General features: G+C 56.4%; 1 protein-coding gene, 1 long non-coding RNA gene and 3 gene segments (V, D, J or C); 4 read left to right on the forward strand and 1 right to left on the reverse strand.

Annotated features, from left to right (window-relative positions):
* The first annotated feature begins 1,646 nt into the window (after positions 1 to 1,646).
* Positions 1,647 to 10,360, forward strand: LOC140850669 (immunoglobulin heavy constant mu-like). The segment is given in 7 exon segments: positions 1,647 to 1,698; positions 6,017 to 6,334; positions 6,407 to 6,745; positions 7,041 to 7,358; positions 7,468 to 7,800; positions 9,820 to 9,935; positions 10,079 to 10,360. Coding segments are annotated over 6 exon segments (1,359 nt in total).
* A 487-nt stretch (positions 10,361 to 10,847) lies between these two features.
* LOC118967144 (uncharacterized) lies at positions 10,848 to 13,761 on the forward strand. Its single transcript, XM_073212249.1, is given in 6 exon segments — positions 10,848 to 11,087; positions 11,245 to 11,405; positions 11,957 to 12,351; positions 12,519 to 12,725; positions 12,728 to 12,853; positions 13,613 to 13,761. Coding segments are annotated over 6 exon segments (1,278 nt in total).
* A 15,737-nt stretch (positions 13,762 to 29,498) lies between these two features.
* Positions 29,499 to 42,194, reverse strand: LOC118967121 (uncharacterized). The gene is made up of 3 exons (XR_012133606.1): positions 39,814 to 42,194; positions 36,794 to 37,049; positions 29,499 to 35,773 (listed from the first exon to the last, which is right to left on the reverse strand). It is a non-coding gene; the product is annotated as an uncharacterized lncRNA (long non-coding RNA).
* A 10,040-nt stretch (positions 42,195 to 52,234) lies between these two features.
* LOC140850668 (immunoglobulin heavy constant mu-like) lies at positions 52,235 to 61,209 on the forward strand. The segment is given in 7 exon segments: positions 52,235 to 52,397; positions 56,795 to 57,112; positions 57,185 to 57,523; positions 57,819 to 58,136; positions 58,246 to 58,578; positions 60,677 to 60,792; positions 60,936 to 61,209. Coding segments are annotated over 7 exon segments (1,581 nt in total).
* Positions 61,210 to 66,349: 5,140 nt separating this feature from the next.
* LOC140843226 (immunoglobulin heavy constant delta-like) overlaps positions 66,350 to 70,367 on the forward strand; it is an 11,729-nt gene continuing 7,711 nt past the window's right edge. The window contains 4 exon segments of the C gene segment in view: positions 66,350 to 66,408; positions 67,120 to 67,187; positions 67,365 to 67,571; positions 67,867 to 68,177. Coding sequence covers positions 66,350 to 66,408; positions 67,120 to 67,187; positions 67,365 to 67,571; positions 67,867 to 68,177 — 645 coding nt within the window.

Consider the following 70,367-nt stretch of genomic DNA (forward strand, 5'->3'; position numbering starts at 1 on the left):
GCCCTACGCTCAACTCCAAGTGCCGCTCAGGGCAGCCAGGCCAGAAGAAGCCTTCCCAGGTGCCTGTCCTGGAGTGGGTGGGGCCCCACCACAAGACTGCGGCTGTGGGCTAAACACGGGCAGTGGGCCCAGCTCTGGCCAGTCCATCCCACCAATCCAGATGCCATGCCTGGCGTTTGCCGGGACTCATTCTTGGGATGCCCCCATCTTTCTCCAGCACTGGCAGGAGCTGTCTGCCTTGGGGCACCTCGGGGGGACACCACATTGACCCCACCACTGAGGCAGGCCTCTCCCAAACAGCACATCCCTGACCCTGCTCTTATTTGTAAAGGAAAAGGAAACCACAGGGGCATCCTTAAAACAGAAGACCCGGCAACACAAACTTGGCCCAGACCCAGAAATGGCCACAGGACTGGGTCTCCTGGGCTCTGTGGGTGCCCCACCACCTGCCAGCCTCAGGGTTTTGGCTGAGCGGGGAACCACAGTGCTACCTGGGAGCACAGTGATTGACAGCTCTACAAAAACCCTGCAGCACTCCCTGGGATGCTGGGCACCTGCCCTACTCCCCATGCAGACCAGGGGGAGGGGGTGATGCTGAAAGGGGGACATCCAGGTGCGCCAAGGAGGGGCAGCCCTCCGGTGGAGGCCATCACCAGGGCCCTGTGCCATGGTGGTGTGCACAGGGCCCTGGGGTGCTGGGGACAATGCAGGGACTGACACTGAGCCACGGAGTAGCCAGGGCATTGGAAGGTGACCTTGTGGAACCAGGGAGGACTCAGGTTCCCAGACCCAGAGCTGACAGCAGGAGGGAGCAGACAGCTGACTTCCTGGCCTCGGGGCTCCCTGGGGGCCCTGGCTGAGGGGTTTCTGTGGCCGCAGCAGGGGCCAGCTCAGCATGCCCATGCTTTCTTCAAGCACTAGGGCCAAGGTGCCCTGGTTGCTGCCTCCTCAGAAGCCTGTGGCCCCACCTACCCCTGGTACACAGGGGTCTGTGTGCCCATGGGCAGAGATATCAGCTGTATCTACTCCACCCTGTGGGGTGGGTAGCCCGGCTGTGTCTGCTGCACCCTGTGGGGTTGGGGGGCAGCTGTGTCTGCTGCACGCTGTGGGGTGTGGAGCCTGGCTGTGTCTGCTGTACCCTGTGGGGTCAGGGAGCAGCTGTATCTGCTGCACCCTGTCGGGTCGGGGGGCAGCTGTGTCTGCTGCACACTGTGGTGGGAGCGCAGGTGTGTCTGCTGCACCCTTTGGGGTGCGAAGCCCGGCTGTGTCTGCTGTGCTCAGGCACTGAGTATTTGCATGGTGGGGAGCAGAGACTGTGTCCCTGTGTAATGCTCTTGATTTATGGGGACAGGGAGTCCAGGTCATCGTCACCCAAGGTAAGAGGCTTTCTCTCTGCCCCTCTGTCCCAGGGCTGGGAAGCAAATGCCCAGAGGTTGCTGGGTCTGTATGGGGTGGGGCTCCTGCTGAGGCCGTTCGGCCTGCGTACTGCTGAAGGCCTTTCTGGGGAGAGGGCTCGTGCCTGTGGATAGCAGGCTGGGTAGAGCTGGTTCTGAGTTGGGGGCTCGGGGGCTTGAGGATTCGGGGCTGTGTGCCATGCCAGGCGGGGTTCTGGGTTTTTGTACACCCCCTAACTGGGCCCATGGCAATGTGACTCCTTGGACCACTGGGGCCAGGGAATCCTGGTCTCCGTCACCTCCGGTGGGTGCTGGCATTCCCCTCACCCCAACTGCACTTGGGGAGGTCTGGGGAGTCAGGGCCTCCCTGTTGAGACACTAAGACATTCTGGAGGTTGGGAAACTGAGCCACGGAGAGGGTCCCCCTGAATGCGGCTGAGATAGACGTGCCCCGTCCCAGGGGCGGCTGCAGGGTGGGGACCAGGTGGCCCCTTTGGCAGCTGGCCATCCCCTCCACCCTCGTCTGGACCTCCCCTGGCTGCTGCTTGCGGGCTTCGCCGCCCCTGAATCTCTGGGGCAGTGGTCGTCAGGGCAGACAGGACTTCTGAGTCCCAGTTAGGGCAGTCAGTTTGGTGCCTGGTTTCTGAGGGCAGCTCCATGGGGCTCCTGGGGACAGTGTGGGTCCCCATGGCCTCAGCACAGTGTCCGGTTAGGCCCTTGGTTATGGAGGGATGAGGAAGGAGATTGTGCCACTGTGATTACGATGCTATGGACGTGTGGGGACGTGGTACCCGGGTCAGCATCAGCTCAGGAAAGAACAGCCCTTCCAGGGCTTGTATCTTCTCTCCTGTCCATAGTACTTTCTCAGCTGGTCCTGGGGACGTGTCCCTCAGAGTCCTGCACAAGCTGGTCAGGCGGGGATGCGAATGGGTGCTTAGGGACTCCAGGGCCTCTTGACTTTATGGGGCTTTTTGAGAATTGGAACAATGCCAGCAGGCCGCACGGAGTCACCCATCCCCTGAAAGGACGGGAGGCAGGAAGGGCCGTGGGGGGACGAGGGGCCACAGCACATTAGGGCTGTGGGGAGACACTTGATGTTAGAGTCACAGCGCTGGCCTGTGGGGTGTGCTGGGTGGCTGTCCCACCCAGGAGCTCACAGACAAGGGTTTTCTTCAGGGTTTTGAGTCATGTTCTGTCAGGTTGTATTTAAAATTCCTTACTGGCCAGGAAGGTAACTGTCTGGGAGCAGAGGGACAAGCAGTTCTCCCCCAGGCCTGGTGAGAGCGGGGTGCTCCGGCCCCCGGGAGGGCGCACCCGGGCAGTCTGTGGGAGCTCGGCTCCCGGGGCAGGGTGGCCCCCCGAGAGGATGACTCGCTCCTCCTGAGAGACATGCTCCCTGAGCGTTAAAAGACAGGATGCCTTTGGAGCGGCTCCTGAGGAAAATGGTCAAGAAAACTGTAACTTCAAAGGTTATGTATTTCAGTATATTTTCAAGTGTATCATATATTTTAATCTTATCATTCAATGAACAACCACGAATCCTGCCTTCCTGGAGTTGGTATTGCACCATTTCAGCCAAGAAATGATGCCATGGTGCCGCCGTCGCCCTCTGGGGTCTCAGGTGTGACAAGGGTGAATCAGGCTTGTTTTCTGAGGAGCTGAGAAGTTCCGTGGATGCTGTGAGCCAGGCAAGGTGGCGGAGGGCAGGGCAGACACCTGCAGCGGGTGGCAGGCGCAGGCCACCGCGAGCGACTATTTTAGGGAGCAGGAAACGCGACTGACAAACATAGCTTATGGTTATGAAGAGGGGTTTTCAGGCGGTTTTGCCCAGGGACATGTCTGAAAGCTTCCACTGAGCAAAACAACACCTGGGTAATTTGCATTTCTAAAGAAGCCCAAAGTGCTGCCGGAAACGGAAAGCTTCCTTTTTTAAACACTGGAATTTAATTTTTTCAGTGTTAGCTTATCAACTTCCCCTTTATATTCATTTTCAATATAAGATGTTTAAGAAATTAAAGTTTATCGATGTCTTCACATAACTCTTGTTAATTAGTTGTTCCTTCAAATGGTAATTAATCTCAAATCATTTTCCCTGGCCCTGAAGCCTTGTTTTTATAGTGACCATGTTGCCAATTTTTAAGCTAGCCGATCTTCCCTTCGCTACTAAGAAACATGTTGATATTGCAATAAAGGGCCTCCGTGTCAGCATTTTTTGAGACCACTTTTCAAGTATTCATCTCAGGACAATTTTTAGGTGAAATGTGTGTAATTTTCCTGAATTACTTCAGTTAAACACGTTAGTTGGTGGATTGAGGGGAAACCCAGTCAGAAGTCAAATCAGGGAGGGACTCGGAGCACCTGGGAGGGTGGTTTCTGCTGCGAACCCTGAATCCGGCTTCTTCAGAGGACAGCCTGGGAGCCGGTCCCACCAGGCCCGCTGTGCCCAAGGGCCTCCTGGTCCTCCCTCCAGCTGGGCATGTGTAGCCGTGGCCTCTGCCACCAGGCCTGCCAGCTGTGCTTCAATATGCCATTTTTCATGGATTTGGAGGAATTCTTCCACGCCAAAACCCCACGGGACTGTCCAGTGACCAGGCACCCCAAATGGTAAGAGAGAAACGGCCGAATTCGCTGCTCCGGAAAGGTCGATCGGATGCTTTGTTTCTGCTTGAAGGGGAGTCGGACTCTGAGGCCCGCTCAGTGGAGGCTGGGACTCACTTGTGCGAAGCCCTTGAGCAGCTTTGGTCTGGGTCCCTCGCGTGTGACTTCCCCTGAAGGTCATTCCGAGGAAGGTAGCGGTGCCGCGCTCTGGTTCTTTAGCTAGTGGTTGCTCCTGACGCTTAAGAGCAGCCCTAGAGCAAAGCGCCCTTGTCTTCACATGGGCGCTAAACACAGCTTCTGATTTTAGATCAGTTACGCACCTCCAAGTAGGCTCCCCTTGCAAAGGATTTGCGACACCAGGACTGTGCAATGCAAATTCAGATGAAACCTATTTCCTGGTCATTTTTATGATGACTTTTATCTAGAGGGAATTCGGTTAAAGTCAGGGGCTTACGTTGGGCTCAGAAGGGACAGTTGTGGCTGAGGGTATATGCCAGGAAAGTGAGGGCTCTGTGGAGAGAGCTGCCAGTTGTAAAGCAGAGACAGGTTTTTTGCTCTGATGGTAGCAAACCCCCACACAGTCCTTGCAGATGTCTTAAGGAATTTAAGTTGCCAGAAAGTATTTTACCCAAGAAGCTGAAGGATGTCTGTGATCGATACTTCCTGGGAGCCAGAGGCCAGTGGGACTGGTCAGGGACTGGGGATCCGAGCTTCCACTGGAGAAAGTTCAAGGGGTGTGGGAGGGTGGAGACCGCAGGGATCCCCCAGCCTGAGCCCAGCCCTGCTTTAAGGATCCCTGGGTGAGAGGACTAATGAGGCAGGTGGGTCTGGTGCTCTGGCACCTTTCTGGCCAGTACCACTGGGCCTTCAGGACAGTACAGAGCTGCACTGCACTGGACTAAATCACATGAGACTGAGTTTTCTGAGCTGAGCCAGGCTGAGCCGGCACATTCAGAACTGAGCTGAGCTGCACTGAGCTGAGCTGAGCTGGGCTGGGCTAAGCTGGGCTGAGGTGGACTGGGTGAGCTGGGCTAAGCTTGGCTAAGCTGGGACGGGCTGGGCTGGGCTGAACTGAGCAGGATGGAGCTGAGCAGGGCTTACCCAGGCTGAGCTGGGTGGGATGAGCTGGGCTGAGCTGAGCTGGGTTGAGCTGGGGAGGGTGAGCCGGGCGGACCTGGGCATGGCTGAGTTGAACTGAACTGAGCTGAGCTGAGCAGGACAGAGCTGAGCAGAGCTTAGCTGGGCTGCACTGGGCAGACCTGGATGAACTGGGTGGGGTGAGCTGAGCAGGGCTTAGCCAGGCTGAGCTGGGCGGGATGAGCGGGGCTGGGCTGGGTGAGCTGGGCTGGGTGAGCTGGGCTAAACTGGGCTGACCAAGGCTGAGCTGAGCTCGGTGAGCTTGCGTACAGTGCACTGACCTGCGCTGACCCAGGCAGAGCAAGGCTGAGCTACTGAAATGGGCTGGACTGGGTGGGCTAAGTAGGCCTAACCTGGGTGGGCTCGGGACAGGCCAAGCCGAGTGTGCGCCGGCTCACTTATCACATATACACCCTCCCCAGATCCCAGACATGCAGGCTGAGCGCCAGTGTGGCCAGCTGGCAAGGCTCCCTGCATGGCCACCTGCCTCTCAAGGGGCTCGCTGTGCTCGGGGCTGCATGTCAGGGTGACTCCAGGGCGTCCGTGGGAAGGCACAGCGGGCCTGGGCTGGGCCGTCCTGAAAGGCCTCTGTGTGCAGGGACAGTGCCAGGGTGAGAGGCCAGCTCTACCCTCCTAACAGGAAGCAAGAACCCCTTGTCTTCCCATGCAACAGAGCTGGGCCCCCACACACCCCCAGCACTGCTGTACCAGGACCCCGAGCCTTACTGCACCACCCTCCGTGCTGTCAGTCACGTCCAGGCAGCCAGTGGTAGGCTCAGCACCAAGTGGCAGCCACAGAGCACCAGGGGTGGACAGCGGGGCCCATCCCCAGCTAGGGCGCTCCTCCTCACCACCCCCGTACTGTCTGTCCCCTCTTGTGTCCTCAGAGAGCTCGTCCCCTCCAAATCTCTTCCCCCTGGTGTCCTGTGAGAGCCCCCTGTCCGAAGAGAGCCTGGTGGCCATGGGCTGCCTGGCCCAGGACTTCCTGCCCGGCTCCATCACCTTCTCCTGGAACTACAAGAACAGCAGTGACGTGAGCACCAGGGACATCAAGACCTTCCCCTCGGTCCTGCGGGGGGGCAAGTACGTGGCCACCTCCCAGGTGCTCCTGGCCTCCGTGGACGTGCTCCAGGGCTCCGATGACTTCCTCACGTGCCAAGTTCAGCACGCCAACGGCAACAAGGTCGTGAAAGTGCCCCTGTCAGGTGAGCGCTGCCCCACTGTGGGCTGGGTAAGGGTGGGCTGAGCCGGGCTGACCCCCTGTGCCCTCGCTGCAGCGCCCGCAGAGCTGCCCCCCAGTGTGGACGTCTTCATCCCGCCCCGGGACGCCTTCTCCAGCAACAGCCAGCGCACGTCCAGGCTCATCTGCCAGGCCACAGGCTTCAGCCCCAGGCACATCTCCGTGTCCTGGCTGCAAGATGGGAAGCGGCTGGAGTCTGGGGCCACCACGGACAACGTGGAAGCCGAGACTAAGGGGTCAGGGCCCGTGACCTTCAAGGTCACCAGCACGCTGACCATCACCGAGACTGCCTGGCTCAGTCAGAGCACATTCACCTGCCGCGTGGAGCACAGTGGGCTCACCTTCCAGAAGAACGTGTCCTCCTTGTGCGGCAGCGGTGAGTGGCCCCTGGTATGGCCCCCCACGCAGGGCCCCTCACACACCTGGGGTCCACTCGGGTTTGGGGGCACTGCCCAGACATGGCCAGCTGTGCCCCATCTCTGGCTTCACAGAGCAGCCAAAGGCGGGACAGGGTGGCCTGGGACCACGTGTCAGATGAGGAGCCAGCATCCCCCCCGGAGGGACCGTGGGACCCGGACGGCTCAGCGAAGGGGGGCCTCCCTGTCTGGGGAAACCCCCACCTTCACCTCATTTCCCAACCAGCCCTCAAACCTGCTCTGCCCCGACTCCAGGTCCAAACACTGGCATCCAGGTCTTCGCCATTCCCCCTTCCTTCGCCAGCATCTTCCTCACCAAGTCGGCCAAGCTGTCCTGCCTGGTCACAAACCTGGCCACCTATGACAGTCTGGCCATCTCCTGGACCGGCCGGGACGGCAAGCCCCTGAAAACCCACACCAACATTTCCGAGAGCCACCCCAACACCACCTTCAGCGCCACGGGCGAGGCCACCATCTGCGTGGAGGATTGGGAGTCGGGCGACGAATTCACGTGCACAGTGACGCACACGGACCTGCCCTCGCCGCGGAAGCAGACCGTCTCCAGGCCCAAGGGTAGGCCCTGCCTGCCCCTTCCCTCTGCCCCAGACTCCCCCGCGGCCTCCGGGCTCCTGGCCGCGGGCCGGGGGGGCAGCCTGAGCTCACGGCCCTCTGTGCCCCGCAGAGGTCGCCAAGCACACGCCCTCGGTCTACGTGCTCCCGCCCACCCAGGAGCAGCTGAAACTGCGGGAGTCGGCCTCCGTCACCTGCCTGGTGACGGGCTTCTCCCCACCGGACGTGTTTGTGCAGTGGCTGCAGAAAGGGCAGCCCGTCCCCTCCCACAACTATGTGACCAGCGCCCCGACCCCCGAGCCCCAGGCCCCGGGCCTCTACTTCGCGCACAGCATCCTGACAGTGAGTGAGGAGGACTGGAGCGCCGGGGAGACCTACACCTGCGTCGTGGGCCACGAGGCGCTGCCCCACACGGTGACCGAGAGGACCGTGGACAAGACCACCGGTAAACCCACCCTGTACAACGTCTCCCTGGTCCTGTCTGACACGGCCAGCACGTGCTACTGACCCCTGGGCTGCCCCGACGGGCTGGCACTGGGGCCTGTGGGTGACCCGGCGCTGCGTGCGTGCCTGTGTGCGAACTGAGCATGTCATAGGGTGCCACGCTGCATGCTCTCAAAACAGAAATAAAAAGATGCATTCACAGACGCTGGTCCTGAGTGAGCGATGCTCTCGCCCGCCGGGGCCGTGGCCGTGCTGCCTCCACACCACCCTGCACCCCTTGCCGCCCACCCCCACCTCCGCATGCCTGGTGCCCCTACAGAATGCTCACAGCTCATGCTCACTGCTCCCCCAGATGCCCCCATGGCCAAATAGGTGTGTGACACATGCACACACACACACATGCACACACACCACATGCACAGGCATCTGCCCATGGAGATGTGGACATGTGTGCACACACACAGATGTGGGCACAGAGATCCGCATACACACAGATACGCACATGGGCATACAGAGACATATGTGCACACACACAGGCACACAGACGTACACATGCATGTGCACAGGTCCACGTGAACACAAATGCTCATGCACACAAACACATATGTGCACAGGCACACGTGGATATAGACATGATGCACGTGGTCACAGACACATGCAATGGGCATGGGTACAGACATACATGCACACGTGTGCAAAGGCATGGATACATATGCTTACATGGACAAATACACACACACTCATACACATGCACACACATGGAAAGAAACTGACCCATGAATATACAGGCATATATGTACACATGTTCAGATGCACAAGTGGATGCCAGCCCTGGGCACCCAAAGCCACACAGTACCCTGTGGTTCGTACTTCTGCCCTCATGGCTCCGCACCCAGCTCAGCCCTGCCACTCCCTGCACTGCTCTCTCCACAGGGCTCCGTGCCTCAGCACTGCTTGTCCTTCTGCCTCGGCTTGGAGGGGTGTCCATGGGCTGGCCCTGCTCAGACTCTGACCACGGGCAACCTCCCCAGGCCTGGGCACAGGGTTCAGAGGCCACACCAAGCCCGGCCGGCTGCAGCACCCCAGAGTGGCCCACGCCTACATGCAGGCCCCTGAGACTGGCAGGGCCCCCAGCACCCGCCTGCAGTCACGCAGAGTGAGGGCCTGTCCTGCCTGCGCATCAGTCCAGGAGGCCCTGCTGTGTAGTGGGAGCTGCAGGCAGTCTAACCTGAGCAGGGTCTGCCCCAGAACCCCAGCACTGGAGGTGTGGGACAGGAGACACCCCACAGAGAGAGAGGGCCCCCAGAGCCCAGTGGGCAGACAGCTGAATAGGAGGGGCCTCCAGTCCCAACAGGCCACCTCCTGCCCTTCCCGTGCCCCCAAAGGCACTTCTCTGCAGGGCCTGCAGACCCCTCTAAGTGTCCTCGATGTCACACTCCCTCACATGTACCGCCCACTCTGAGGAGAGAGACTGAGAATGAGGCCAGGTGACATGTGGAGAGGGGAGCCCCCGGGCCTAGACATCCTCCTGCACCCCCTGTCCACCCTCACTGGCCACATTGGCAGGGGGCGTGCCCACCCCAAAGCCCAGGTGACAGGAGATCCCCTGCCTGTCAATCTCCAACGGTGCCTCCTACAGAACCCCAGGAGGACCTCACAGGGGACCCCCCTGCCCCTTGGCTGTGCTGCTCTGTCACCCTCTCTGCCACAGCAGGACTCCGAGGACAAGGTGCTCAGCCTTGGCCACGATCTGCCCCTGCCCAGCCCCCACTCATGCCTGGCCTGAGACCCTTCCTGGCTGAGCCTGGAAACCCCCGTCCCCGCAGGGCAGGGAAGGGGCCGGGGGAGGAACGCACCACGTTTACGCCTTCCTGAACTCCTGCCCCTCTGTCCCCACCCCACCCAACCCCCCTGGGGGGCAGCACAGCCACGGAGCCAGGCAGGCCGGAGGCCGGGGGTCCTGAGGGTGGGGTCCCCATGGTGCTGAGCGGAGCCTGAGCCCCGTGCCGTGTCCCTGCAGAGGGCGAGGTGAGCGCCGAGGAGGAGGGCTTCGAGAACCTGAGCACCATGGCGTCCACCTTCATCGTCCTGTTCCTCCTCAGCCTGTTCTACAGCACCACCGTCACCCTGTTCAAGGTGGGGCCGCCGGGCAGAGGCTGAGGCGCCCAGGCCCGGGCACAGACCTCTGGACTGCCAAGGGGCAGCGGGGAGGGGCCAGCCCCACCCAGGCTTCATTCCCAGGGGCAGGAAAAGCAGCTCACACTGTCTGCTGCCCGCAGGTGAAATGACCCACCATGGAAGACTCCCGGAGGCCACAGAGGCGGAACCACGCAGGGCACCTGTGGGCCCGGGGTCCCCTGCCCGTGTGGCCGGTCGGCTTGTACGTAAACTTTCCCCATGTCACCCTGCATGGGACGCTCTAAGAAACAGCTTCTTTCCATGGCCCGATGCTGTGGGTGGTGGGGACCCTGCAGCCCCGGGCTCTGCCCCCGCAGATGCACACACTTTGCATCGTACGCACGTTCCCCCTTGAAATAAATGTGTACATTTTATCTTGCGAAGCTGTTTCCTCACGAAGGTTTCTTTCCCAAAGAACAGGCCCTGTGTGTTTTGAGTCTCAGGGGTGTACCTATTTCAGGGGGCCCGTGGGAAAGGGCGATCTGGGTCCACGCAGGCCCAGGCCCCACCTGCTGACCAGGGTCTCAGGGCCGGTCCCCCTGATGAGGGAAGAGGGCCGAGCCGAGAGGGTTCCAGGCCTGGCGTTGGAAACACAGCCTGGGCTGGGAAGCAGGCTTGTCCTCGGGTGTGATCAGCGGGGTCTCAGCCCACAAGTGTCACTCCGCCTCTATTCTTAGTGAGCCCCGTCACCTGAGGGCTTGGCCCAGTCCTGTGCTATGTGTGCCATGGGACTCCGGGGGAGCACAGGGTGGCACATACCTGCCCCAAGGGCGCTCTGTTGGCACTGGGGAGCTGCAGCCCAGCCAGGCGGGGAGTGGAGTGTGGCAGTGGGGACAGAAGTTTGTTATTAGCCAGTTAGGAGGACACACGATGCGGAGAGACAAACATACCAAGAGGGTTCATGCAGCCACGTCACATGGAAGGAGTGGCCATGGCCGGGCCCAGGGCCATGGCCGTGAGGCAGACCTGAGAGGGGAAGGTGGGGCCATGCTGAGGGGCACCGCGGTGCAGCCAGGAGCAGCCCGCGGGCAGCAGAGTGGTCCGGACAGCAGTGGCAGCGGGCATCTGTACGGAGAGGTGGCGGACAGAGAGCAGGAGAGGGCTGGCCCTGTGAGCCAGGCCCCAGGAGGAAGTGCCTTCAGGGAGGGCACAGGACGGGCAGCAATGGGGGCGCCCAGGACACTAGCTCAGTTTGCTGCTGCCAAATCCGACTTCGCACAAAACGGTGGGACGTGATCCAGCTGAACCCACGGCCTCCTTACAACAGGGACCACTGCTGTTTGGTCTCTGCCTCCGCAGCCCTCCTGGAGCCCCCAACAGACCCACCAGAGTCATCCGCATCTACCGTGCCGGCACCCCGACGCCCTGCCAACCCCTGCCCCTCACCAGCTCTAAGGCCGCTGGGGCTCGCTGCGGGGCACCCACCCAGTACTGGAATCTGTGTCTGTTTCCATGGTGACCATAACTGCCCCGCAAGCCTTGCCTGGTCTCAGGCCTGGAGGCTAGGGCTCCAAGGTCAGGGTGAGGCAGGGTTAGGCGGGCCCCACCATAGCACCCACTGCTGCCCAGGCCCAAGGTAAAGAGCCCCCACGCTAGCACCCCCACCCCGCCCTCCTGCCCCTGAGGCTTCCTCCTTCAAGCCGCTCTGTGGCACATCCTGGGCATGCACAGCACACCTGGGTCAGGAGCAGGCCCTGGACGGGCATCACTGAGCACCTGTTATGACGTGCCTGGTCCTGGGAGCAGGGAACCCCAGGCACCCACAGAGGAGCACAGGGGACAAGGGCGAAAACTGGGCTCGGCTGACCCCGTGGAGGGCTGAGACACGAGCTTGGCATGGAGCCCCACGTGGGGACCCTCACAGAACCACCGATACCCTGGAGCTGTGGCAGGGAGCTAAGGCATGGTCTGATCTAGGGATCCTGCGGGAGCCAGGGTGCCAGGGCATCGCTCACCAGCCCCGGGACCCCCACCTCCAGCCCACCCTTGGCCCGGGATGGTCTGCATACCCCGCTAACTGCTGGCTCTCCTCTGACTGAGTGTCTGAACCACACCCATCCTCCTGGCATCTACTTGCTGTCCCCTCTCCTGCAGGGCCTGTGGCTCCAGACTGAGGCCACCGTCACTGGCCTGGTGCTGGGGGACGAGCTGCAAGAGGCCCGCTTGTCCTGGCTGGTGGCCGGGGCAGCGCCCCGCAGGGCTGTGGTGGAAGGGCAGCTGTGGCCACTCCACAATGGCTCCCAGAGCCTGAGCAGCCAGCTGGCCCTGCCTTGGGCCTCGTGGTCCTCAGGAGCCCCTGTCACCTGCATGCTGAGCCACCCTGACCTGCCGTCCCATGTGGAGGCAGTGGCGCTGAGAGAGCTCGGAGAGGCCGGCTCCAGGGCCCAGGGATGGGTGGCCCGGACCCTGCACACCCAACGCCTGGCCCGGCAGCTCTTCTGGCCACCACTCTCCCAGGGCCCAGAGGCCCCCAGTGCCTAGGGCCACCTGGCTTCTCCTGATGCCCCTGATAGCCCACGCACGACCTGCTTCTCCCTGCAGCTGCCACGGCACCCAGCAGCCTCACTGTCCACATCCTGACCACACGAGGGGCAGCCTCTGGGCTCCTGTGCGAGGCGCCCGCCTTCTCACCCCCGGACATTGTCATCGCCTGGCTGGAGGGTCAGCACGGAGTGGACCATCCTTGGTTTGCCACTGCGCACCCCACGGCCCAGCCTGGGAGCACCACGTTCCACACCTGGAGAGTCCTGCACATCCTGGCTGCCCAGGCCCACAGCCAGCCACCTACACGGGTGTGGTTGGGCACGATGCACCCCGGAATGTGCTCAACACCAGCTGGAGCCTGGAGGCTGGCGGTGAGTCACACACAGGCACAGGTCGGGGGATGAGGGGCTGAGCCACCTGGCCCGACAGCCCCGAGCCTGCGCAGGGTGTGGGGCGAGCATGTGCTTTCCACGGGTTGTGCGCTGGCCCAGGGTGGGTGGGCGGTGGTGTCACTGCTGCCTGGCACCGAGGGGCAGGAGAGCCTTGTTGTGCCAAGATATGCCCTGCTGCTAAACACAGAGCCTCCTGTGGGACATGAGGAAGGCATCCAGAGCTGCCCTCCCAAGGGTATACAAGGCCCCCAGTCCCCAAGACCTCCGGAAGTCCCTGAGCACAGCCAGCACCTCAGGAGCCAGCTTCACACGACATGAGGCGGGGCTTGGGTGCCCAGAGAAGTCAGAGCAGCACATGTCTGTAGTGGCCGAGCCGCACCCTGCCTAGCGGGCAGAGGGGGCAGACATCTGCCACGGGTCAGGTTCATGGTCAGGGACGGGCTCTTCCACCCCCTGAGGCCTCATGCCAGTCCCTGTGGCTGCCCCGTAGCACCCAGACCAGTGCCCCCACCTTGCTGGTGGGACAGCAGTGGGCACACCAGGCCAGGGGATCAGCAGGGCACCGTCTTCCACTTCTTGCTGTGGGGAGGCAGCAGGGATGCAGCCCAGAGGGAGCTGTCCCCCGTGGTCCAAGTGTCCTGGCACCCTGCATGATCCAGGCAGAGGAAAGTGCCCCGTGGAGGCCCAGGTCAGCAAGACGGGGCCTGAGGCTGCTGGCTCATAGACCCACTCCCAGGCGTGTCCCCCCTGGTCTTGCAGGGGCCTCCTCACCCTGTCCTGGGCAAGGGGAGTGGGACCCCCCACCCCTGGTGCTCCTGGAGTGCAGGTCCACGCTGCTCTTTCTCCAGGGGTCCCGTTCCCCACACTCTGGCACAGACCAGACCCCGTGTTGGGCTGACCACAGCTGACGCTGGATGCTGGTCTGCCGTCAGGCACGGAGCTCCTGGGTCCGGGCTGCAGGTGTGTGTGCACACGCACACCTGGAATGCCCACGTGCCGTGTGCACCCATGTGTAGCGAGGCCAGGAGAGCCCAGCTGGCGGGGCTTGTGCTCAGCCAGGCTCTGCGGGTGATCATGCGCATGGTGCACATGGTGGGGTGGGTACACCCCAGCACCCAGTGCCCCTCTCACCCTCTATCTGCTGCTGTGCGCTGCCTACGGGCTCGGGAGGTGAGTCCCATCCTGCGCATAGATTCTAGGCCTCCAGGGTCTTGCCCCAACCTGCCATACCTCCCTGCGTGGGCCATACAGTCTGGGGACAGAGGCTGCTGGACGCCTGGCCTGGCCACCCAGAGGCAGTGGGGTGAATGTCCCCTTCTGGGAGGCTGTGACCCCCACTGCCCACCCCAGGGCTGAGCCTCAGGGCAGCCTGACCATGTCACATGGGCCCCCCTCCAGCCACGTGCAGGGCAGCCGGAGCCGCTCCCTCCCTCTGGGATGTGACGGCCCCCAGAGGCTCTCCCCACCAGGCGTGCTGCCCCTGCGGCCCCAGCTCTGCTTCCTGTGGGACCCTGGCTGCTCTCCTCCAGGGACCCCCAAGTTGTCCTGTCCTGTGTCTGCTGGCCTATACCTCCATGTCCGTTCTAGAGTCAGCCAAACACGATGCCCTTCCCTCTGGCCTGGTCCTGCCCCTTGGCCCCAGCTCCACCCTCCCCTCTGTCCCTCACCCTGTGCTCCCCTTCTTATGGGAGGGCCACACCTGTCAGGGCCCACAGGCAAACCCACGGGATGCTGCCCTTTCTGGACACCATCACAGACAGGTGACCCTCACCCCCTGAGCATCCCTTCTTGCCCCAACCCAGTGCCTCCCTGGATGACCTGGAGTGGGGGCCACCCCGGGAGGGGGTCTGCACGTCCAGGCCATGGTGAACATGCTTCTGTGGAAAGCACGCAGTGATCCTCGGTGGGAAGGCCCTCGGGAGGGTGGGATGTACCAGTGGGGACCACAGTGGCCTCCCCACTGTCCCTCACTGCCAGCTCTGTCCCCTGCACCCCATCCTTCCTCAGCAGCCAAGGTGAGGAAACACTCATCAGGCCCAACTTCCTGGCAGGATGTAGAAGGCAGTGAAAGACAGCCACGCACCCTGAGACCAAGGTACAGCGCTAGATGAACTCTACAAAGCTTGTGTATTAGATTCTGCTGAGGACTCGGACAGGCCCACCTACCTAAGTTCGTGGGAGAGAAGAGATCGTTGGTAACTTGAATAGACAAGCTTGGCCCCTCGCTGTCTCTGCCCGGCAGGGGAGAGGGCGTGCCCACCCCAGGAAAGGCCCTGGCACTGTCTACTTCAGCCTCCGCTGTCTGTGCACAGTGCCCAGCATGCAGTCAAAGCTTACAAGGCATTAAGAAGCAGAGAACCTTCTTCCATGATCAAGATAAAAGCAGCGAATAGAGTGGGACCCGCAGGTGACCCGGACGCTGGAGCTGAAAGCGACTCCGAGCGTGCCTCCCCCCCTTAAATTCTCTTCTTGGCTTCCGTTTGCCCTAAGGAAAAAGCCCAGGTCCTGCCCCAGGGTTTCCAGGCTGTGTGCAGCACCCTGTCTGCCCCCTTGCGTGACGAGCACAGACAGGTGTTGTTTCTCTTACCTGCCAGGTGGGCGCTGCCCCCCCTCCCCAGGGCCCAGGGAGCTCCCCACCTCCTCATCCAGCTTCTCGGATCACTCACATCCCCACACTCTCCTGCTGTCTGAGAAGACTTCCCTGAGCCCAGGCCTGGGCCAGACGCCCTCCAGGGAGGGTCAGGCCACCTGAGGCTCACCTGGTTGGAGCCCTGTCCATGTGCAGCCACCATCCTGTTTCTGGCCCCGGGCTGCCCCCAGACCACTTACCACCGCATCCAGTGTGTTGGCAACAGGCTTTCTCAAGTTATCTGCAGCAAAGGACTGTTGCCTTTTTAAATGTTTCCAATTCATCATAGACCAATACCTTGTAGAATGCAATAGGAATCATGGTGGAAAAATGAAATGAATGATACCAAAATGTGCTTGTTTTTTATTATTAGATTCAGCAGACAGCTGTAAAGAGCTTCCAGTGCCCGTGGCTCCCACACTGGCCTCCTGTGCCCACAGCCCACGGTCCGCACGCCAGCTCCCCCCACACACAGGGTGGCTGCACTGAGTGTTGGCTGGGTGGGCTGCTCAGGAGCCCTGTCCCATGATGGTCCCCACTGGTACATCCCACCCGCCTGAGGGCCTTCCCACCGTGGATCACTGCGTGCTTTCCACAGAAGCATGTTCACCATGGCCTGGACGCGCAGACCCCCTCCCGGGGTGGCCCCCACTCCAGCTTCCAGCAGTAGTCACACGGCCCTCTCCTTCCACGGCCTTGCAGCTGTGCCCACTCAGGCCAGCCCTCCAGTCAGCCCCGTGCCACTCAGCATACCCAGGGCACCATGCCCTTGCCCCTGGCAGCCTCAGCTGGTGGCCGCGTTCCTGCTGTGAGGTCAGAGATGAGGCCTCAGCTCCCCCCACAGTCCCAAAGGGCCCCACGTGCCATGGGCTGCACACACGCAGGCCCTCATGGAGTGTGGCCATGCCCTGGCCTCCTTCCCTCCACCCCCAGGCCCCCTCTGGAGGTTGCCTCCCTCGCCCCACCCTGCCCCGCGTGAGGCCGACCCCAGCTGTCCCCAGCACCCTGGCCCTCTGCCCCACCCCAGCCTCCTCTGCAACTTCCAGCACATTCTATGGATCCCTTACTTGGGGAGGGTGCATTCTTCCCCCTCCCTGACAAAGCTGCCCCAGGAGAACAGGGTTTGCTATTGCCCCCACAGACCCCCACACAGGGCAGAGCCCTGCACACAGTAGGTGCTCGGATACCATTCCCCATGAACGGGAGCCCAGGGCCTCCACATGGGACTCTGGGTCCCAGATGTGACCCCTCGGTTTCCCAAAGCCGCGCCCCTTCCAAATGCACCCCGCCCTACTCTGCACCTCAGGAAACAGCCACCTGCCACACACCCCAGGAGACACCTTGACGTCATGAAGGGCCAGTGTGTCCTCCTCATATGCTGCTCCTGCCTCCTTGCCAGCCTCCAGCCACGGCCTTCGAAACCCTGATGGTGTCCCTGCAGCCCTAGCTCAGACCCCTGACTGGTTCCCATCACACCAAGGATGAGGCCAAAACTCTCACACGTGACCAGCGTGTGTGGGCCGGGGGCCCAGACGGGGCCCACATCACCTTCCTTGAGGCTGCCCACCCCTGCTCCTCTCACTTGTCACCACGACAAACTGTCCCTGCTGTCCCCTGGCATCTGCCTGCCTCCCAGTCTGGACTCTGGGTGTCCAGCACCCACCACAGCTAAAGGGATGGAGGGAGGGCCTGGCTGGTGCCACCAGGTTGCAGAGCCTTGAAGGACGCTCCAGCCTTGACCTACGCCACAGCCCCCAGCCCGGCCTCGCCCAGAAGAGCCCCCTGGGATCGCGGCTGCTCCCAGCTTCCCAGGGAAGTGGCTCCCGGCTTTTCCCTGTGCCCTGGGATTTGGGCTGTGAAGCCCATCCGTGGGCCCCAGGCAGGGTGGGTGGGGCTGCTGCACCACAGCCCATGGCCTGAGGTTCCCCCAAGCATGGTGGCTGCCTGGGTGAGTCCAGGGGTCTGCGTTGAGCTTCTTTCTGGAAGCAGATTTATAAAAGGACCTAAAATGCGTGCCATTAGGCACATTCACGGCCACCCTCCTAGGGCCCAAGCTGCTTCACCAGGGCAGGAGGGCCCCTGCCACACCTGCACCAGCCCTCCTTGGTGTCCTGCCTCCTCAACGGAGCCTCCGTGGGCCGCCTTCTCACACGGCTCCCCTGCTGCCTTAAGGAAACATCGGCTGACGTCTGCCTGCATACAGAACTCCCTGCTGGAGGCACTGACAGCCCGGTGGGCCCCTTACAGGCCCCACATCCCTCTGTGAGCTGTGTGTGACTTGCCCACATGGCACCCCAGGCTTTAGCTCAGCCCTCTGACATGCGGGCTGGGGACCGTTTCCCCTGCTGCAGGAGCCCCGCCTGCCAGGATGCCCCCCTCTCAGGGCAGGAGCATCTGTTTCCCCCTGTGGTGATAAACAGGACACACATGCCCTCCCACACTTAAATCAAGGCTGACAGGCCTGGTTCCACAGGGTGGGATTCACTGCCCAGCCACCTGCATGGGGCCCAACTGATGCCCCGTCTTGGTTTTTTTGGGGGGCAAAGGGTCTGAGCCAGTCCTGTCCCCGAAGGCTTGGGACTGAGGCCTCCCAGGACCTGGGCAGAACCAGGCTGTGTTCTCCAGTCGGGGCCCCGAGGTCCATTCATGCCGGGTTTGTTCTAGAAGGACGCATGGCTGGGACAAGACCTCAAAGAGCTCTGGGCACAGAAAGAGGAAGGCGGCATCGGCCCTCAGTGCCCTACAGGGTCAGGCGGGCAACACCGCGGGTGACCCACACCAGTGACCGTCTTCATGGGAAAACAGTCACGGTCTGCTTCTCAAAACCACACCAGGCTGGGAACTTTTAAAAATGAGATTGACAGGTTTGTCTACAGAAAAAAAATGAGACATTTGTGAGAATAAAGTCTCAAAGTAAAAAGCCAGGAGAGAGTGGCTAAAGCATCTAACATCAGCGAGGGTCTGTGTTAGTCAGGGTTCTTCAGAGAATGGAGGATGCATGGATGACAGAGAGACTGATATGATAGACATATGACAGGTGATGATAGATGGCAGATTGATAGACAGAGAGAGAGAGAGAGAGATAAGATGATAGATAAATAGATAAATAGATAGATAGATAGATAGATAGATAGATAGATAGATAGATAGAAAGAAATATAGGTAGATGTAGATAGAAAGATAGATGGATAGATAATAGAGGATAGATAGATAGATGATAGATACATAGATACATAGATAGACAGATAGATAGATAGGTAGATTGATTGATTGATTGATTGATAGATAAGATAGATAAGAAAAACAGATAGAGATAGATAGATATACCTGGGTAGATACAGAGATAATAGATAGATAGATAGATAGATAGATAGATAGATAGATAGATAGATAGATAGATAGATGATAGACAGATAGATAGATAGATGATAGATAGATAGATAGATAGATAGATAATAGGTCAATAGCTAGATAGATATACATTGATAGATATAGATATGGATAGACAGATGGATAGATAGATAAGAAAGATAGAGTAAGATAGATGGATGGATAAGATATAGATAGATGATCGATAGATAGATAGATAATAGATAAGATAGATAAGATAGAGATAGATGTAGATAGGTAGATAGGTAGATGATAGATAGATAGATAGATAGATAGATAGATAGATAGATAGATAAGTAGATAGCTAGATAAATACAGATTGATAGATATAGATATAGATAGATAGATGGATAGATTGATAGATAAGAAAGATAGACAGAGTAAGATAGATGGATGAATAAGATATAGATAGATAGATAGATAGATAGATAATAGACAGATAGATAGATAAGATAGATAAGATAGAGATAGATGTAGATAGGTAGATAGGTAGATGATAGATAGATAGATAGATAGATAGATAGATAGATAGATAGATAGATAGATGTAGATGGGTAGAAAGATAGATAGATACACAGGTAGATAGCTAGATAGATATAGATTGATAGATAGATATAGATATAGATAGACACATAGATAAATAGGTTGATAGATAAGAAAGATATAGATAGATAGATAGATAGATAGATAGATAGATGATAGATAAGGTAGACAATTAGAGATAGATAGATGTAGATAGGTAGATAGGTAGATGATAGATAGATAGATAGATAGATGATAGATAGATGATAGGTAGATAGATAGATAGATGATAGATAGATACAGATAGAAAGATATAGATAGACAGGTAGATGGACAGATAGATAAGATAGATGATAGATAGATAGATAGATAGATAGATAGATAGATAGATAGATAGATAGATAGATAGATAGAGATAGGTAGGTGGATAAATAGATAGATAAATAGATAAGATAGATGATCGATAGATGATAGATAGATAGAAAGTAGAAAGATAGAGAGATAGCTGTAAAAGCACCCACACTACTTTGGGCCAGAAGCCCAGACTCCACTGCAGGAATAACGATGGAGCGAACCACCCTCCCCAAGCACCTGTGCCCAGAGGAGCTGCCTGGCCCCTGAAGAGGGCAGCCCCTGCCCCGGGGTCAGGCCGGCCCCACGTCGTGAGGGCCACCAGGAACCTGCCACAGGCAGGGGGAAGACATCCCATCCCCTTAGGCTCAAGTGCTCAACTGCACACTTTTGAATACAATTATCAGACACAAAATCACAAACAAGACATGGAAGGAGACAGAACCGCACGAGGAAGGACCAGGAGACACAGAAGAGCGAGGGCGGCCCTGGGCCCCAGCTGTGGGGTCACCAGGTGCAGACGTGACAAATAACAGTGCTGCCGGGAGGCCGGACCTAACGGACAGTCTGAAAATGTCATCAGAAGTTCAGAAACATGAAGTGCAACATACCAGACATTTGATTAGGAAATCCAGGCCTGAAGTGTGCGACTACAGACATTAGGACCTCAGTAGACAGGGTTGGAGCAGAATTACACAGCCAGTGGGTAGGTGAACCAGGGCAGGACCAGAGGAACATATCCTGAGTGAAGAACAGGAAAACAGCAGCATGAGGCCCTACTGAGTGGGGGACCCACTCACGGAGTCCGACTTGTAGGCACCTGCAGTCCCAGAAGCCCAGGTGAGAGTGAAGAGATTTTCCAAGGGGCAATTCTAGAAAGCTTTTCAATAGTAAGGACAGATGCCACCAATGATTCAGGCAGAAAAACCACAAGGAGAGTCAGATCTATCCATGCATGATAGAACTACTGGATACTAAGGGAAAAGGAAATATCTTAAAAGGAGCTGAAGGAAGGAGGAACGTCCCATTATCCTCAATGGAGCAAAACAGTAACACGCACAGCAGACGTCACAGCAGAAACAGCAGCAGCGAGAACAGATTGCCAGCTCTCAGCTCTCTCCGAGGTGCTGCAGCATGATTGACAGGCCAGAGAAACTCCCCTTCAAACCTGAAGTTGGCCCTTCTCTCCATCCTCCCCCGAGTTGTAGTTTCCTAGGACTATCATAACCAAGTGCCATAAACTGGATGGCTTAAAACTATTCTCTCACCTTTCTGGAAGCCAGAATCCTGAAATTAAGGTGTCCCCAGGGCCGGGCTCCCACCACAGCTTCCAGAGGAGGATCCTCCTGCCCCTTCAGCACACGGCGTTGCTGGCGATCCTTGGCTTTCCTCGGCGTGTAGATGTATCGCTCCGACCCTGCCGCTGTCCTCTCGTACTGTCTGCCCTGTGTCTCCCTGTGTGTCTGAATTTCCCTGTCTTTATAGGGACAGTGGTCACACTGGATTTAGGGCCCACACACTCAAGTATGGCCTCACTGTAACTCAATTACATCCGCAAAAAGCCTATTTGCAAATACGGTCACATTCATAGGTTCTGAGTGGACATGAATTTTGGCCTGATGCTACCAACCCAGAATATACTTTCCTTCCTGAGCACCTTGGACCTGAAGCTGTTAGGTGGGCAGATCAAGGTGGACACCCACGTGGTGGAGGCTGGGCAGATGCACAGGCCCAGAGCCGGATCAGAGCTCAGAGCACCCACAGGGCAGGGTGGCCGATGTAGGAAGCAGGTCAGGAGGCTTCCACATAATCAAGGGTGCAGGCTAGAATCTCAGAACCTGGGGTCAGAGAGAAAAGCATCCATTGGGTGGGAAGTAGTGGCAGAAAAGGGAGGTTGGTTGCACACAAGGGAACTGATCAACCAAGTAAGTACACGGAGAGCAGCAGAGCAGACAGGATGGAGTTACAAATCCCCGAAGGGAGAAAACTGGGAGGACGCCTATGGGCTGGGATTGGATGGAATGCATCATTAGAACTCATGTTTTCCGACATACAGAGGCACATATACAAATAGATAATAGATTATGTAATTGCCAGAAACTCCCCAAATTTGATGAAATACATGAATCTGCACACCCAAGATGCTCAGTGACTCCAACAGGATAACCTCAAATATAAAAGAGCTCAGTGCTTCAGTTGAAATATATATGATGTGTTTTACATTTTGTCTTTCATGTAACACATTAAGCTAAGATAACTCAGTGATGTTTACAAAAGAGAAATATAAAACGGGCTTCAGAAAGGTTGGAAGTAAAGGATGGTAAAAGCCATGCTGTGTAATTAACTGAAGGAAAGCTATCCTGGCTACATTAATCTCAGAAGAATAGACTTTAAGGAAAAAAGCATTAACAGAGATAGAGAAGGATGGTGCCATTCTAAACATGCATACATCTAAAATATAACTTTAAAAATAAAAAACAAAAAAAATGACAGAACAGGAAGAATTGTATAAATTCAAAAATTACAGCTGAAGACGTGAACTCTTACCTCTCAGTAACAGAACAAGCAAACATTAGCAAGGATGCACTTAATTAGGACAATGTGCTCAATAAACCTGAACCCCTGGGTATACACGGACCTTGGAAAGAGCAGCAACAGTCAGCTAACTCATCCGTGGCCTTGTGAAACAGACACACGTTATTCCACATTATGTGCATAAAGCAATATTTTGCACATTTGCAAAGACTAGAACAGCCTAGTAACACTGTGATGATGGTGCCATTAGTTTTGTTGATTCCCGTTACCCCCTTTCTGTGTGTCCCTCCACCTCAGCCAGCATTCTGCTGGTCAGTGGTCTCCCCATGAGGGGCCCAAACTTCCGTCTCCTGCATGATCCCAGACCTCAGCCACCCAAAGGACTTCATCCCAGGCCGTGGGGTCCTACACCTTCACTCTTAGGCCCTTCCCTGAGTGGAGGAGACCCTGGGCTTCTGAGTTACCTTCTCTGTAATCCTACTCCTCCTAGAGTCAGGGTCCCTCTGTGAGTCCTGTTTGCCCTCTGGCCACAGGAGGTGGGGGCCTCTCTAAATGCCATCTAGAGGCTTATGATATTCACTACTTTCCTTAAGTTAACAGGAGGGGGGTGCTGACCTGAGTTTTCTTTCTTCAGTGCCTCAATTCCACTCGCCAGCAGCCAAGCTGCCCCCCTGTTTCTATGCTTCCCGCAGTGGGCGCTGCTCTTCTAATTACCACTGCGCTCGTGTCTCTCACAGACAGAGATACTGCAAAGCGTGCACCCCTTTCCACCCACGTCTCACGATCATTCAAGAAGGGCTCGTTTACAAAGGGGCTGGTTGTAAGAGAGGCACAGGGGGCAGTGCAGAAGGCCAGGGTAGGTAGGAGTAGAGCTGTGCCTGCACCTGAGCCAAATCTCAACATGACTGAGGCCAAACATAACCTGTAAAAGAAATTATTGATAAATTTGGGTATTTTAAAATTAAAAGGCGATGACCATCAATAGATACCTGAAAGAAAACAGAAGACAAGTTACAACTTGGGAAAACGTATTTGCAACATCTACAGCTGACCAAAGAATGTTACCAATAATGACCACAACACATGAGGAGGAAAAGGACAAACAACCCAATAGAAAACAATGGCCAAAACACATAAATACACATTTCAGAGAAGTACAGAAAGCCAAAAGCCTTCTATGAAGATGTCAACTACATGAACAGTCAATAAAAATTCAGAATGAGATACCATCTTGGCAAAATAATATTGGCAACATTAAGCAGTATGACCCAACAAGTTTCCGGCTGTGGGTCCACAGAATCATTCGTGCATTGCTGCTGGAAAATCAAATTGGAAAACTCACTTTGGGAAACAGTTTAGCATTGCTTTCACATGAATTCATTATCTATCACCAAGTAATTTCACCCCCAGATGGATCTTTTTTATGTATACACCAGAAAAAACATATATCATTATCAGTTGGACGACTAGGGGTTCTACCAGGAGTGCAGGACCACTATGAATGAAAGGAAATAAAGGGTATCAGGGATTAGACTTTGTACAATGGAGGGAGATGCTGGGGAAGTAAAGCTCTGAAGGGGTCTGCTGTCTGTCAGACAGAGAAAAGCCACTGACCAGAGGCTCTGAAGGGGCATCAGTGACGAGGACCTGGAAGGCTCTTCTTCTACGCCTGCTGGAGGCCCAAAAGTGCGGTGGCTCATCAGGAAGGTGGGATGAAAAGCCGGATAAAATCAGGGAAGACAAGCAGACTCTAGGAAAATGGCAGAGTAGGAAGCAACTGGAATCTGCCTCCCCACCGAGACAACAATCGCACTGCAGAATCTGTCTGATGTAATCATTTGAAACTCTGGAGTCTACTGTAGACTTGCAACTTCCAAAGAAAGTATGGATGGTAAACTGTGATTAATTTGGGTCCGTTTCAGCTCTTATCACAGTAGCAGCTACGCAGGCCACCATGCCAGTGCCATGGCAGGTGACTGTGCACACTTTCCCAGGGTGATTTACACACAGCATGTGGGAGCTAGATTGGGAAAAAAGGACATTGTCCTCAAAATATATACAAATTTGTGCTCTGACCACTGATTGCTGCTTCTGATCATGGAGGTAGGTACATACATAGAGGAAGGTGGTCCCTTTGTAGCACCTCCCCCACTGTTGTAAGCCCCTCCCCCTTCATTGAAGGGATTTCCAAGGGAACATAAAAGATCAATACCATTCTCCCTTGATTTGTCTCTGTTTCCTCTTTTAGGAACCAGATATCAAAGACTAGCACATTCAAAAGCAGATGCATATATAGGGAAAACTAGAAAGGTTCAGAAAACTCAGAAAAGACCTTAACATTGCTCTTGGCACAGAGACAGCTTGTAACAATCAAAAAGCATAAAAAATAAAAACAATGACAAAAAATATCAAACTCAGGGGAAGGGAAAGAATCCAATTTCCAGAGTTACCACATTCTTAGATTCAAGTGTCCAGTTTTCAAAAAGAAAAATCACAAGGCAAACAAAAACACAGGAAAGTATGGCCCATTCAATAGATAAGTGAATAAAAAGTGTCCCTGAGAAAGACCTAATGGCAAATCTTCTAGATGAAGACTTAGAAATAACTGTCTTAAAGATGCTCAGAGAACTAAAGAAAGTCAATAAAATTATGTATGAAAAAAGTGGTAATACCAAAAAGAGATAGAAAACTTAAAAAGAAACTAAAAAGAAAATTTGGAGCTAAAAAGTACAATGACTGCAATGAAAAATTCACCAGAAATGTTCAAAGCAGATTTGAGTGATGATTCTTTGAGAAGAATCAGTGAAACAGAGGATAGTGGAATTTGTCAGCTCTAAGAAACAGAAAGAAAAAAGACTGAAGAAAAGTGAATAGAGCCTGAGTGATCTGTGGGACACCATCAAACCAATCAATATATGCATTGTGGGAGTCCCAGAAGAAGAAAGAGAGGGGCAGGAAGAATATTTGAAGCAATAAGGGCTGAAAACTTCTGAAATTTAATGAAAGATATGAATATAAACATCCAAGAAGCTAAGTGAACTCTGGGTAAGAGGAACTCAAACAGACTGAAACACATTATAGTCAAATTTCAAAAGCCAAATATAAGCAGAGACAACTGAGAGAAGAAGAGACAAAGAACTCATCACATACAAGGGTTTATCATAAGATCATAAGAATATTTCTGATCAAAAACTTTGAAAGCAGTCAGCCAATACATTCAAAGTGCTCAAAGAACAAATGGTCAATCAAGAATTCGATATCTTACAAAACTGCCCTTCAAGACTGAGGGGAAAATTAAGGCATTGTTAGATAAACAAAAAAAGGGAGTTCATTGCCAGTAGACTTGCCCTGCAAGAAATATGCTCAAAGGACATCTGCAAGGTGACAGGATAGGGCACCAAGAGTAACTCAAAGCAGTATGAAGAAACAAAAACCGTAACAAAGGTAAATACATGGGTAATAATAAAGTTAAGATTACCACAACAATAGTTTGTAACTTCACATGCTTTTTACATAATTGAAATGACTAGTGGCACCTAAACTAATACAATATTGTTTGTCAACTATATCTCAATAAAACTGGAGAAGAGAAACCAACATATGTAAGGGAATCATTAGATCATGTATTGGGGCACACAATGTATAAAGGTGTAACTTTGTGACATTAACAACTGTTAGGGGTGGGGTAGGCATTTTTGCCTGCTGTTGAACATAGGCTGGTATAAATCCAGATTCATGAATATAACTTTAGGATATAAAATGTAATTCCCCTGGTAACCACAGAAAGCAAAGCTATAGAACATGTACAAAAGTAAATTAGAACTAACACATTTTGTTACTGTGGGATTCACATATAAATCAGGTATAAAAATCAAATTAATAATCATATCTGACTTGATTGTTTGCAGGTCATGATGTGTGATCAAAATCGAAAGTTCCTGTGATATGACTGCCCTTGCATTGGTCAACATGTAAGAATTTGTTCACCATGTAAGAACTTGTTTGTTATGTTTCAGAAGATTGGAGACTGTTGTGAGTTAGGCTTTAGATTGATTAATGATTTGTGTATTGAGTCCCCTATACAGAATTCTATTGTTGTTAACAACTATTTGATCAATAAATATGAGAGGTGCCTCTCAGCACCACTGTTGTGCAGTTAAGTCCCCTGGCGGGTCCTTTCAGATCTTTGATATCTCATCATGTCTCCTCCCTTATCTGTGTGACAGAGGCATGTAGGGGACCAACAGTTACAGAAAATAAACTAAACACAAAATACGTCAGGAATGCAGGAAATGAGGGGCAATGAAAGCAAAAACAAGCATATATAACAATTTAAACATTTACATACCTAACGCAGACCATCTCAATATATGATGAAAAACTAACAGAATTGAAGAGAGAAATAGACAGTTCTACAATAATAGTTCAAGTTTTAAATACCCCACTCACAATAATGGATAGAGTAATGAGAGAGGAGATAAATAAGGATACAGAGGACTTCTACAATAAACCCACCAGATCTGACAGAAATATACAGAACACTCTACCCAACAGTAACAGATTATGCATTCTTAAGTGCATGTGGGATATTCTGGGCAACAAATTAAGTCCCAGATTTTAAAAGATATACTTCAAATGAAGTATCTTCTCTCATCAAAAGAGAAAGAAGTTAGTAATCAATAACAAGAATGAAACTGAAAAATATACAAATTTTCTGTGGAACTTAAACAGCATACTCTTAAATAATAAAGAGATCAAAGAAGAAATCACAAAGGAAATTAGAAAATACTTAGAGATGAATGAAAATAAAAGCAATTATTATGGTATGCAGCAAAAGCAGCATTAAGGGGTAAATTTATAACCATAAATGCTTATATTAAAAAATGAGATCTCTGATCAACATCCTAAATCAGCACTTAAGGAACTAGAAGAGGACAAACTAATACCAAAGCTAAAAAAGGAAAGACATAGTGAAGATTAAAGCAGAGATAAATGAAAAAAATAGAAAAACAATTGAGAAAATCCAAGAAAAAAATGAAACCAAAACTTGGTTCTTCAAAAAATCAACAAATGTAACAAGCCTTTTGCCACATGGACTATGAAAAAAAGAAGACTCAATTTTCTAAAGTCAGTAATGAAAGTGGGGACATTACTACTAATGCTACAGAAATTGGAGGGATCAGGAGAGACTACCCTGAGCAACTGCGCACAAACAAACTGGGTGATCTACATGGAGGGGACACACTCCTGGGAACACAGAAACCACCAAGACTAAATCATGAACAAATAGAAAATATGAATATACCTACAACGAGTAAGGAAACTGACACAGGATTCAAATTCTTCTGAAAAACAAAAGCCCTGAAACTAATGGTTTCACTGGTGAATTCTACCAAACTTAAAGACTAATACCAATCCTAGACTTTTATAAATATTGAAGAGGCGGGAACACTTGTTAACTTATTCTACAAGGCCAGCAAAACCCTGGTACCAAAGCCAAAGACACTGCAAGAAAATAAAACTACAGCCCAATAGCCCTTATGAACACTGATGCAGAAGTCTTCAACATAATACTAGCAAAACAAATTCAGCAAGATATTAAAGGGATTATACATCATGAGCAAATGGGATTTGTTTCTGGAATGCAAGGATGTTTCAACATATAAAAACTGATCAATGTAATACACCACACCACCATAAAGAAGGGGGAAAACACATGACCATCTCCACTGATACAGAAAAAAAATATTTGACAAAATCCAAAACACTTACATGATTTAACAAAAAAACACTCAACAAACCAGGAAAAGGAGCCTATCTCAACATAACAGAAGTCATGCATGACAAAACCACAGGGAACACCACAGCCGAGGGTGAGAGCCTGGAAGCGTTTCCTCTGAGATGGGGAACAAAGCAAGCATGTTCGTCTTCACCACTTCCATTCAACTCAGTCCTGGAAGTTGTAGCCAGAGAAATTGGGCTAGAAAGATAAATAAGAGGCAACCAAATTTGAAAGGAAGAAGTAAAATTATCTGTTTTCAGGTGATACAATCTTATATGTAGAAAACCCTAAGGTGAATGGATAAAGAAGAGGTGGTACATATACACTGTGGAATATCATTCAGCCATAAGAAGAAAACAAACCCTACCATTTGCAACAACATGGATGGAGCTGGAGGACATTATGCTCAGTGAAGTAAGCCAGGCGGAGAAAGGCAAGGACCAAATGATTCCCTCATTTGTGGAGTATAACAACGAAGCAAAACTGAAGGAACAAAACAGCAGCAGAATCACAGGCAGGGTCCCACCCCCGGCCCTCCCCTTGCCAGACCCAAGTGGACCGCAGGCTGTGCCCACCCACACAGATCTCAAAGGCAGCCGCGGTTCCAGCCCGGGAGCCCCTCCCTTCTTCCTGGAGCTCTTCCCTGTCCTCTCCGCCTCTTCCTTTGGGCACTAACCCCGTGAAGAAGCCGTGACTGCCCGGGGTGTCCTGCTTTGCTGGAGCCTGGTCAGGGGCCCCTCGCACCCTCAGATGCTGGCCCTCACGGCCGCGGCTCCCCAGCAAAGGGCACAGCCCCCAGCCCCCGCAGCTCCCCCCAGACGAGGAGGGCAGCCAGGGACGGTGCTGAGGGGGCTGAGAGGCACGCAGGCACGGGGAGCAGGGCCTAGCCTGGGCGCTGGGTGGGGAGGCATCCATACGGGCCATGCCTCAAAGCCACTCGCTGTTCTGTGTGTACTAGTCCACGCAGGCCACCTGGCCAGCTCACCGGGGTGCCCTCCCACCCGACGTCTGACCTGAAGTCCAGGCTGGGCAGGCCTGGGTCCCGGGGCCTCTCTCCTCTGTGCACAGCTGTCGGCCCCGTGGGCTCACTCAGCCTTCCCCCGTGCCTGTCTGCATCCCCATCTCCTCTTCTTATGGGGACTCCAGCCACCCTGGACCTCGCTGTAATTTAATCACCTCTTTGAAGACCCGTCTCAAGTGCAGTCACGTTCTGAGCTCCTGTGGGTGAGGGTATCAGGAATTGGATTTGGGGGCACAGCTTAGTACAAAGAGGCAAGTCAGGTTCTAGAACATGGCTCAGGTTGGGGTGCCATCAAAGGCCAGGCCAGGTGGGGCACAGAGGAGAGATTGTTACAGAAAATATTGTTACAGAAAATACTGGAAAACCTGGACTGGATCACTGACAGAAGAACCATGTGGCACTTGGAGGTCTTGGGGTGCTGAGGTTTATTTCACACCTGCAGCTCAGAGGGGAGTCATCTCCCGAGGTCTGAGCCCTGCGCACAAACAAGCAGAGGAATTTATGTTATTTTGATACGTCGCATGTGAGCATGTGCAGGGCAAAGGAGGGGCCTGGAGGAGGGGAGGGGGGAGCTGGGGGGGCTTTGCCAACTGGAGGAAAAAAGCGGTCTGCTGACCTTGATGGGTGTGTCGAATATTTTCCTTACCACTCCCCCCTCTGATGCCCCTTTAAACACTTCGTTTTAGGGGCATCATCATTTTGATTTATGATAGGGTTAGAATGGCTTGTATTTATACTTTTAATTGCTTTGAGCTAGGATCTTTTTCCTTGTGACTTTTTCATTAAAGACCTGAGTGTTCTTTGTGAAGAACACAAATGATTATGTTTTTATGCATTTGTCTGTACGGGCCTTGTGTGTACAGGTTGAAATGAGCCCTTCAGACTCTTGATTAGCCTGTGCTTACCAAAAAATACCCAGTAATTTCTAGTCCTAATTTATTTTTATGCAGGTGAGCATTACACTCAGGCTGGCTTATCTGAGTGTGAGAGGACAGGTGCTGAAGGTGTAGGGCCACTGAGGGCAGCTCCCTTGGGTGGTGACCATGCACTTTATAACTTCTGTACAGTTAAACATTCTAGAGAGGTACTTTGGAAATGCAGGCTGAGAATTAAGTTCAACTAGGAGAGACAGGTAAGCACAGCAAAACAACTTAACAGTTACACAATAGACAATAGAAAGGGCAACTTTTTGAGGAACAGTTTAGTCAGAGGGGGCAGCAGCAGTAGAGAGTTTAATGCCCAGGATGAGAGATTCCATTCTGGCGAGGGCCAGGATCCACAGCATGCAGGTGTCCATTAGTCAGAGGGTGATCGTCAGATGCGGAGGTGGAGAGGATCTGGAGGTCTGGCTGGGCTTTCTACTGATGTATCTTTGTCCCGTCTGGAGTATGGACACTTCTTACCCTGGAATGATGGACCCACGGAGTGATGACTGTAACTTTGGGGGCAGTAGGAGTGGTTAGAACAACAATGTGGTGCCCAGTCCACTGAGGTTTGAGGGGATCTCTTTCAATTTTTGACTCAGACTGTCACCAGCCTCGAAGGAATGTACTGGGGTCCCCAAGGAAATCAGAGCTCTTTCTATGGTATATTGCTGCAGCTGATTTAGGGTGGCTCTTAAGGCTTGGAGCTGGTCTCTTACTCTCTTATTTCCTATCTGGTATAGGTTCCCTGGAGGTTCCTAGACACGGAGGAGGGTGTCTACACACTAATTCAAAAGGGGGAAGGCCTTGAGTCCCAGGTGTGCAGCAAGCATGCAGGAGAGCCGGGGGCAGTAGGTCCGGCCACGGGAGGCCAGTTTCTTGGCAAAACTTAGTTAGGGTTCCTTTGAGGGTGTGATTTATTCACTCCACTTTCCCTGAACTTTGTGGCCTGTATGCACTGTGGAGTTTCCAGCTAATGTTGAGAGATTTCAGTTAAAATCTCTTCTGCATCTGCTACAAAGGCAGGTTAGTACTGCTCTTTAAGGAGGGCTTCTAGTGAGTTTCCCTTAGGTGGGTGAGCTGATGGTGTTCGCTGACTAGATGCCTTCTAGTTGCAGTTGGGACAAAGATGTGTCTGTCAGGCAGCATCCAACATTTTTTTTTTATTTAGGCAGGCTCCTTCAGCCGTGGCCCAGTCCTTCTCTTTTTCAGTGTACCCGGGTGGAGGGGCCTCCATGGGGGTGCTGGGCCATGGTGAGGGAAGGAGCTTTTTCTGTATTCATTGGCCACTGTTTTAGCTGCCTTATCTGCCAGCTGGTTCCCTGTGTTATAGGGTTGTTTCCTTTTTGGTGTTCTTTGCAATGCAGAGTTGCTACTTTTTCTGGGAGCCAGACAGCCTTGAGGAGTTTAGTATTGTGCCAGCTGAGAATTGGAGAGGAATTGGTGTCCCTGTGTGTTGAAGAGGGACACATCAGTATGGGGGACCTTGACATTTATTTTTTTGTCCCAGAGTAAGTTTATCTGCCTTTTTAATGACTAGAACTGTGGCTGCCAGTGTCCTGAGGCAGGGTGGCCATCCTGCCTCAAGCGGGTTTAGTTCATTTCTTTTCTCTGACAGGTATGCAACTGGCCGCTGCCAGAGCCTAACAGTTTATGTGAGAACTTCAAGGGCTACAGTTTTTATGTATGAAGAGACTGAAGGGCTTTCTTGTATCTGGCAGGCCTGGGGCTGGTGCCTGTTCTGAAGCAGCCTTATTTCCAGGAAGGCGGCTCTTGCCTCTTCTGTCTAGACAGGGGGTTCTTGGCATGGACCCCCAGGAGGCTGTAGAGGGATTTTGCCATTGCAGAGAATCTGGGAATCCAGATTTTTCAGAACCCACTGACTCCCAGTAAGTCTCGTAAGCCTTTCTTCATCTGGGGCTGAGGTGAGGAGATGATGACCTTGTTCCTCTCTGGCCCTAGTGCCCTCGCTCCCTGGGTGAGGAGGAAGCCCAAGTACCAGACATGCTGCTGGCAGATTTGTGCTTCTTTTTATCCTGAATCCTGTGTTATAGGGTTGTTTCCTTTTTGGTGTTCTTTGCAATGCAGACTTGCAAGACAGGAGGTGCAGGAGGGCTTTTGTGCCTTTTGCACAATTTTCCTTGGTGTCACTGGCAGGGAGGAGATCTTGTACAAACTACAGGAGGGCACAGCATGTAGATTCCCTCAGAAAGCTGGCAAGGTCTGCTGCCAATGCCTCTCCATAGAGACTGGGTGAGTTCTTGAACCCTTGTGTAAGCCGCATCCATGTTAACTGCACCTGCCACACTATATCTGGTTCAGTCCATTTGAAGGCAAACAAGAGCTGGCTTTGGGGGGCCAGCCAGAGATGGAAAAAAGCATCTTTTAAGTCCAGGCAAGTGAACCATTTGGCAGATCCTGGGATCTGGCTGAGGAGGCTGTACAGATTTGGGACCACCACGTGTAAAAGAACAGTCACTCTGTTGATGGCTCACAGGTCTTGAACAGGCGGTGGCCTCCTCCTGGCCTCCTGACCGGTTAGAATGCCTGCCTCTCTGAGTCTGGTCGGGAGCTCCTGGATGCCTGCCCTCGCCTCTTGTGCTGGGGTCACTGCTGCTGTCTTTGTGGCTGAGCCCCTGGAGTTAATTCTACAGTGACAGGGGCTCAGTTATGAGCAAGTCCAGGTGGGCTGCCTTCAGCCCATACTGAGGGGAAGCAGCTCTGACTTCAGGTGGGCTACTTGAGGGGCCTGGGCCCAGAACAGCCTCCTCTCCTCTTCCCTGTCTGTGATTATTGCCAGGGTGAGGAACCCTGGCTCCTCTTGGCCTTGGTTTGGTTTGAGCCTGGTGCGTCCAGTCGGTTCAGAAGTTGTTTGGGCTCCGAGCTTAGAGAGTATGTCTCAGCTGAGGAGGGGAACTGGGCACTCGGGCAGGTAGGGAAACATGTCGGGCTTTGGGCCTCCAACCTCACGTTGGTGGGCCAGGCAGAAGTGCTGCTGGATGGCCTGTGTCCCAGAGGCTCCGAGGATAGTTGCAGCCCTTCCACTGAAGGGGCTACAGGGAGGGTGACCATAGAGTGTTCTGCCCCTGGGTCAGCCATTAAAGTCATCTGCTGTCCCCCCACTTTCATCCTGACCGTGGGCTCCTGAGCCGAGAGTGAGAGAGCCCATCCCTGTCACACTGGGTGTGTCCCTGCCGGGCCCCTGAGCCTTTGCCACGGGGGGCTCCTCCCGGCAGTGACCAGGCTCCAGGGCTTTGCCTCACTGGGGCCTTTGTTCTCCCAGTGCCCCTTCCCTTCCCAGTAAGCGCCCTGGTCCCTGGCTGGGGGGTCCTAGGCCTCCCCCCTCCTGGCTGCTGGCTTTTCTCTGCCTTTTGCTCATCTCTCTTTCTCTAAGGGAAGCTGCCATGAGGGTGGCCTTTTTCTTCATTTTCCCCTCAGCCTCTCTGTCAGCCTCAACTTCTCTGTTTAGATATACTTTGCTGGCAATTTTAATGAGCTGAGTGATATTCATCCCACTGAAGCCCTCAAGTTTTTGAAGTTTTCCTCTCATGTCTGGGGCAGCTTGAGCTATGAGTGAGGTGCTGACCATTTGTGGGCTGCCTGGTGACTCAGGCCTGAAGGGGGTGTCGATGCGGTGAGCATCACACAGTCTCTCATAATAGTGCCCAGAAGACTCTCCTGGTTGTTGAGTGACCTAAGATACCTTGGTCGTGTTCATAGGCTTTTTGGACCAGCTTTGATTCCCTGGAGGAGGGCGTCCTGATGTCAGCGGGTCTGGTGCTGTCCCCTTGCGGGTGGGGAAGTGCCACTCAGGGCGCTCCTCAGGCACACTGATTTCAGCCCATGCACCCCTATCAGGGATCCCGGCGGCTTCATCTCTTCCATTGCGAACAGGGTGCAGAGAAGCTGTTGTCAGCCTTTCCAGGTTGGCCAATGTGTCTGGAAGAGGGATTTCATGAGATCAACCAGGGCCTGTGGCTGTCCAGATGGGGAGTTGTGTGTAAGATTGAGGAGGTCAGCCGTGGGGAACGGCTGATAGTGAAGCGTGGACCGTCCGGGCTGGATGGTCCCATCCTCGTCACGTCGGTCAGGCTCCCATGTCTCTCGCACCAGTATCTGAATGGTGCCTGCTCCTGGCTGAGGGCACAGTCTGGCTGCTGGTCCAGGGCAGGGTGGGCCTACTGTTTCTGGAGGTGGCAGGGAGGCTGTGTTGGATCTGCCTAAATGAGAACGCTGCCCCAATTCACTCACGGAAGGCGTCTCTTGATGCAACAAGCAAGAGGACTTTATTCAGGAGCCAGCTAGCTGGGTCCAAGTGTCAGCCCGACGCAGCGGGTTTCAACAAGGACCCCGAGCACTCAAAGCCAAGGGTTTATATAGCATTTTCAAAGCACTTAACTCATAGTAATTTTCTACACCTGTACATTATTTTTGCAAGTCATACATCCTGGGGTTAAGCAAGAGCAAGATAAGACCACTCCTCAATCGTCAGGGCGGTTCCGCACGATAAGCTTGGTATGTAGGATTAGCTGACCAAGGTTAGCTGACCAAGGGTCACAGCTGCCCACCACCCGGTGTTCATGATCAGCTTGTTTTTCAAGGCCTTACCCAGTTCCAGTTTTTCTTTCTAAGTCACATACTCAGAAAATGGCTTTTAGGCCCTCAAGATGGCTTATGCTAACCTATTTCTATTCTTACAGCTGATGGGGGCAGGGTATCCGGGACCGGGTGCTGGGTGCTGACAGTCTTGGGGGTGCATATGGTGGGGACAATATTGCCTCTTCCTCTGGGTCACCAGCAAGAATGTTCGGAGGCTCAGGTTTCTGTTGATTCTTTGTGGGCTGCTTTGTTGTGACGACTAAGGCCCTACCCTGCCCCGGCCTCTTGCAAGCAAACCGCACCCAAGGGGGAGGGTCTGGGCAACTCCTAACGGGGAGTCAGTGTATGGGAACTGGTCGGGATGACCTGGGTCTCTAGGGATGACCCGCCAGGCTCAGCAGATTGTTGGGACATCTAGGGCTCCTTCTGGAGGCCTCCTGACCCTGAAGGTGGGCAATACAGATTCACACAGGGTTTTCAACCTGCCAGGAGTTAATCTGACAGTGTAGTTTTTCTAAAAATCCCTTCCCAAAATTCTTGATCATGGTGTTGAGAACTGTGGGTTTGCTGTGCCCTGACCACATGACATTTCCATGGATGGTGCCGTGACAACAGACAAGGGAGGGGTGCCTCCTATAGAGAGGAGACCAGTCAGATTCCCGACCATTCACGCTCCTCTGAGACTTTGTTTGGTCAGCCTTGACTAAGGCACACCCGTAGAAGTCCCGGGCCAGGTCAGCTGAATCTAAATCACTGATATGCCATGATGGCCAATGTGAATGCGGATTGGGGCCAATGCAGATTCCGTAGCACAGGCCTAGGAATCATAGACTCCATGCGGACTGAATGACTTCAGCTGCCCAGCACATGCACTCACACACACTCACACACACACACGCACACACACACACACACACACACACACACACACACACAGACCAGATTTTAAACACTCCCTCCCTGGGAATGTCTACCTGTGAGACTTCTAATAAGTCACTGGGAGGTGATCAGGCTCCCCTTCCACCCCAATGGGTGGGACTGGCTGGTTCAGGGGCCCCGGGGCCTTACCGGATTCGACATCAGAACAAGGTCCTCACCTGCCAAGCCTCCTCGAGTCCTACGGGAAGAGAGGAGCGGGGCCGGCCCAGGGTGACGGGGTGGAAGCCTGCTGGGAGATCAGATGGGGTGTGCCTTCTCCACTGAGATCTGCTGTTCCATCACCGCCCCACCATTGCCCCAAACCAGTGGCAACAATGGGCCAGTGCGGTTGCGTTTCCAGGTCAGGGAACCAAATGTTACGGAAAATATTGTTACAGAAAATACTGGAAAACCTGGACTGGATCACTGATGGAAGAACCAAGCGGCACTCGGAGGTCCTGGAGTGCTGAGGTTTATTTCACACTGACGGGCCCAGAGGGGAGTCATCCCCGGGGTCTGAGCCCTGGGCACAAGCAAGCACAGGGCAAAAGAGGAGAGGAGGAGGGAGCTGGGGGGGCTTTGCCAACTGGAGGAAAAAAGCGGTTTGCTAACCTTGACGGCTGGGTTGAATATATCCCTTATCACTACCACGTGCAGGAAACTCAAACCAGCATAAAGGTAACAGGAGCCACATCTGACCTGCCTGCAACGCTTGACTCTCCAGTTTTTGGTCAGGGTTCCCCAGAGTAACAGAGCCAACAGAGATAGAGAGAGAGACGGACAGATGGACAGACAGATAGAAAGGAAAGACTTGTACATATGGAGGGATAAATAAATAGATGGGTGGATATCTAGACAGACAGATGTTTGATAGATACATAGAGAAAGAGATAGGTGGATAGATAGGTAGGTAGGTAGATTGATAGATAGATGACAGATAGATAGATAGATAGATAGATAGATAGATAGATAGATAGATAACCAGAAAGGTGGCTGGATAGATGAATAGATAGAGAGATAGGTAGATGGATGGATGGATGGATGGATGGATAGGTGGGTGGGTGAATGGATGGATGAATAGATAAAGAAAGACATGGATGGATGGACAGAATGACAGATAGATAGATGAAGTGATAGATATCAAGGCTAATAGATCTATCTATAGACAGCTGAGTGAGGCAGACGTGGCCTGGCCACAGGAAGTGTAGATCCGGGGCAAAGGCAGACACAGAGTAAATCATTCCATAAACATGAAGGGCCATGTGATCACCTTCTGCGTGGAAAGCGTCAGGGGCTGAGAGGCCAGGTGCCAGGAGAGCCCCACCTTGGGGCCAGGGAAATCTCCCTGCGGAGTCACCCTGAAGCCAAGCCCTGGCAGGGATGGCCTGTCCCACCATCACGTACACAGGCAGGCAGGCATTCCCAGGACGTATACAGAACTGTGGATCACTTGGAAAATCCAAACAGCTCAGTAGAGAAACAGGCAACGGAAGTGAACAGATGACTCCCAAAAGATGTCCGAACATCTGCAAAACAAGCGAAAATACAGTGAGACACAATCGTTACAAGAAAATGGAAACAAGAGCACATGGGAGAAAGCAGCTCTGGTTCCAGTAGTGGCAGAGCCCTGGGCCAGTCTAGCCTGTGTGACAGCAACGAGCTCTGGGTGAGCTGGTGCCCACGGCGATGCGGAGGCACCGGAGACCAACCACAAGCAGCGGGTGTGGAGCCGAGTCCCTGGGAAGTCGGTCCGATGCAGTCTGGGCATCGGGTGCAACGGGAGCGCAGGCAGACTGCAGCCATCCTGGCCCAAGGGCTCAGACGGAGGGGTACAGGGCTGCATTCCAAGGGCGGATTTCAGAAAGGGGAGCCACAGAGAGGGAACCCCAGAATCTGCATGCAGATGCTACTCCAATCCTCAGATGATCCCCTGATTGTTCTTGTGTAATGGAAACCCCAAAGGGCCAGGCAAAAAGAACCAGCTAACAGGTTCAAAGAACTGAGGGCATGTCAGCTACTGCCGCCCACAGGCACACAGGTTGTGGAGCATGAGTCTGTCGGGCTAACTGCCTCCTGACATATGAACCGACACCTTTGTGAGGGGGGTTCAGAACCAATTCTTCCATCCACAACACCAGGTAGACGTTTAAAAGTTACTAAATATGAAGAGAAAAAAGAAAAGGAGACCCATAGTCTCTCAATACAAAGCAGTCAGTGGAGATCAGCTGAGACAAGGCCCCAATTCTCAAAGATACTGAAGCAGCTGCTTCAAGTTTGTTCAGACACTTAGAGTAAAACATGTTTATGATGAGCGACTAGACTGGAGAGAATCTCTACGGAAATATCTCAGCGATTCACAAGAACCACACGGAAATTCAATTCTGAATCAAAGTACAATTCTGAAATTGTTCTAAGGCACTTGAAGAACTTAACAGTAGATTTGAGAAATCGTAAGTGAGGTCAGAAAACTTAGATGTAACAACATATAGATGCTCTGTTTAGATTCATAGAGATACATAATAGATGTGATACATAGCTTTACATAACACATATGTTTTATATGTAATATATATTCTGTACATCATAATGATTCTTTTGATTCCTAAACAAAGAAGACATTCAATGTCCCACAGGACACTATGAAACATTAGAAAGTATGTCAAATCGGAGTCCCAGGAGACAAGGGCCAGTGTTGGGGCAGAAAAAGTCTCTGCAAAGTAAAAACTGAAAATTTTCCACTGTCGTGAAAATCTAACTTTACAGATTCAAGGAGCTTAGTTCCTAACAATAAATGTGATGTGCGACGCCGATAAAAAGCAGAGATGAAGAGGACACCTCGAACGCAGGCAGAGATGTGACACACACAGGGAACAAATCACCTCCGGCTTCTCACTGAAAGAAGAGTGGTCAGAAAACAGTAGAAGGCATCTTTCAAGTGTTGAAGATGGGTTCAACCAAGAACTCTATGTCCAGGGAAATATCTTTCAAAAATGAACATTCAATAGACTTTTTCACATACACAAAAGCCAAGAGAGTGTGGTGCCAGGACACCTGCCATAATGGAAAGGCAGTAGGAAATTAGACTGGAACATTAAAAATACATTACTAACACAAAAGAGTGTTGAAAGAGGGAATAAGGCTGCAGAAAGCACAGTTGGTGGATAACGTGAGAGGCGCTCCCCCAAGATCTGGTCTGAGGGAAGAGGCCACCGTGGCTGTGAGGCCGGCTTCGCGGCGGGTGTGGCATCAGATCAGAGCCACAGCCAGCCTGTTGTTCACGAACAAAGAAAACCAGAAAAATGAATACGCATGGTACATAACAAGAGTAAATATTTTCACAAAAATCGTGTTTCGGGTAGAGATATATGTGCATACATATATACAAAGAATATATGTGTATTGGACTACAACATAAAAAGTTTTTAGAAGGGTTGGGGTCAAAACAGTTTGAGAAACACTCATTTAACATCAGCGGAGGTACTAGTTCTATGCGACAAGGGAAAAATAGCTGTTGAGATTGAAATGGAAGATGCAAAAATGTCATTATTCACAAATGATATGACCGCTTACAAGCAAGGCCCGCCAGAACCTGCGGACAAGCTGTTAGAACTAACGGGAAAATCAGCAGGACGTCCAGATGCAAGACCAGCTGACCGCAGCGGTCCCGCTCCTGCGGGCCGGCCAAAGCCTGGTTGGAAAATGCAAGACAAACAAGGCCCACCTCACAACGACGTAAGGGACCTTGTGGGAAAGGTCAAACCCACTGAAGGACGTCAGACAATCTGAACACACGGAGAGGGGCCCGAGTCAAGGGCGGGGGCGCCGGGGTCTGTCCCCTGGACCGAGGAGGACGACGGGAACTCCCAACCACAGCGCCAGCTGGGTTCGCGCGGCTGTTAGAGTCTGAGATCCACCTACAGCTCGGACAGCGTTGAAACATAAGCACGAAGGATGAGGATTTTAGGGAGGCAGGTCCCCCGGGTGTGGGCGTCCACCCGGAACTGCCAGGAAGAGGACGGCACTCGTGCACACGTGGACACAGCCCAGCCCCAGGAGAGGGCCCAGCACAGAGCAAGTGTGGGAGCCCCGTCAGGTGATGGGAAAGTGGAGTTCTAGGGGGAAAGTAGGTTTCCAATTTCCAATGAACCGCTCCTGGGTCTCTCCATGGCACCCTGTGCAAGGGGAGTGGTGGTCGTGGTGGGATCAGACACTGCGACAGGAGCCAGCTCAGGGGCAGAGCGGACAGGCCGCCTTGTGCCCACCTGCCCAGCCCACCCTGTTATCACCCACCTGAGCAACGGGGCACACATCCGAGCCCAGGGCAGCTCCCAGCCTGCTCCATGGCCCTGTTGGTCCAGGCCCTCCCTGCCCCCAGGAGGCCCCTCTGCCGGCCCCACCTCCTGGTGCCAGGCCTGTTTACTGTGACGGGACGTCAGATGCTGTGTAGATGACTGCAGTGACTATGACCACAATGAGACCGCCCATCGCAGTAACAGGGCTGACTCCGCAGAGCCCTCGCACCACCTGCACACCCAGGGCCCGCCTGTGAACCCACGGCAGCACCCACCCCTATAGTCTGTGGCAGCGAGGCTGCAGGCAGCTCCCCAAGCTGGAGGTCTCCTGGACGGAGACCCAGAGCTGACTCTTTCCAAAGTACAAGGCAGAAATCACAGGCTGCTGGGGACTGGCCATGTCCAGTGTGGCCAGGGAGGAGTGTAGGGACAGGAACAGAGCTTGGGTGCAGTTCAGGGGGCAGTGCTGGGGTCAGTGCTGGTGGGCAGTGCAGGGGTCAGAGCTGAGAGGCAGTGTTGGGGAACAGTGCTGAAAGGGAGTAGTGCTGGGGGTTTAGTGGAGGAACCACAGGCCCGAAGCCACAGAGCCAGGATTCATCATCCAGGGACCATGCTCAGGGTGTGTCTCAGCCCCGACAGGCCATGGGGCTGCCCCGTGTCCCCAGAGACCGTGAGCACAGAAGCCCCCGTCTGGGCTCCACAGGCCTCAGGAAAGTGAAGCCCTCAGCCTTCTGTCAGTTCCCCACCCAGGGGCTCCATCAGCACCCCCTCCACCGTGGAGAAACAGAGGCAAGGAGCAGGCCCCTCAGCCAGGCAGAGAGGGGGCTGGGCACCCAGTTGGCAGCCCCGAGCCCTGCGATTCCCAGGGAAGCACCTGCCTCAGCCTCTTCTTCCAAGGCCCCGACTGGGACAGGGCGCCAGCTGTGGGGCGTGTCCTCCCCCTTGGGGACAGGCCATATTGCCCAGGCCTCTGTCACTGTGGGTACGGGTACAGCTGGACCACAGTGACACTGCTGATGCTCAAAACCAGCCGGTCCACCAGGACTGGGCGCCGTCCCCACACGCCACCCTCCCAGACATCCTGGGGAACTCAGCGTGGCTCTGCCCAGAGAGCCAGGTGGGGACCCTGCAGGCTGAGAGCTCCCCCAACCAGGGCCCCCATGCTCTCTGGGGACCCTGAGACAAGTCAGAGGCCCTCGGGTGGGGAGGGCAGGGAGCTCCATCACGGGGCACCTGCTGCACTGTTTCCGGTGGCGACCGCACAGGAGGCTGGCAGCTCCCCACACATCAGGGCCTGGGCCGCCCGCCCAGCCTACCCTCCCCCGGGCCCCGGGGTGTGTCCCATTTCCAAGCTCCTCAGCGGGGTGTGTGTCCATGGGGCCCTAGGGTGTGCCCATTCCCCACCCCTCCCCTCAGAGAGGACATTCTGCACAGGAGCCCCTCACAGCAGAACAACCCACACGGTGGCTCAGAGGGACCCCAAAGCCCCTCTGTGAAACCTCTGCCCCCCTGCCGTGGGGGATCCCTCCTGCGGCCTCTGCAGCAGCTCCTGCAGACAGGATGGACCCAACACATCACGGACACTGGCCAGGCTGGGCAGCAGGGCGCAGGCTGCATCTCAGATTCAGGACAGCCGTGCTCTGCACCTGGGAGGAGGGCACCTCTCTGCCCACAGGGAGGGCTGGGAACAGCTGGCCTCTGCCTCAGAGCCCACCCACCCAGGGGGCCCATCCTGACACCAGACCAGCTCCAAGCACCCTCAGAAACCACAGGCACTGGGTGCTCAGGTGAGGCATCTAGTACAGGGGGAACCCCACCCTTCCATCGGAGAGGGATGCTGAGCCCTCAGCAGGCCAGGAGGTTTCTGGTCCTGCCTGAACCACAGTGGTATACGGCAGCTGGTCCCACAGTGACACTTTTCAGGATAGAAAGACCCACCCCCAAGTGGGACCCCTAGAGGGGACACTGGACCTGAGCCACCATGCAACCTGCCCAACTAGCACATGCCCACATGCCCTCACCTGCATCGTCGGGGCGACAGTGATGCCTGATGAGGGGCTCTGAGCCAGGAGATGCCCTTCCGGAAACACACCCAGGCAGGATGCAAAGCAGCATCCCTGCCCGGGGACCTTGACGGAATTCGTACCAGCCTGAGGCACCGTGGGTATAACTACGGATGGGGATCACAGTGACTCAGGCTCGGTGTAAAACCTGCCCAGGGCCATCCAGGCGCAGGCAGGCTGAGACACAGAAGCCCACAGCTTCTGGTCCAGCCCCACCCAGCAGGACCCTGGCCCGGAAGCCCACCCCCGGAGGCCTCCAGGTCACGGATGCAGCTGGTGGATGCTGAGCCGCCCTGCGTCACTGTGGGTGTGCTGGGAGCTACCACAGCAGGAAAGGTCGTGGCTAAAACCATCCCTGCGGGCTCTGGGGGCCCAGCCCCAGCCCGAGGTCAGAGAGGGGAGCCCAGCTCCCAGCCAGGCACTGTTCACTGACTCCCCGGGGACGCCAGCAGCCCAGCTGCTTCCCAGAGCCCATTCAGTGATGAGGACAGATGGCTGGGCTGTCAGTAGTCCAGGCCCTGACCTCGCCCTCCTGCTCAGCTCCAGGGTCCTTGGCTAGAGCTGACCTGGAGGCCAGGGCCCCTCAGGGGGACAGGAGCACCCCATGCCCGCCACTCCTGCGCTGGGGCCAGGGCCGCAAGCATGACCTCCGCACCTGATCCAGAGCCAATGCCAGGGGCACAGACACCCACCCCATGGCCCCGGGACTAGAGGCTGGCACCCAAAGGCCCCCGAGCACTGCTGGCCCCGCACGTCCACCAGGACCACAGGCCCCCTGTCCTCTGCCCCTAGCCCAGGGCCAGCCGGGGTGCGAGCTCGCAGGGGGCAGGCTTGGAGAGCACCACATGGGCCAGAGCTCAGCCAGGCCTCAGGCCCCTTTCAGAAAGCCTGGGTGGGCAGCCAGCACACAAGGGGTCAGGCAGGGACGGGCCACCCGGGGCAGAGCCCTGGCTGTGAGCGAGTGGTGCCCCTGCCCTCACCTGCAGCTGCACCCACTGCCCGCCCCACAGACATAGCCACCCAAGCAGCCTCCTCCCTGGAGCCCCCATCACACAGCCCTTCCCAGGCCCTCAAGGCTCCCTGTCCCAGCTCTGGGGGTTCGGCCACACCAGGCAGCCACATCCACACCCCAGAATGCCCAGCCCACCAGGGAGCTCTACATGACAGGCACATACCAACTGGCTCCCACCCACCCACCCACCCATAAGCCCGGGCCTATCTCCAGAGGGCCTGGTGCCCCACATGGACGGAGGGCTCAAGGTGGCACTCACGGGGCTCCTCTCCTGGGCAGAGGTGCCTCCAACCTGGGTCCCAGAGAGACAGTGCTGGTAACAGGGGGAGCAGTGGGCCTGAAGGACAGCCGAAACCCCCGGGCACCCTGCTCTCCCGTGGTGTGCCTGGCGCTGTGTGGAGACTCCCCCACACCACTGCCCACACGCAGGAAGCAGAGAAGCTCCAGGCCAGTTCAGGGTCTCTGAGCCCCTCTTGCCTCCCCTCCTGCATGGCCCCAACCCTCTGGTCCAGCACCAGGCTTAACACATGTGACTCAAAACACAATTGCAGACATTTCCCAACGTTCCGAGGCAGTAGAACGCCCGGGAGCAGTCAGGCCCTTATGGTCGCAGTTACTGGACCGCAGAACACTCTGGGTGACCAAGGAGAGCAGGTCATTTAGAAGACGGGGTCCATCTGCCCAGATTTCTCAAAAAAAGCTTATCAATGCCTATAAAACGCACAGGAGAGAAAATATGATCCAAAAATATTATGCTCACTAAATATATCTTCCACATGCGTGACCTTGGGGGACGGCCCCTTGAGTCCGTCCTCATTGAGGAAACGTATAGAGAGAGGAAACATCCTAGTGTTTAGCTGTCGGAAAATATACTTTCATTTTCAATATTCTATATTACACATATTAAATGTATATAGATATGAATATATACATACATACACACATTTGTCCAATACATATACTACACACTATTGAATATAAAATCATTTGTCTGAATGAGGATGAATTTTATACAACCAACGCAAAATTGGAAAAATACATAACCATTTAAAGTAAGCCTTAGAGCCTGCACCGCAGGGCACATACGGTGTGTGGATCAGCACGGGTTCCCTGGTGCGCACGAGGCGCATGTCCTTCGCCCTCGTTGGCTGCGTTGGGGTGAGGAGGCATCTCATAGGGTCCAGAGCAAACATGGGCAGCAGTGTGAGTGCAGCAGAGCTGCGATGCCAAAGAGGAGCGCGGATGACACACCAAAAATGTGCTTAGTTTACCCCAAAGCTCCAGGAAAAGATGCAGACGGGAGAGAATGTTGGGCAGGACTATGGACAGTGGCACTGTGGTACACAGAGAGCTCAGGGGACCCACAGAGGACACTGCTGTCCCCAGGGCCATTGCATCTGAGCCCATCTGTGCTGCATTCCTTGGAAACCACGAGGAAGATGTGCAGAGGAGGCTCAGGGCCCTGGACTCTCTGCGGCAGCAGCTGCCAGGGCGTGGGGGCTGGCCCAGATGGGGTGCTCATGTCCGCCACCCCAGGATGCAAACTGCCCCAGTGATGAGCAGCTGCACAGGCCACCCCCCGGGTGCAGAGCAGGGCCCAGGAAGGAGAGAGCACGGGCGGGGTCCCGGGGACAGAGGGTCGCGGTGCAGACATCCAGCTCCCACCCGCATCTCAGGCTCTGCCTTCCAGACACACCTCCACACAGTACTGCCCTCACCTTCCAGGATCCGTGTAAAGCAAAACATAGAATATTTTTTGTAACTCGGGACTTCCTCTTTCAGCAAGCCCAGGGAAACTTGTATCACCCACAGAATCCAGTATATACATAAAGGACAACCTGACATCTGGCAGACACCACCCGGGAGGAAGGGTCAGATTGCGTAGGAATAGTGGGGACAAGCCCCGCGCAGGGGTGCCAGCACAGATTGACTTTCTGAGAGTGACAACCTCTCCGTAGACTCCTACAGCTTCACCCCTGGTTTACACCAACCAGCGTGGGGGCTGGGATGCACATGCAGCCCAGGGAAGCCACCTGTGGTCAGCGTGGTTCGCAGAGGATGCACAGGGCCTGAAGTGCCACCGCTGGCACGCACAGTCTCTGCCAGTGAGCCGGAGACCACGAGGCTTCTGAACCCATCCCAAGGAAATGCCTACAGATAGCAGGTCCAGAGTTTAATTCATGAAGCCACGAGTGACAGCTCTGAACTGGGGCAGTACTGATGATTTTAAACAGCAGCCACACAATGTACCTTTTGATGAAGAAATCTCACCAGAAAAATATTACCAAAGATGAAAATCTCAGCCAAAAACCTCCTTCACAGATAAAAAAAGAAGCATTGGATTTGTGAAGGAAAATCATTAACGCCAAACACAACTGCTCACAGAGATCGAAAGTCAGCCAGAGGAGACCAAGTACAGCCACAGTGACAGAAGGACTTTTATTAAAACCTGCATGAAGACAAGTTGAAAGACCCCACAGACAACAGATGGGGACATGGGGACAGAGTGAGATGAATGCAGAGCACAGTAAAACTGTACAGAGTTAAGGAGCAGAGATAGACAAAGGAGACAGGCAGAGGAGAGGGAACACACAGCCGTGGCATCCGTGGAAGAGGGGGGAGTCCGGCCCGCTTACGGCACGTGTCCAGGAGTCCCCACAGCAGGTGGACTTTCTCAGGCTCGCAGTGTCCCTATCACGGTGTGTCTAGCATATCTTATTTCAGGATGCAGTGTTTCGATTCCACTTCAAAATGTTTTTGCTATGCTCTTATTTCTGGTAGACCCTTCTGGAAAGAATTGATTTGAGCAGCATTCAAAAATACCTAATCATGGATAAGGTGGACAACAGGTGGTCTTAGATCTCTAACCGGCCACATTCAGCACCAGTGGATAAGGGACAGCACCTCGACTCAGGCTGGGAGCAGATGGGGGCACCTGGCAGTCTTTGCCCCACTAGCCTGTCGTTCACTAAAAGCTGCTGAAACCTGGAGGCAGCCGTGTGCCATGTCACATGAATGGATAAAGAAGCAGTGTGTGTGTGTGTCTGTGTGTGTATGCGTGTGTGAGTGTGTGTGTGTGCAGTGGGATAGATTGGCCATGAGGGACAAGGGCTTATTGCCATTGGAGAGAATACAGATGAACGTAGAGGGCGTGAGGCTAAGCAAGACAAGTTAGAGAAGACAAACCCCATGTCGTCTCCCTTATGTGAGGGATCTGCAGAAGCCAAACTTGTTAAAAATAGAATGCTCATTTGCAGGGATGGTAGAATTAGGGAGATGTCCTTTTAAGGTATAACCTTGAACCAGTGGGTAATATACACCCGGGAGGTGTGACCGCCTGAGGAGCAATCAGCGAGCAGCGCTGGTTCATGAACTTCCGACGAGCTGACACCAGATCTTAACTATTCCCAGAACAAAAAAGAAACGGTGACCACGAGACTGGATAGAGGTGCCAGTGAATGCTGTGAAGGCAATCTTACCACACCAGACATATGCAGCACACATATGCCTGTACACCTTAAACCTACGCTGTTACATGCCACTTATATCTCGATTTTAAAAATAGAGCGCTTTGTTTTTAAAATAAGTACATAAATAAAGGCAACCGGAAACACTTTGAACAGTCAAGAACCCAAGAACAGGTTTGCATGACCCCCACATGGTGAAAAGATGTCAGCCACCAAATGACATCGCAGAAGCGGGCACCCAAGGACAGGGGCACACATCCCACGTAGTTCCCTGCATGGCTGGGGCCAGACCACCATGGAGACGGAGCAGAGGGAGAGGGCGTCTGCCCTGACTCACCCTCAGGCCCTGGCAGGGCCCGGAGAAGCCGGGAGGCTGCCGCACTCCTGACCGCTGGCATCAGTGGCCAAGCCCAGCAACAGAGGCCCAAGCAGAGCAGACGGCTCGGGCGGCAGTGCAGGATGGGAGGCCTGGGTGGAAGCAGAGGCAGGGAGACCGCGAGCTTCCCACGCACACACAGCGAGAACAGACGTAGTTGTCAGGAACACAGTTAGCCCAACACCCACAAAACAGCCAAGAGAGGCGACCTGTGGAAAGCTTCCTTCAGATGCCCTTACACGAGACGGTGAGACAGGACTGAGACCAAGCGTGTCTGTCCTCAAAGTACTGCATGGGCTTAGCGTGCCCGTTAGAGGGACAGACTTCCCACGCAGACCCCAGAACGATGCCCGCTGTGCAGCACAGGAGCCTCACGGTAAAATGCGGGAAGTTGGACAGCTTGAGCAAATCCATTACTCTGGGATGAAATACCAACTCTGTGTCACCAGGAGTTGGCTCTGCCTGGGTCGTTCTCCCCGGGGTCTGTCACCTTGGGAGGGAGTGGGGCAGATGGCAGCAGCTGCCAGCATTTGCTGAGTGCCTTCTGCACCAGGCTCTTCACCTCACTCTCTCTTTTATTCAGCGAGACACGAGAAAGCAAGGTGCCATTATCCCTATTACTACAGAGGAGGGTTCTGAGGCTCAGAGCAATCAAGTGGCACGGCCAAGCCAGACCCGTGCGGTGGCCCCTGCTCCTCCCTGCTGCAGGGGCTGCGAGGGCAGGGGCCACGGGGAGTAGCATGGCTCGAAGCCCACACAGCACCACTGGTGGGAGAGCCCTCACCATGCATTGGCAAGCGGAGGCCGGCACCTCACATCTGAAGCGCGGGGTTCCTAACATTCACATAGGGATGGAGTCACATTCCCCAAGATCTGTGCATACCGGGACATCACCAACAGGGCACCCACTTTCTCTCACACAGCTTGGGCTCACAACCCTGACCATGGTCACCTCCACGAGCTCCGGGCTCACCCTCCCTGCTGCCCTCCCCTTCACCCGTGCTGGGAACCTGCGGCGCAGGAGCCGCTGGGAGGATGAGGAGGCAGTGAGGGCCGAGAACTCTGGGCAAGAAGGCCCTGGGGAGCAGAGCCGGGAAACTGCCTCAAAGTGCATGAAGCTGGCAGTGCAAATAAATGCACACAAGTGCATGCAGACAGTGAGGAAGGGCCGTTTGTCTGGCCGCTCTTCCTGCCCTGACATGGTGAGGGCGACTGTCCCACTCCCTCCCTGCCGGGAGCCGACCTACTCTGCCTGCCTGACGGCACAGCCCAGGAGGCCGTGGATGGATGGGTGCCGCACACGGGCCTCCAACGGGAGGGCTACTGACATCTGTTCTGTTGCTCAATCTGACTATTCCCCTAGACTCACACAGTCCCCATGAATCAGAGAAATCCCCAGAGAAAAGACTGTCCGCAGTCGTAGAGCAATCACAAAACTCAGCCTGTGCCCCTGCACGTTCCCCCAGGCCGGTGGGCTATTGTCCCTGGGCTGGGAAACAGAAGAAGGTTCAGGAGACATCAGGGCACAGCTCCCTGGCCAGCCGGGCCCAGCGTGGCCCCCAGGAGGCCCAAGAGGTGACCACCATGGGTGTGCGTCAGGAGAGCAGGTGGCAGAGTTTTGGTGGAGCTCCCTTAGGACCATGACTGCAGAGGGCACGGGAAGCACTGTCACCGTCCGCAGAGCGAGTGCTGCGCCTTCCACTGGGAGTGGATTCAGGGGGCTGTGGAGACAACACGCCCCGCAGCGAGCTGGAGGGGGAGTCCAGGCCAGCGAGTTCTGAGACCCATTCAGAAAACAGTGTGGCCCTTGGAGAAATTTAACCTGAGATTAGAATCCAAAGGCATGAGAGCCACAGAAAAATCTTGAAGAAGAAAACATGACGACCTTCCCTGGTTGGGACAGCAGGGGGACAATCCGAGGAGCAGGTTATGCCATAAGCCCCCGAGTGACACATGCCTGATGTCGGTGCTGTGATGATGTCATGTGACCAGTCCCCATGATGTCATGTGACCAGTCCCCCATGCCCGGCCTGGGGGCTCTGTCAGTGAACAGGCTCAGCCTCTGCCAGTGTCTGTGCCCTCACTCCCTCAGCCAGTCGCCAACGCCGTCCCTCCTTCAGGGACTCCCGGACCCGCTGGGGCTGGACTCCGGCACCCCCACCCCCACCAAGGACAACGGCCGCCCCAGCACTGACCCCAACTACTGGCTGGGCATCGAGCTTGGCCCGGTTCCTCTGACTCTGGGGAGACCTGAACAGGAAGGATGCAGTCGCCCCTCACCTCTGCTTCCTCCCGGATCCCCCGCGTGGGATTCCCGTTCACAGTACCGCCCTTTCACTTTCCAGACAGCTTGTCAGCGTAAAGGGGTGATGGGGCAGCATGTTCTCTGAGACTCGGCTGAGTGTCTGTGTCCCTGCAGTGAGGACACGGATGGCCTGCCCTTGTGGGGACACAGCCCTTGGGATGTGAACCCAGGAGCCCCTGCTTCCATCACTGAGTCCCCCTCCCGCTGGTGGTACCAGGAGCAGCCAGTCTGTGCCAGGCAGAGAGGACAGGTTCCAAGCAAAAGGAGGTGCCCCGGGCCCGGGGGAGGCCTTGCTCTGGATACGGAGATGTGCAGGAGGGTGCAGTCCCCGCTGCCCTTCCTTCCTGCTTCAGCCTTTGGTGCGCAGACCATGGCAGCCACGGCCCCGTCACGGAGGAACGGCGGAGATGCGCACGGGGTCGGCAGCACAGCACCTCATGCTCCGCGGCTGAGCAGGCTCCCTTCCAGGCTCCGGGTTCCGGGAGAAGGCAGACATCAGCCCGGCTACCCGCTGTTGGCAGGCCTCTGTGGCCTGGGTGACTGTCCTCATAGTCAATCCCTTCCCTCGGGAACGTGGGGGACTCAGGGGGTTTCTCAGGATGTGGTTGCCTCCCCAACCCTCTTCCTGCCACGGGGAGTGGGGCAGACATGGCAGGAGGCACTGGAGCCCCGCGTTTCCTTTGACTGTCGTGCCCCCACCCACCACCCATGTTTCTCTTCTTTGCCTCCCCTTTTTCTCTGTTGTTTCCTCAGTTTGCGTGTGTCCCCAGATGCTAGCGGAGGGAAGTCCTGTTTCTGTCTGTGGCCTCTCTGTCTCCTCAGGTGACGGCTCATGACGGCAGCCACATTTGCTCTCGTGTTGCTTCTGGCCTGAGAAATAAAACAACAAGACTTTCCAATGCAATTCATGCCAGTAAGGACCTTCCTTCTGGAGTGGAATAGACAAGGGTCAGGAACCCAATGGAAGAGGCCAGCAGGAGTGCAAAGACACACTCCCCCCACAATGTGAGGAATACACCCGGTATCTCCTAAGGACACTGTTCTGGACCAAGGTGCCAGGTCTTAGGGAAGCAGCCCAGGTGGGATCAGCTCACTGAGGCCAGAGCACCAGGGCCTGGAGGCCGTGGAGACCACTGAGTCCTCCAGCAGCTCCCTGCATCCCAACAAGGCCTGCCCATCACTGCGTCGGCCACCCAATCAGAGGTCAGGCGTCATCTCTGACTTCTCCAGCTGCTCAGTGAGCAGAACACATGTCGTTCCCTCCTACCTTCCATCATCACTGACCCAACGGCCTTTCCCTTTGGACATCAGGGCCCCTGTGCCAGCTAGAGAGCCACGTCTAGCTCACAGGCTAGTTTCACAAGTAACCAACCAAAAGTGTGCCCTCATTAACAAGGGACCAGGGAACTCTCTCCACCTGCCTTCAGCGGTTCAGCCCTACGCTCAACTCGAAGTGCTGTTCAGGGCAGCCAGGCCAGGAGAAGCCTTCCCAGGTGCCTGTCCTGGAGTGGGTGGGGCACCACCACAGGACTGCGGCTGTGGGCTAAACAAGGCCAATAGGCTCAGCTCTGGCCAGCACATCCAACCAATCTAGATGCCATTCCTGGCGCTTGCCAGGACTCATTCCTGGGATGCCCCCATCTTTCCCCAGCAGTGGCAGGAGCTGTCTGCCTTGGTGCACCTCGGGGGGTCCCCACATTGACCCCCCACCGAGGCAGGCCTCTCCCAAATGGCACATCCCTGACCCTGCCCTTATTTGTAAAAGGAGAAGAAAACCACAAGGGCACCCTTAAAACAGAAGACCCGGCAGCACAAACTTGGCCCAGACCTAGAAATGGCCACAGGACTGGGTCTCCTGGGCTCTGTGGCCACCCCACCACCTGCCGACCTCAGGGTTTTGGCTGAGCCAGAAACCACAATGCTACCTCAGATCACAGTAATTGACACCTCTACAAAAACCCTGAAGCACTCCATGGGCAGCTGGGCACCAGCCCCACTCCCCATGCAGACCAGGGGGACGGGGTGATGCTGGAAGCGTGGTGTCCAGGGACACCAAGTAGGGGCAGCAGTCAGGCGGAGGCCCATCACGGAGACCCTGGGCTGGGGAGGTGTGCACAGGGCCCTGGGGTGCTAAGGGCAGCCTGGTGGAGGGCGGGGAGTGACGCTGAGCCATGGAGTAGCCAGTTACCAGAAGGTGACCTTGTGGTTCCCAGACCCAGAGCTGACAGCAGGAGGGAGCAGACAGCTGACTTCCTGGCCTCAGGGCTCCCTGGGGGCCCTGGCTGAGGGGTTTCTGTAGCTGCAGCAGGGGCCAGCTCAGCATGCCCATGCTTTCTTCAAGCACTAGGGCTAGGGCACCCTGGTTGCTGTCTCCTCAGAAGCCTGTGGACCCGCCTGCCCCTGGTACACAGGGGTCTGTGTGACCATGGGCAGGGACATCAGCTGTGTCTGCTGCACCCTGTGGGGTGGGGAGCCCGGCTGTGTCTGCTGCACACTGTGGGGTCGGGGTCATCTGTATCTGCTGCACCCTGTGGGGTTGGGGGGCAGCTGTGTCTGCTGCACACTGTGGGGTGCAGAGCCCGGCTTTGTCTGCTGTGCGCTCGGGCACTGAGTATTTGCATGGTGGGGAGCAGAGACTGTGTCCCTCTGTGATGCTCTTCATTTCTCGGGGCAGGGTACCCGAGTCACCGTCACCCAAGGTAAGAGGCTTTCTCTCTGCCTCTCTGTCCAGGGCGGGGAAGCAAATGCCCAGAGGTTGCTGTGTCTGTATGGAGTGGGGCTACTGCTGAGGCAGTTTGGCCTGCATTCTGCTGATGGCCTTTCTGGGGAGAGGGCTCGTGCCTGTGGATAGCAGGCTGGGCAGAGCAGGATCTGAGTCGGGGGCACGGGGGCCTGATGGATCGGGGCTGTGTGCCGTGCCGGGCAAGGTTCTGGGATTTTGTATACTCCCTAACCAGGCCCGAGGCAATGTGACTACTTTGACTCCTGGGGCCAGGGTACCAAGGTCATCGTCTCCTCAGGTGAGTCCTCGCAGCCCTCCTCTCCGCTCTCTCCCTGAGGCTTTTTGGTGCATTTTAGTGAAAAGTAGGGTGTCTAGGTCTCAGGTGTGGAAGGACCGGGGATAGCCTGAGGGGCCCAGAAAGGGGCCTAGAGGGGGCTGTGGCTCAGATAGATGGGAAATAGAGGTCTCTGACTCCTAGGATGGGCCTCCATGGGGCCTTCTGGGGCCTCAGCCACCCTAGGGCCTCCAGGGACCCTCAACCCCCAGCAGGCGCCACTTCTTGACAATAGACCTGGCACATTTGTCAACCATGGGCTCCATATCTGGGGCCGGGGACTCCAGGTCACCATCACCTCAGGTGGGTGCCAACCTCCCCATCACCCCAGCTGCACTAGGGGAGGTCTGGGGGTGTCAGGGCCTCCCTGTCGAGTCACTAATGCATTTTGGAGGTTGGGAATCTGAGCCACAGAGATGGTCCCCCTGAATGCGGCTGAGAAGGACGTGCCCCGTCCTAGGGGCAGCTGCAGTGTGGGGACCAGGTGGCCCCTTTGGCGGCTGGCCGTCCCCTCCAGCCTCGTCAGGACCTCCCCTGGCTGCTGCTCTGTGGGCTTCGCCGCCTCTGAATCTCTGGGGCAGTGGTCGTCAGGGCAGATGGGACTTCTGAGTCCCACTTAGGGGCGGTCAGTTTGCTGCCTGGTTTCTGAGGGCAGCTCTATGGGTATACTGGGGACAGTGTGGGTCCCCATGGCCTCAGCACAGTGTCCAGCTAGGCCCCAGTTTTGGGGATGAAGAAGGAGATTGTGCCATTGTGATTATGATGCTATGGACGTGTGGGGACGTGGAACCCGCGTCATCAACACATCAGGTAAGAACAGCCACTCCGGAGCCTGTATCTTCTCTCCTGTCTATAGGACTTTCTCAGCTGGTCCGGGGGACGTGTTCCTTAGGGTCCTGCACACGCTGGTCAGGCGGGGATGCAAATGGGTGCTTAGGGACTCCAGGGCCTCTTGACTTTATGGGGCTTTTTGAGAATTGGAACAATGCCAGCAGGCCGCATGGAGTCACCCATCCCCTGAAAGGACGGGAGGCAGGAAGGGCTATGGGGGGACGAGGGGCCACAGCACGTTAGGGCTGTGGGGAGACACTTGATGTCAGAGTCACAGCGCTGGCCTGTGGGGTGTGCTGGGTGGCTGTCCCACCCAGGAGTTCACAGAGAAGGGTTTTCTTCAGGGTTTTGAGTCATGTTCTGTCAGGTTGTATTTAAAATTCCTTACTGGCCAGGAAGATAACTGTCTGGGGGCAGAGGGACAAGCAGTTCTCCCACAGGCCTGGTGAGAGCGGGGTGCTCTGGCCCCCGGGAGGGCGCACCCGGGCAGTCTGTGGGAGCTCGGCTCCCCGGGACAGGGTGGCCCCTGAGAGGATGACTCGCTCCTCCTGAGAGACATGCTCCCTGAGCGTTAAAAGACAGGATGCCTTTGGAGCGGCTCCTGAAGAAAATGGTCAAGAAAACTGTAACTTCAAAGGTTATGTATTTCAGTATATTTTCAACTGTATTATACATTTTAATCTCCTCATTCAATGAACAACCACGAATCCTGCCTTCCTGGAGTTGGTATTGCACCATTTCAGCCAAGAAATGATTCCATGGTGCCGCCGTCCCTCTCTCGGGGCTCAGGTGTGACAAGGGTGAATCAGGCTTGTTTTCTGATGGGCTGAGATGTTCCGTGGATGCTGTGAGCCAGGCAAGGTGGTGGAGGGCAAGGCAGACACCTGCAGCGGGTGGCAGGCGCAGGCCACCGCGAGCGACTATTTTAGGGAGCAGGAAACGCGACTGACAAACATAGCTTATGGTTATGAAGAGGGGTTTTCAGGCGGTTTTGCCCAGGGACATGTCTGAAAGCTTCCACCGAGCAAAACAACACCTGGGTAATTTGCATTTCTAAAGAAGCCCAAAGTGCTGCCGGAAACGGAAAGCTTCCTTTTTTAAACACTGGAATTTAATTTTTTCAGTGTTAGCTTATCAACTTCCCCTTTATATTCATTTTCAATATAAGATGTTTAAGAAATTAAAGTTTATCGATGTCTTCACATAACTTTTGTTAAGTAGTTATTCCTTCAAATGGTAATTAATCTCAAATCATTTTCCCTGGCCCTGAAGCCTTGTTTTTATAGTGACCTTGCTCCCAATTTTTAAACTAGCCGATCTTCCCTTCGCTACAAAGAAACATGTTGATATTGCAATAAAGGGCCTCCGTTTCAGCATTTTTTGAGACTGATTTTCAAGTATTCATCTTAGGACAATTTTTAGGTGATATGTGTGTGATTTTCCTGAATTACTTCAGTTAAACAAGTTAGTTGGTGGATTGAGGGGAAACCCAGTCAGAAGTCAAATCAGGGAGGGACTCGGAGCACCTGGGAGGGTGGTTTCTGCTGCGAACCATGAATCTGGCTTCTTCAGAGGAGGGCCTGGGAGCCGGTCCCACCAGGCCCGCCGTGCCCGGGGGCCTCCTGGTCCTCCCTCCAGCTGGGCATGTGTAGCCGTGGCCTCTGCCACCAGGCCAGCCAGCTGTGCTTCAATCTGCCATTTTTCATGGATTTGGAGGAATTCTTCCACGCCAAAACCCCATGGGACTTTCCAGTGACCGGGCACCCCAAATGGTAAGAAACGGCCGAATTCGCTGCTCCGGAAAGGTCGATGGGATGCTTTGTTTCTGCTTGAAGGGGAGTCGGACTCTGAGGCCCGCTCAGTGGAGACTGGGACTCACTTGTGCGAAGCCCTTGAGCAGCTTTGGTCTGGGTCCCTCGCGTGTGACTTCCCCTGAAGGTCATTCCGAGGAAGGTGGCGGTGCCGCGCTCTGGTTCTTTAGCTAGTGGTTGCTCCTGACGCTTTAGAGCAAAGCGCCCTTGTCTTCACGTGTGCGCTAAACACAGCTTCCGATTTTAGATCATTGCTGCGCACCTCCAAGTAGGCTCCCCTTGCAAAGAGATTTGCGACACCAGGACTGCATGGCAAATTCAGATGAAACCCATTTCCTGGTCATTTTAATGATGACTTTTATCTAGAGGGAATTCGGTTAAAGTCAGGGGCTTACGTTGGGCTCAGAAGGGACAGTTGTGGCTGAGGGTATATGCCAGGAAAGTGAGGGCTCTGTGGAGAGAGCTGCCAGTTGTAAAGCAGAGACAGGCTTTTTGCTCTGATGGTAGCAAACCCCCACACAGTCCTTGCAGATGTCTTAAGGAATTTAAGTTGTCAGGAAGTATTTTACCAAGAAGCTGAAGGATGTCTGTGATCGATACTTCCTGGGAGCCAGAGGCCAGTGGGACTGGTCAGGGACTGGGGATCCGAGCTTCCACTGGAGAAAGTCCAAGGGGCGGGGGAGGGTGGAGACAGCAGGGATCCCCCAGCCTGAGCCCAGCCCTGCTTTAAGGATCCCTGGGTGAAAGGACTAATGAGGCAGGTGGGTCTGGTGCTCTGGCACCTTTCTGGCCAGTACCACTGGGCCTTCAGGACAATACAGAGCTGCACTGCATTGGACTAAATCACATGAGACTGAGTTTACTGAGCTGAGCCAGGCTGAGCCGGGCCAGCAGAACTGAGCTGAGCTGGGCTGGGCTGCGCTGGGCTGGGCTGCGCTGGGCTGGGCTGGGCTGGGCTGGGCTGAGCTGGACAGAACCAGGCTGAACTGATCTGAGCTGCATTGAGCTGTGCTGGGCAGAGCTGGGCTGAGCTGGGCTGTGTAGGCCACGCTGAGCAGGGATGAGTTGATCTGGGCTGAGCCAGGCTGAGCTGTACTGAGCTGAGCTGAGTCGGGCTGACCTGAGCTGGGCAGAGCTTAGCTGGGCTGCACTGGGCTGAGTCGGGCTGAAATGGGCTGAGCTGAGCTGGGCTGACCTCAGATGGGCAGGCCTAACTGAGCTCAGATAAACTGGGCTGAGCTGGATTGGGTGAGCTGGGCTAAGCTTGGCTAAGCTGGGCCAGGCTGAGCTGGGCTGAACTGTGTAGAGCCATGCTGAGCTGAACTGAGCAGGATGTTGCTAAGCAGGGCTTAGCCAGGCTGAGCTGGGCTGATCTGAGCTGCGATGGGCTGGGCTAAACTGGGCTGACCAAGGCTGAGCTGAGCTAGGTGAGCTTGCGTACAGTGCACTGACCTGCACTGACCCAGGCAGAGCAAGGCTGAGCTACTGAAATGGGCTGGACAGGGTGGGCTAAGTAGGCCTAACCTGGGTGGGCTCGGGACAGGCCAAGCCGAGTGTGCGCCGGCTCACTTATCACATATACACCCTCCCCAGACCCCAGACATGCAGGCTGAGCGCCAGTGTGGCCAGCTGGCAGGGCTCCCTGCATGGCCACCTGCCTCTCAAGGGGCTCGCTGTGCTCGGGGCTGCGTGTCAGGGTGACTCCAGGGCGTCCGCGGGAAGGAAGAGCGGTCCTGGGCGGGGCCGTCCTGACGGCCTCTGCGTACAGGGACAGTACCAGGGTGAGAGGCCAGCTCTACCCTCCTAACAGGAAGCAAGAACCCCTTGTCTTCCCATGCAGCAGACCTGGGCCCCCACACATCCCCAGCACCGCTGTACAAGGACCCCAGGCCTCACTGCACCACCCTCCGTGCTGTCAGTCACGTCCAGGCAGCCGGTGGTGGGCTCAGCCCCAAGGGGCAGCCACAGAGCACCAGGGGCAGATAGTGGGGACTGTCCCCAGCTGGGGCGCTCCTCCTCACCACCCCCCGTTCTGTCTGTCCCCTCTTGTGTCCTCAGAGAGCTCGTCCCCTCCAAATCTCTTCCCCCTGGTGTCCTGTGAGAGCCCCCTGTCCGAAGAGAGCCTGGTGGCCATGGGCTGCCTGGCCCAGGACTTCCTGCCCGGCTCCATCACCTTCTCCTGGAACTACAAGAACAGCAGTGACGTGAGCACCAGGGACATCAAGACCTTCCCCTCGGTCCTGCGGGGGGGCAAGTACGTGGCCACCTCCCAGGTGCTCCTGGCCTCCGTGGACGTGCTCCAGGGCTCCGATGACTTCCTCACGTGCCGAGTCCAGCATGCCAACGGCAACAAGGTCGTGAAAGTGCCCCTGTCAGGTGAGCGCTGCCCCACTGTGGGCTGGGTAAGGGTGGGCTGGGCCCGGCTGACCCCCTGTGCCCTCGCTGCAGCACCCGCAGAGCTGCCCCCCAGTGTGGACGTCTTCATCCCGCCCCGGGACGCCTTCTCCAGCAACAGCCAGCGCACGTCCAGGCTCATCTGCCAGGCCACAGGCTTCAGCCCCAGGCACATCTCCGTGTCCTGGCTGCAAGACGGGAAGCGGCTGGAGTCTGGCGCCACCACGGACAACGTGGAAGCCGAGACTAAGGGGTCAGGGCCTGTGACCTTCAAGGTCACCAGCACGCTGACCATCACCGAGACTGCCTGGCTCAGTCAGAGCACATTCACCTGCCGCGTGGAGCACAGTGGGCTCACCTTCCAGAAGAACGTGTCCTCCTTGTGCGGCAGCGGTGAGTGGCCCCTGGTATGGCCCCCCACGCAGGGCGCCTCACACACCTGGGGTCCACTCGGGTTTGTGGGCACTGCCCAGACATGGCCAGCTGTGCCCCATCTCTGGCTTCACAGAGCAGCCAAAGGCGGGACAGGGTGGCCTGGGACCACGTGTCAGATGAGGAGCCAGCATTCCCCCCGGAGGGACCCTGGGACCGGGACGGCTCAGCGAAGGGGGGCCTCCCTGTCTGGGGAAACCCCCACGTTCGCCTCACTTCCCAACCAGCCCTCAAACCTGCTCTGCCCCGACTCCAGGTCCAAACACTGGCATCCAGGTCTTCGCCATTCCCCCTTCCTTCGCCAGCATCTTCCTCACCAAGTCGGCCAAGCTGTCCTGCCTGGTCACAAACCTGGCCACCTATGACAGTCTGGCCATCTCCTGGACCGGCCGGGACGGCAAGCCCCTGAAAACCCACACCAACATTTCCGAGAGCCACCCCAACACCACCTTCAGCGCCACGGGCGAGGCCACCATCTGCGTGGAGGATTGGGAGTCGCGCGACGAATTCACGTGCACAGTGACGCACACGGACCTGCCCTCGCCGCGGAAGCAGACCGTCTCCAGGCCCAAGGGTAGGCCCTGCCTGCCCCTTCCCTCTGCCCCAGACTCCCCCGCGGCCTCCGGGCTCCTGGCCGCGGGCCGGGGGGGCAGCCTGAGCTCACGGCCCTCTGTGCCCCGCAGAGGTCGCCAAGCACACGCCCTCGGTCTACGTGCTCCCGCCCACCCAGGAGCAGCTGAAACTGCGGGAGTCGGCCTCCGTCACCTGCCTGGTGACGGGCTTCTCCCCACCGGACGTGTTTGTGCAGTGGCTGCAGAAAGGGCAGCCCGTCCCCTCCCACAAGTATGTGACCAGCGCCCCGACCCCCGAGCCCCAGGCCCCGGGCCTCTACTTCGCGCACAGCATCCTGACAGTGAGTGAGGAGGACTGGAGCGCCGGGGAGACCTACACCTGCGTCGTGGGCCACGAGGCGCTGCCCCACACGGTGACCGAGAGGACCGTGGACAAGACCACCGGTAAACCCACCCTGTACAACGTCTCCCTGGTCCTGTCTGACACGGCCAGCACGTGCTACTGACCCCTGGGCTGCCCCGACGGGCTGGCACTGGGGCCTGTGGGTGACCCGGCGCCGCTTGCGTGCCTGTGTGCGAACTGAGCATGTCATAGGGTGCCACGCTGCATGCTCTCAAAACGGAAATAAAAAGATGCATTCACAGACGCTGGTCCTGAGTGAGCGATGCTCTCTCCCGCCGGGGCCACGTGCTGCCCCCAAACCACCCTGCACCCCCTGCCGCCCACCCCCACCTCCGCACGCCCGGTGCCCCTACCTGATGCCCACAGCACACCCAGCTCCCGCTCACTGCTCCCCCACCTGCCCCATGGCCAAACGGGTGTGTGACACAAATACACACACACAAACACACATATGCATACAGAGTCACAGACATGTGTGCACATGGACAGATGTGGGCACACAGAGATCCACATACACATACAGGCACAGACGTGGGCATACAGAGACATACATGCACACACACAGGCTCACAGACATACACATGAACATGCACAGGCCCACGTGCACACACATGGTCACACGAGTGCTCATGCACACAAACACATGTGCACACATGCACAGACATAGACACAGATGGGTACAGACATGATGCATGTAGTCTCAGACACATGCAATAGGCCCGGGTGCAGACATACATGCACACGTGTGCTAAGACATGGACACATGCTTACATGGACACATACAAGCACACACTCATACACATGCACACACATGGACAAGATATTGAACCGTGAACATACAGGCACATGCTTACATTTGCACACGCACACGTGGATGCCAGCCCTGGGCACCCAAAGCCACACAGTACTCTGAGGTTGGTACTTCCGCCCTCTTGGCAACACACCCAGCTCAGCCCTGCCACTCCCTGCACTGCTCTCTCCACAGGGCTCCGTGCCTCAGCACTGCTTGTCCTTCTGCCTCGGCTTGGAGGGGTGTCCATGGGCTGGCCCTGCTCAGACTCTGACCACGGGCAACCTCCCCAGGTCTGGGCACATGGTTCAGAGGCCACAGCGAGCCTGGCCGGCTACAGCACCTCAGAGAGGCCCAGGCCTACATGCAGGGCCCTGAGACTGGCAGGGCCCCCAGCACCCGCCTGCAGTCAGGCAAAGTGAGGGCCTGTCCTGCCTGCGCATCAGTCCAGGAGGCCCTGCTGCGCAGGAGGAGCTGCAGGCAGCCTGACCTGAGCAGTGTCTGCCCCAGAACCCCAGTACTGGGGACACCCCCACAGGGAGAGAGTGGCCCAGAGCCCAGTGGGCAGGGAGGGGGATAGGAGCTCCTCTCCCAACAGGCCACCTCCTGCCCTTCCCGTGCCCCCAAGGGCCCTTCTCTGCAGGGCCTGCAGATCCCTCTAAGTGTCCTCGATGTCACCCTCCCTGGTTCCTTAGGGGGCTATCTGACCCCACAGTCCCAGAGCCATGAGCCTGATGGGCACCAAAGCCAGCCAGGACCCCACTCAGTCCCTCACATGTACCGCCCACTCTGAGGAGAGAGAGACTGAGAGGCCAGGTGACATGCGGATAGGGGAGCCCCGGGGCCGAGACATCCACCTGCAACCCCTGTCCACCCTAACTGGCCACATTGGCAGGGGGCCTGTCCACCCCAATGCCGAGGCGACAGGTGGACCCCTGCCTGTCAGTCCCAAACGATGCCTCCTACAGGACACCAGGAGCCCCTCACAGGGGGCCCCCCCGCCCCTTGGCAGTGCTGCCCTGTCACCCTCTCTGCCACAGCAGGACTCCGAGGACAAGGTGCTCAGCCTTGGCCATGACCTGCCCCCACCCAGCCCCCGTTCATGCCTGGCCTGAGACCCTTCCTGGCTGAGCCTGGGAGCCCCTGGCCCCACGGGCTGGGGAAGTGGCAGGGGGAGGCATGCAGCACACTTACGCCTTCCTGACCTCCTGCCCCTCTGTCCCCACCCCACCCAACCCCCCTGGGGGGCAGCACAGCCACGGAGCCAGGCAGGCCGGAGGCCGGGGGTCCTGAGGGTGGGGTCCCCATGGTGCTGAGCGGAGCCTGAGCCCCGTGCCGTGTCCCTGCAGAGGGCGAGGTGAGCGCCGAGGAGAAGGGCTTCGAGAACCTGAGCACCATGGCGTCCACCTTCATCGTCCTGTTCCTCCTCAGCCTGTTCTACAGCACCACCGTCACCCTGTTCAAGGTGGGGCCGCCGGGCAGAGGCTGAGGCGCCCAGGCCCGGGCACAGACCTCTGGACTGCCAAGGGGCAGCGGGGAGGGGCCAGCCCCACCCAGGCTTCATTCCCAGGGGCAGGAAAAGCAGCTCACACTGCCTGTTGCCCGCAGGTGAAATGACCCACCATGGAAGACTCCCGGAGGCCACAGAGGCGGAACCACGCAGGGCACCTGTGGGCCCGGGGTCCCCTGCCCGTGTGGCCGGTCGGCTTGTACGTAAACTTTCCCCATGTCACCCTGCATGGGACGCTCTAAGAAACAGCTTCTTTCCATGGCCCGATGCTGTGGGTGGTGGGGACCCTGCAGCCCCGGGCTCTGCCCCCGCAGATGCACACACTTTGCATCGTACGCACGTTCCCCCTTGAAATAAATGTGTACAATTTATCTTGCGAAGCTGCTCCCTCATGAAGGTCTCTTTCCCAAAGAACAGGCCCTGTGTGTTTTGAGTCTCAGGGGTGTACCTATTTCAGGAGGCCTGTGGGAAAGGGCGATCTGGGTCCACGCAGGCCCAGGCCCCACCTGCTGACCAGGGTCTCAGGGCCGGTCCCCCTGATGAGGGAAGAGGGCCAAGCCGAGAGGGTTCCAGGCCTGGCGTTGCAAACACAGCCTGGGCAGGGAAGCAGGCTTGTCCTCGGGTGTGATCAGCGGGGTCTCAGCCCACAAGTGTCACTCCGCCTCTATTCCTAGTGAGTCCCGTCACCTGAGGGCTTGGCCCAGTCCTGTGCTGTGAGTGCCCATGGGACTCCGGGGTAGACCAGAATGTCATGTGCCCACCCTGAGGGCACCCTGTTGGCACTGGGGAGCTGCAGTCCAGACAGGCGGGGAGTGGAGTGTGGCAGTGGGGACAGAAGTTTATGAGCCAGTCAGGAGGACACGCAATGCAGAGAGGCAGACGTACAGGGAGGGTTCATGCAGCCTCATCACATGGAAGGAGTGGCCATGCCAGGCCCGGGGCAATGGCGGTGAGGCAGACCTGAGAGGGGAAAGTGGGGCCATGATGTCAGGGGCCGCGGTGCAGCCAGGAGCAACCCCTGGGCTGCACAGAGGTCTGGGCAGCTGTGGCAGTGGGCATCTGGACAGAGGGGCAGCAGAGAGAGAGCAGGAGAGGGCCGGCCCTGTGAGCCAGGCCCTGGTAGAAAGCACCTTCGGAGAGGCCATAGGACAGCAGCGATTGGGGCGCCCAGAACCCGAGCTCCAGTCCACCCCCACGGGGTGAGGTGCCAGAGGAGACAGGAAAAGGGCAGGGGGCCCCCAGCTACAGGCTCCTGTTAGCTGTACCTTGTCTTGATCCCAGCCTTGCACAAGGGACCCACAAGGCACAGGACACAGACTGCAAGGTGGGGAGGCCTGTGCACCTGCAGCTCGGGGCTTGGGGTGCCTGTACTGGTATCCGAGGGTTGTCATGACAAAGTCCCATCCTCTGGGGGCTGAAATGACAGAAAAGTGTTCCCTTCAGGTTCTGGAGAAGGGAAGCCAGATGCGGGTGTGGGAGGGGGTTAGGGCTGCACCCAGGCCCAGGGGAGCCTCTGCTCCACACGCACCCAGCTGCTGGGCCCAGCCTTCCTCGGCGTGCCTTGTGGAAACATCACCCACCGTCCGCTGTCAGGCTCACCCGGGGCCTCCCTGTGTGTCTGCCCCTAACTCCCCTTTCATAAGGATCCTGTCAGACTGGATTGGGGCCCAGCCTGACCCAGAACACCTCCATCTTAACATACTGACTGAGGAGTCCTGACTAAAGAGTCTTGACATTAGCTACTCCATTTTATAATTGACTTTATTTTGTAAGAGACAGGTCACATGAAGAGGAAGTTACAAGAATTACAAAAATTTAACCAACACAGTTGGCAGGACTGGCCACATGCTCCCAGCCAATAGAAAGAAGACAACTCACCCACCCGGCAGTCAAGAGTCAGTAAAGGTCAGGTCCTATCTAGGCCAGCTCTGCGCTGGGCCCGCTCTGCACACGACCCCATTCCTGTGTATAAAAGAAGAATGAACTTGTACTTTGGGGTCTCCACCTGCAAGTGTGAGACCCCAGCATGCTGGCCACCCAATAAACGGTCATGCTTTTGCCTCCATGTGTCTCCTGGGTATTTGGAGGTCAATTGCAGGACCCAACAATGACCACCTCCTTAGTGACCGTATTCACAAATGAGGTGACACCATGTGGTCCTGCAGAGATAGGGTGTCATATATAAACTGGGAGACACACCCAAGCCCTAATAGTCCACCCTCTGCCCCCAGCATTCATATCCTTACCTGCAAAATACTCACACCCACACCCCCAAAAGTGTCACCCCGTGCGGTGTCCGCCCTGAGACCAGAATCTCCTCTGAGCATCACCTTAATCAGATGCAGGTGAGACACTAACGTGCCTGCTGCTGGGACACAGCCTCATCCAGCTGCGAATCTGACCTGTCAGGTATCTGCCCCCCAAGTATGACCCTCCTGGACAGGCCCAGAACCTTCCAGCCTTTTGCCTGCTCCCGGTCCCCACCCAGTGTCCCCTCGTACGTTCCCCCACATGTCTGCTGTGCAGAGAAACCTTGGCAAGGTGCCTGAGTCTGTTGGGGGAAATCCGACTTCACACAAAACGGTGGGACATGATCCAGCTGAGACCATGGCCTCCTTACCACAGGGACCACTGCTGTTTAGTCTCTGCCTCAGCAGCCCTCCTGGGGCTCCCACCAGACCTGCCAGCATCATCCGCATCTACTGTGCTGGCACCCCGACACCCTGCCAACCCCTGCCCCTCACCAGCTCTAAGGCCGCTGGGGATCGCTGCAGGGCACCCACCCAGTACTGGAATCTGTGTTGGTTTCCATGGTGACCATAGCAGCCCCACATGCCACATGCTTCCTTTTGCCCTAAGGGTCTGGTGGCTAGGGCTCCAAGGTCAGGGTGAGGCAGGCTGGGCATCCTCCAGGGCCACGGGGGGCCACCATGTGCCGCCCTGCCTCCACCAACCTGGGGGGTCCTCAGCCTCAGAGGATCCCTCCAGGTACTGATTTCTCTCCTGGGCGTGACTCTGTCCAGCCCCCTTGGGCAGGGACACAGTCAGATTGGGTTTGGAGGCCGCCCTCCTCCAGCGGACCCAATAAGTTACTGCTTACAGCTGCTGTGGCATGTCTCCAAGGAAGGTCACATTCTGAGGTCCTGGGGGCTAGGATTTCTACATATGTGTTTGGGGGGACACAGCTCGACCATTTTACACCTCCCATCTCAGCCTCTGTCCAGCAGTGCTTGGAGGGGGCCTGGCAAAGACAGTGACCAGAGGGTGCCAGGCACAGGGCCCAAGGGGCATTGGGGAGGGCATCTGGGCAGCTCTGTGAGGGTGGGGGCTTCTGAGCCAGGCCAAGATGGCTCCTGGGACATGGACAGGCCATGGTCCCGCTGAGGAAAAAAGGAGGCGGGGTCACCGGGTCTCGGGAGAGCAAAGAGGTGGGTCCCGCTCCTGGGTCTGGGGGAGAGGCTGAGAGATGAGCAGGCCTGGCCCTATCCAGGCACGGGTGGGCCGTGTGGTAAGCAGGAAGTAGAGACACGGCAGAGTGCACCTGTGAGACTGGGATGGGATGGGACAGTGCCATCAGGGACCCAGGCAGAGAGCACGTGCACACCAGGCTGTTCTCAGCCACCCAGGGAGAGGGCTGGATTGGGGGCAGCCCCCCAGAGCCCGGCAGCTGCAAGAGGCAACCCTGCATGGTGCCCAGAACACTGCAGGGCGCAGCCTGCCAACACGGGCTGAATGCCCGGAGCTCCCAGGACAGATCACGGCCTGTCCCCAAGTGTCGGAGCACAAGGGGCAGGCATCGGGGAGAGAAGGACGGATCCCCCATGCCAAGGCCCAGAGTCTAGCCACACGGCCCCAGGCAGAGGGGACCTGTGCGTCCCCTGCAGGGGCTGGGGACCTGTGGCTAGAGGCCTGGACTCAGGGGCCCCTCGCCCCTCCAGGTCTCTGGCGACACCAGCACCTCCACCAGCCCCGCCACAGGCTGAAATGGGAAGGTTGGTTGCTCTGTTCCCGGGACAGGAGCAGCCACTGAGCCCAGCCACAGTCCCCCGGGCCACTCCCCCCCACACCCTGAGCCTCATAGCCCGGCTTGCCTGTCTTACAGAGCTGCCCGAGCTCAGCTCCTGTTCACCTTGGTCCCAACATGTAAAGCCCCAAAGGAAGATGAGCACGTGACCCTGGCCTGCTTGGCGGCCGGGTACCTCCCGGACCTGGCACAGGTCCCTGAGATCCCAGGGACACAGAGTCAGACCCCGGTGACCAGCTGGGCGATGTGGAAAGGAGGCGACACCCAGCTCTCCTTCCTGACCATCCAGGGGCAGCCGGGTCCCTATCGCTGCCGCATCCACCAGCAGTCCGCCGACTCCAACGTGGAGAAGAACTTCCGCTGGCCAGGCAGGAGGCCCTGAGACCTCTGAGGACCCCCCGGATCTCCCCAGCACCCTCCACCCTGGGCCCGGCCCAAAGCCCGCAGCAGAGGCCCAGGCCCGACACAGCACCCACCAGCACCCCAGGGCGCCTCCATTTCCTCACAGACCCTGTCCCCAGCACAAGGAGGCAGCTGGCTAGGAAAAGGCAGCAGGGACAGCGGAGCCCCCAGCCCCGCCTCCACACGGCGCTGTCCAGCCCACGCCCACCTCCCCTGCAGCGCCTGCCCGGCCCCCGGCCCCTCCCTCCCCAGACCGCGCTGACCCTCGGCCGCCCACGGCTCCGCCCACTCCAGCATCCTGGACACTCAGAACCCCACAGGGCTGTGACGACCCCGCCAAAGGGCACCACCAAACCCCCACCGCTGCCGAGGCCCAGGGTAAAGAGCCCCCACGCCGGCACCCCCACCCCGCCCTCCTGCCCCTGAGGCTGCCTCCTTCAAGCTGCTCTGTGACACATCCTGGGCGTGCACAGCCACCTGGGTCAGGAGCGGGCACTGGACTGGCATCCCTGAGCACATGTTATGATGTGCCGGATCCTGCGAGCAGGGAACCCCAGGCACCCACAGAGGAGCACAGCAGACAAGGGGGCCCATGGCCAACACTGGGGCTCGGCTGACCCCGTGGAGGGCTGCGACACGAACTTGGCACGGAGCCCCACGTGGGGACCCTCACAGAACCACCGGATGCCCTGGAGCTGTGGCAGGGGATGCAGGGGCTCATCCCGGCAGGGCCCATCTCTGCAGGCCGCCTGCACCTCCTCTTTACCTGGCTCAGCCTCTCCTGGTGGTGGGGGCCTCATGGGGTCACACAACACCTGTCTGCCACCTCGGAAGAGGGTCCATCTCTGCTGAGCAGGGCACAGGCCACATGAGCAGGAACACCCTGGGGGAGCTGTGCTGGTAGGGAAGGGGCGGCCCCCACATGGCCCAGGGAGCTGGCCGGGCCCAGGCAAGGAGCCACTGTGGCACCAGTGTGGGGGGCTCTCACCCGGGCTTTGGTCGGGATGCCCCCACCCCAGGCCAGAACCCGCCCGTGTGGACGTCCAGGAACACAGGGCTCCTCATCTCTGAACACTGCCAGTCCCCATGTGGCGTACGCTGCTCAGACCACAGGAAGGGGGAGTCAAGAAGAAGGCCATCTCCAGGTGAGGGTAGGGAGCGTGGCCCCCTCTGCAGCCCGGGCATGCCAGCCCCTGGTCCTCCTGAGCGTGTGGGCCCTCAGCCCCGACTGCAAGGGCTCACACCCGGCCCCTTGACTGCTGGGGGACCCCGCCCAGCACAGCCCCGGGGAGGCCTGCTGGGCAGCAGGGAGGACCTCCAGGGGAAGAGGAACTTCTGTGGGGCTCGCCCAGGGGGCTACGCCCTCCCCCCAGGCACGCACGGCCTCCTGGGAGGACCCGCCCCCGGTGCTGCATGGCTACCACGTGGCCTGCCGGCCAGATGAAGCCTGAGCCCATTGTCCGCAGCTGAAGAGCGGCCTCCCCGGTCCCAGAGGGACGGGGAGGCAGGAGCAGTGAGAGAGAATCCCACGCAGCTGCAAGACCTGAAATAGTCACCCTCTGATCCTTGACAGGAGGGATTCTGACCCCCGCTCTGCTGCAAACCCTCCGCCCCATAACTCCTCTGCCATTCACGCCCTGCGCTCGGGAGAGTGGCCACTAGTCACGACAGCTCCCAGGACAGTTCTGGTGGCCGCCAAGCAGACAGGCAGGGTCCCTCCAGAACCAGAGGTACAGGGAACGGGGGCACTCGGGTCTCAAGGGCCCTGAGGGAGGAAGGACGCCCTGCGCCCACCACAGCCCGTCCACCCGAGGAGCCAGAGGAGGTCCCACCTCACACACCCGTCCCCTCCACAGCACCCTGTGCCCACCACACGCAGCCAGGAACCAGGACGCCAAGAAGCCCTGTGTCACTGCCCCAGGAGGTCAGTCCCAGGCACAGAGTGGGGGCAGGGGAGGAGCAAACGGAGGGCTGCTCTGGGGACCCTGCAGGAGCCAGGGTGCCAGGGCATCGCTCAGCAGCCCCAGGACCCCCACCTCCAGCCCACCCTCGGCCCAGGATGGTCTGCACACCCTGCTAACTGCTGGCTCTCCTCTGGCAGAGTGTCTGAACCACACCCACTGTCCTGGCATCTACTTGCTGCCCCCTCTCCTGCAGGGCCTGTGGCTCCAGCCTGAGGCCACCATCACCAGCCTGGTGCTGGGGGACGAGCTGCAAGAGGCCCGCATGTCCTGGCTTGTGGCCGGGGCAGCGCCCTGCAGGGCTGTGGTGGAAGGACAGCTGCGTCCATTCCACAATGGCTCCCAGGGCCTGAGCAGCCAGCTGGCCCTGCCCCGGGCCTTGTGGGCCACAGGAGCCCCCTCACCTGCACGCTGAGCCACCCTGACCTGCCGTCCCATGTGGAGGCAGTGGCGCTGAGAGAGCTCGGAGAGGCCGGCTCCAGGGCCTAGGGATGGGTGGCCCGGGCCCTGCACACCCAACACCCGGCACGGCAGCTCTTCTGGCCACCGCCCTCCCAGGGCCCAGAGGCCCCCAGTGCCTAGGGCCACCTGGCTTCTCCCGATGCCCCTGATAGCCCACACACGACCTGCTTCTCCCTGCAGCTGCCACGGCACCCAGCAGCCTCACTGTCCGCATCCTGACCACACGAGGGGCAGCCTCTGGGCTCCTGTGCGAGGTGTCCACCTTCTCACCCCCGGACATTGTCATCGCCTGGCTGGAGGGTCAGCATGGGGTGGACCATCCTTGGTTAGCCACTGCGCACCCCACGGCCCAGCCTGGGAGCACTACATTCCACACCTGGAGAGTCCTGCACATCCTGGCTGCCCAGGCCCACAGCCAGCCACCTACACGGGTGTGGTTGGGCACGAGGCACTCCGGAATGTGCTCAGCACCACCTGGAGCCTGGGCGCTGGTGGTGAGTCACACACAGGCACAGGCCATGGGACGAGGGGCTGAGCCACCTGGCCTGACAGCCCCGAGCCTGCGCAGGGTTTGGGCGAGCATGTGGTTTCCACGTGTTGTGCGCTGGCCCAGGGTGTGTGGGCGGTGGTGTCACGGCAGCCTGGCACCGATGCACAGCAGCTTCCTGCCAAGATGTGCCCTGCTGCTGCACAGAGCCCTCCTGTGGGACGTGAGGTGGGCCTCCAGAGCTGCCCTCCCAGGGGTATACAAGGCCCCCAGGCCCCAAGACCTCCAGAAGTCCCTGAGCACAGCCAGCACCTCAGGAGCCAGCTTCACCTGACATGGGTGCCCAGAGAAGTCAAAGCAGCACATATCCGTGGTGGGCACAGCCGCACTCTGCCTAGCGGGCAGAGGGGGCAGACATCTGCCATGGGTGGGGCTCATGGTCAGGGATGGGCTCGTCCACCCTCTGAGACCTCATGCCAGGCCCTGTGGCTGCCCTGTAGCCTCCAGGCCCACACGAGGCCTAGACCTCAAAGCCCCCGGAGGGAGGGGCCTGAGCCCACCCCAAACATCTGTAGGTGAGGTCGACTCTCCTGCCCCCCAGCCCTGCTCAGTCCTGAATAGACAAGCTCAGCCCCTTTGCTCTCCCTGCCCGGCAGGGGAGAGGGCGTGCCCACCCCGAGAAAAGGCCCTGGCACTGTCTACTTCAGGCTCCACTGTCTGTGCACAGTGCCCAGCATGCAGTCAAAGCTTACAAGGCATTAAGAAGCAGAGAACCTTCTTCCATGATCAAGATAAAAGCAGCAAATAGAGTGGGACCCGCAGGTGACCCGGACGCTGGAGCTGAAAGCAACACTGAGCGTGCCTCCCCCCCTTAAATTTTCTTCTTGGCTTCCATTTTCCGTAAGGAAAAAGCCCAGGTCCTGCCTGAAGGGTCCCCACCAGTAAGATGGCAAACTTCTGGCTTCTATTCCAGGTCCTCGGTTCCCAACGGCGCCACCTGAAGCCCAATCACCTCTCACCCCCCTCCCACTCCCAGCACCTTGCCAATAGCCACCAGCCCTGTAGAAGTAACACCATGATCACCCCATGCCCCTTCCTATATAATCCAGCACCTTTCCCTAATAAAGCAGAACTCTCCGGTGAATTGCTGCTGTGTGTCGCTCCTTTCCTTTCATTGGTGCCGAAACCCGTGGGACGGGACACCCCAACTGGGCCCCGTCTTCCCCCGACACCAGCAGCAGCTTGCCCTCATCCTCTTTTTCCGGCGCTGGCTCCTCACACTCACAACTCCTCTCTGGCCTTTAGGTAAGTTTTCCCCCCCAGAGTGGGCCACTCTTCCCCGAGCTATCGCAGTGCCATTGACCGTGATCGTCCAGCAAGGCCCTGATGCTCGGGGACGAGGAGGGAACTCTCCCCGCCTCAGGCCTTCAGGGCTGCGGCGGACCCTCAGGCCCCTCGTCCAACAGCCATAAATGAGGTGACTCCTTTGCAGATGAGAATGCTCCCTTTTCCCCCCTCCTCCTTCCATTCCTTCCGCCGAAACCCGTTCCGTCTGCCGAAAATTCCTAGTACTAGGTACCTCGTGACTCCAGCACTCTGCCTTCTTAGAGAAGTCTGGGTGACGACCCACACTTCCTAAGAAATTCCGACTCGTATACGAGTTTCCGCAGACCACCAAGGATCATCGGGGACGCCCTTTGTCTCCTTGCGGTCTGCTTCCAGTCCGAGGATCTCCGTTCATCTTCCCCTGTTTGTCTCCTTCTCTGTCCTTCAGCCATGGAAGCCTCCTCATCCCTCCCTGAAACTTCACCTCTTGAATGCCTGCTCAAGCATCTGGCTACCCTCTCCCTGACACCTGATATAAAACCAAAACTTCTCCGTAAATACTGCTCCCAAAATTGGCTGACATACCCCCTAGACAATCACAGCCAATGGCCCGCAGGGGGAACTCTTGATCCTAACATCACTCGCGATCTTCTTAACTACTGCCAATGCCTGAGAAAATGGAAGGAGATTCCCTATATCGAAGCTTTTCGCCTCCTAGCTCAAAATCCCAGCCTCTGCACCACCTGCTCCCCACCCCAAGTTCTCCTAGCCTGCAAGCCGTCTCCCTCCACTCCACACACTCCCAGTCCCTCTTCAATTACCTTTGACCTGGCCAATGAACCTCTGCCATACAGGCTTCCCCCTTCGG

Source organism: Manis javanica, chromosome 8, assembly GCF_040802235.1.
Source record: "Manis javanica isolate MJ-LG chromosome 8, MJ_LKY, whole genome shotgun sequence".
Classification (NCBI taxonomy): domain Eukaryota; kingdom Metazoa; phylum Chordata; class Mammalia; order Pholidota; family Manidae; genus Manis; species Manis javanica.